General features: G+C 47.1%; 5 protein-coding genes across 7 annotated transcripts in view; 3 read left to right on the top strand and 2 right to left on the bottom strand.

Annotated features, from left to right (window-relative positions):
- Positions 1-2,164, top strand: part of LOC147977784 (uncharacterized) — a 5,426-nt gene extending 3,262 nt beyond the window's left edge. The window contains exons 4-6 of the mRNA XM_087514536.1: positions 904-1,166; positions 1,302-1,571; positions 1,640-2,164. Of these exons, the coding sequence (XP_087370662.1) occupies positions 904-1,166; positions 1,302-1,571; positions 1,640-2,164 (1,058 nt within the window). The remainder of the gene's footprint in view (positions 1-903; positions 1,167-1,301; positions 1,572-1,639) is intronic.
- A 3,923-nt stretch (positions 2,165-6,087) lies between these two features.
- Positions 6,088-7,361, top strand: LOC125529155 (uncharacterized). 3 transcript variants are annotated; one of them, XM_087516448.1, is made up of 2 exons: positions 6,088-6,697; positions 6,990-7,361. In XM_087516448.1, exons 1-2 carry the CDS (start codon positions 6,174-6,176, stop codon positions 7,237-7,239), a joined length of 774 nt encoding a protein of 257 aa, XP_087372574.1. In that variant the 5' UTR covers positions 6,088-6,173; the 3' UTR covers positions 7,240-7,361. The 3 variants fall into 3 exon arrangements, with proteins under 3 accessions (XP_087372574.1, XP_087372573.1, XP_087372572.1); XM_087516447.1 differs by having other exon boundaries at positions 6,960-7,361; XM_087516446.1 differs by having other exon boundaries at positions 6,936-7,361.
- Positions 7,362-15,576: 8,215 nt separating this feature from the next.
- Positions 15,577-19,448, top strand: LOC147977783 (receptor kinase-like protein Xa21). The gene is made up of 2 exons (XM_087545954.1): positions 15,577-18,500; positions 18,586-19,448. The coding sequence occupies exons 1-2, from the start codon at positions 15,614-15,616 to the stop codon at positions 18,987-18,989; spliced, it is 3,291 nt and encodes a 1,096-aa protein (XP_087402080.1). The 5' UTR covers positions 15,577-15,613; the 3' UTR covers positions 18,990-19,448.
- Positions 19,449-37,393: 17,945 nt separating this feature from the next.
- Positions 37,394-39,926, bottom strand: LOC147977782 (putative E3 ubiquitin-protein ligase SINA-like 6). Its single transcript, XM_087516445.1, has 2 exons — positions 39,823-39,926; positions 37,394-39,340 (listed from the first exon to the last, which is right to left on the bottom strand). Exon 2 carries the CDS (start codon positions 38,464-38,466, stop codon positions 37,768-37,770), a length of 699 nt encoding a protein of 232 aa, XP_087372571.1. The 5' UTR covers positions 38,467-39,340; positions 39,823-39,926; the 3' UTR covers positions 37,394-37,767.
- Positions 39,927-44,826: 4,900 nt separating this feature from the next.
- Positions 44,827-47,955, bottom strand: LOC147977781 (uncharacterized). Its single transcript, XM_087516444.1, has 6 exons — positions 47,446-47,955; positions 46,725-46,895; positions 46,530-46,621; positions 46,152-46,425; positions 45,575-45,703; positions 44,827-45,275 (listed from the first exon to the last, which is right to left on the bottom strand). The coding sequence occupies exons 1-6, from the start codon at positions 47,554-47,556 to the stop codon at positions 45,048-45,050; spliced, it is 1,005 nt and encodes a 334-aa protein (XP_087372570.1). The 5' UTR covers positions 47,557-47,955; the 3' UTR covers positions 44,827-45,047.
- Between the last annotated feature and the right edge of the window lie 23,542 nt (positions 47,956-71,497).

The following is a 71,497-nucleotide window of genomic DNA, read 5'->3' as shown; positions in this document are numbered from 1 at the left end:
CGGATGAGATCCCGGACGTCACGAGGAGTTCCGGAATGGTCCGGAGGTAAAGAATTATATATAGGAAGTGCTATTTCGGCCATCGGGACAAGTTTCGGGGTCACCGGTATTGTACCGGGACCACCGGAAGGGTCCCGGGGGTCCACCGGGTGGGGCCACCTGCCCCGGGGGGCCACATGGGCTTTAGGGGGTGCGCCTTGGCCTACATGGGCCAAGGGCACCAGCCCCAAGAGGCCCATGCGCCAAGAGAAGAGAAAAGGGGAGAGTCCTAAAAGGGGAAGGCACCTCCGAGGTGCCTTGGGGAGGATGGACTCCTCCCCCCCTTGGCCGCACCCTTCCTTGGAGGAAGGGGCAAGGGCTGCGCCTCCCCCCTCTCCCTTGGCCCTATATATAGTGGGGAAAAGGAGGAGCAACCATACCTAAGGCCTGGCGCCTCCCTCTCCCTCCCGTGACACATCTCCCTCCTCCCGCAGCGCTTAGCGAAGCCCTATTGGAATCCCACTACTTCCACCACGCCGTCGTGCTGCTGGATCTCCATCAACCTCTCCCTCCTCCTTGCTGGATCAAGGCGTGGGAGACGTCTCCGTTCCGTACGTGTGTTGAACGCGGAGGTGCCGTCCGTTCGGCGCTAGGATCATCGGTGATTTGAATCACGACGAGTACGACTCCATCAACCCCGTTCTCTTGAACGCTTCCGCGCGCGATCTACAAGGGTATGTAGATCCACTCCTCCCTCGTTGCTAGATGACTCCATAGATTGATCTTGGTGACACGTAGGAAAATTTTGAATTTATGCTACGTTCCCCAACATTCGACGCCTTACAGCGCAACCGCATGTGGCAGCTTGTTCCGCGACCCCCTCGTGCCAACATCATCTTTGGCAAGTGGGTGTTTCACCACAAGACTCGCCAGATGGTTCTCTCGAGCGCTACAAGGCTCGATGGGTGGTTCGTGGTTTTCGGCAGCGCGCGGGCGTGGACTTCACCGACACTTTCGCCCCGGTTGTGAAACCGGGCACGATCCACGCCGTCCTTCAGCTGGCCATCTCGCGCGCCTGGCCTGTGCATCAGTTGGACGTTTCCAATGCCTTCTTGCACGGTCATCTCGCCGAGCAGGTGTTCTGTGAGCAGCCTACTGGTTTCGTCGACACCGAGCACCCCGATTTCGTGTGCTTGCTCTCCCGCTCTCTGTACGGGTTGAAGTAGGCGCCTCGGGCTTGGTACCAGCGTATCGCCGCCTTCCTGCAGTCTCTGGGATTTCGGTCCACTCGCTCCGATGCCTCACTTTTTGTGTATCATCAGGGAGCTGACACTGCATATCTGCTGCTCTACGTCGACGACATCATCCTCACGGCGTCCACCCCCGATCTCCTTCAGCGGCTGACTGCTCGTCTTTGTGATGAGTTCGCCCTTAAGGACTTGGGGCCCCTGCACTACTTTCTCGGCATCGAGGTGATCCGCCGGGCTGACGGTTTCTTTCTGCATCAGCAAAAGTACGCCCACGAGCTCCTTGAGCGTGCTGGTATGCTTAACTGCAAGCCGGCTCCCACTCCCGTCGACACGAAGGCGAAGGTCTCTGCTCTTGAGGGGTCTCTCGCGTCCGATGGAGCATTTTATCGCTCTATTGTCGGTGTTTACAGTACTTGACGCTGACTCGCCCCGACCCGCAGTACGCTGTTCAGCAGGTGTGCCTCCATATGCACGCCCCGCGTGACTCTCACTGGACTCTGGTGAAGCATATTCTTTGTTACATACGCGGCACCATGTCCTTGGGAGTCACTCTGACGGCCTCCGCCTCCACCGACCTCGTGGTCAACTCGGATGCTGACTGGGCTGGCTGCCCCAACACGCGACGCTCTACGTCAGGCTACCGCGTCTACCTTGGGCCCTCGTTGATCTCTTGGTCATCGAAGCGGCAGCCCACGATCTCCCGCTCCAGCGCCGAGGCAGAGTATCGCGCCGTGGCCAACGCCATGGCCGAGTGCTCTTGGATACGTCAGTTGCTCCAGGAGTTGCTTTGTGATGTTCACAAGGCCACTCTTGTCTACTGCGATAACGTCAGCGCGGTCTACCTCTCCACCAACCCGGTGCACCATCGACGGACGAAGCATATTGAGCTCGACATTCACTTCGTGCGCGAGCAGGTTGCCCTTGGTCGTGTTTGAGTTCTCCACATGCCGACGTCGCAACAGTTTACTGATGTGATGACTAAGGGATTGCCTACTCCCGCCTTCGAGGAGTTTCGGTCCAGTCTCTGTGTCTCCGGCGACGCTTCGACTAGGGGGGGGGGGGTGTTGAGTATGTGTTTTGTATTGCACGTGTATTGGAGTTCTGGCCCACCTCCTAGTCTTGTATAGTTGAGGTAGAGGTCTTCCCTTGTATTATATATACGTGCACCAGCACCCCATCAATACAACGATTATTGTATTGCAAATCATCTCTCTACAGCATCCAACAAAAATCAATCCAATCACTATGTCTTCCTCCTTGGCTACGGTTTCCCTCAACATCAGACCGTCGCCGAGATAGAGAAATTAGCAAGGGGGAACTTCCTCCTATGGAAGGCCCAGGTCTTGCCGGCCCTGCGAGGAGCGCAGGTCACTGTTCCTGCTATCTTTGAAATGGGATTAGAAATATATTTTAATTCTTTCAAAATAACCGTTTTTAAGTTGTAGAAGATATGTCTCGTAATACTCTGCATCCCGCCATCTGAAAATATTCCGGCAGGATGAAAAAAAGTTCAGAGGACAATGGTGGGATTCAGAGTATTACAGTACGTATTGGTGGTATATGAATTTTCGGCTAAAGGGTTTTGGCCGTCAGCGGGAGTGCCATATTTTGGCAAAAATTCTGGCGGGAGGAAATATTTTGTGAGACACCCATGGGATAGGATTTCTACCTATTGGACTTTTGGTCCTAGGAGAAGCAATATTTTTGCAGTAAATTATGAAGGGGCGATGGTAAGTAATTTGGCAGCTATGGGTGGGACCGCAAATTATTTTCCAGAGACACGGGCACGTTATAATTTTATTTTAAGTTTATTGGGCCTGAGGAAAAGTGCATTATTTCGGCGAAAATTTGTTGTGGGATACAAAAATTTTTTAAGGAGAAACTGGCAGGACCGTGAAATATTTCTGGAGACACCAACGGGATAGGAATAAATAGATTAAAATGTGGGTTTTTAGTTCCATCTTTTCTCCCTGTATTTGTCATCACATGTTGGTGTGTATTTTGGTGGCACGTAGAAAGCTGGCTAGATACTACAATGCCTAGTGCATGCATGGAGTAAAGCGGTGCCAACATGGTTTAGTTGCGTGCATATACTAGATAATGGCTACGTACGTATACTAGTGGAAGTGCATGCATATGGGATTGTCTCAGGGACCAATCAGGTGAGCCTGCAAAAAAAAAGGACCAATCAGGTGCAAGTACATGACTTGCTACTACGACCAACTAATAAGTGTGCACGATGCAACGCATGTCTATTTAAACTAATAAGTGTGCACACACAATACGCATCTATTTGGATTAACATATTATGATAAACTTAATACAAGACAATTTATTCATAAATTTGAAATTTCCCTATAAAGTACACGATCTCTTATTTCCAACTCGTATAAATAATTTGAAATATCGTTTCTCCTTAATCAACATCTCTCTTATATTAAAAGACCACCCACTTTTCTTAATGTATAAAATTCAAAATTATTTAGAAGATCCATCATGATTCTTCATATGCACACATTTATGCAAGTATAGTCACACATGAAAATGTCACTTACGACAAGCTAAGGAACCGTTTTAGTGCCAACAAATTCCAGTCAAGAATCACACAAGATCGTCATGAACATATACAGAGAGAAGTGACCTCTCTTTCTTCGAGATTGATCGAACAACAAGTTTTTGTATATATCTATCCGACACTACTACATATATACAATATAACATCTCTTATAATCCCTAACATCTAAAATCAATTTCAACTTCCACATGGCATTCTCCGTCTTTATGTATGACATGGTCAAGAAAGAATCCCGCCAATTCCTCTTGAATTGCTTGTATGTGATCATGTAGTATGAGTTTATTCCGCATCCGTCACATCTAATCTAAAGAAGAGGGTCAATACATATATATGAAAGAAACTCAACACAATTGATGGTAATAAAATAAAATTGTGAATATTGTTTATGTACTAAATGACATGAGAATTACCATGACCACAAAATATCCTACATTCATCATCATCATAATCAACATGCAGTTTTTGCTTCTCTTGTATGTAGTCCAAGTTTTCTATCAGGAAAACATATTAACTCAATTGTAGATAAGGACGGTATGAAAATACTCATGTAAAATTACAATTGCCATGTATCTGCTGGACAAACAAATACACTTATGCAAACTTCAGGCTTTTTTAGTAAAACTTATGCGAACTTTAGTTTTTTTCATTAAAACTTATGCAAACTTCTGGGTTTTTTTTCAGTGAAACGTAATTTTATGACTGCAAGTAAGGTCTTGGTTCAGCGAATTTGTCTGTGAGTTCACTATGTAGTCGTGAGTTGGCCATGTAATAACCGATAGTTAGTACTTAAAAAAACAGGAATGTCTGCTACAGGTACGCGAAAATCAGTAAAAAAATAAAGAAAGAAAGAAGGCGAACGTCTCTGTGTGTGCTCCAGCGCTCCTCTGTTTCTCATTGCCTCATCTCTAATTCCTGTACTTCTAGATGTGTCACCACCGGCGAGGTAGCGATGACAGTAAAAAAACAACACTCGATACTTACCTGATTAATGCGTGCGTGTGGTGCGTTTGCGTGAAGGCGAGCGTCTCCGTCGTTCAGGCCTGCGAGCGGCCGCGGCGACCGTGTCCTCTCACCAGCTGGGCGGCATTGTCGACGTAGGTGAGTCAGTCGTCCAGCTTTAAGGCGGCGGCCTCCACGCACCGGGATTAGCTTTGGACGACGTCGTCCACGCGCGAGTACCGGACAAGCGTGTCCAATGGATCAGCATGCGTCAGAGATGAGGGAGTCGGCGGTGGCTTCAGGCGAGTGAGATGGGGCCGTGATTAGCTTCACCTGTTGCACAGTGGCCGAGACCTGCACCGCCCTGGGGACGATGATGGTTGGCGACCAGGCGAATCTGCATGCATGGCTGTGGGGGCAGATTTTTTTTGGCCCGCTTATACTGGTCCAAGATACTCAGCGTTGCCCCCACTTGAAGGACCTCGGCGGTGGGTGGTTGTCAGCGTGGGTGTTGTGGATGGAGCTGAAGTCGACGTGGATGCCGGTGGTTCCCGGAGAGCATGCCCAAGATGTGGACGAAGTCGTTGCAGTCAGTAGAAGTGTGTTCGGAGGAAGCCGCAGCTCCTCCTCGCGTGTCTCCCATTGTGGCTCGCTTGGGTGGTGGGATGGTGATGGCTGGCGACTCGCGATCACGATTCCCTAATAGGAGACGATAGGATGCGCTCATGATTAGTTTCCTAATAATTAGATGCGTTCGTGGTTAGTTATCTAATAGGATGCAGCCATGATTAGTTTCTCAATAATTAGATGCGTCCGTGATTAATTTCCTAATATGATGATTCGTAATTATTTTCCTAATAATAGGATGCACGTGTGATTTTTTTTCCTAATAATAAGATGGGTTTGTGATTAGTTTCCTAATAATTAGATGTGTCCGTGATTAGTTTCTTAATAGGATGTGTCCGTGATTATAGTTTCTTAATTGATTAGGCTTGGACTTTCATATTTTCCTCCGCGGTGGAGTATGGTCAGTCAATGTAAATTGCTAAGTGCACAAAGAGAACAGATTCGGTTAAGGCTAGCCGTTAGATTGAATTTAGTGGAATTAATCATGCGGTGGTAATATATCCATGTACATTTTGTGGGGTGCACTTAAAGAGGACAATGTTTGCTTTTTTATAAGTAGTATAGATAACGTACTACGTGCGTATTGCAAGAGAGGCGTGGTCAAGCGACGCGTGGGGATCAGCAGCCGTTGGTTTGAAGCGACGCATGCATCCGGCGTTTGCATTCATTCGCCGAAGAGACGCGTCCGTGCAGAGGGTATAAAAGGGGGCTGCTGTCCCTGCCTATTCTCAGCGCTTCACTTACGGTGCTTCTCGCCGCATTAGCCATTACAGCCCGCCGCAACGAAGAAGAAGCAGTGCAGTATGGCCTGCTCCTGCCCGGAGTCCGGGTGCGCCTTCGTGGGATCCCCGGCGATGCTCCTCGAACATTTCGCCGACAGCCACCAGCGCCCCGCCGTCACGGTCCGCTACGGCCTGTCCTCTAACCTCGGCTTCTCCCTGTCGCACCCCTGGCATGCGCTCGTCGGGGAGGACGACCGCAGCGTTTTCCTCGTGTCCCTGGCCCCCCTGGGCGCGGCTACGGCCGTGTCGCTGGTGTGCGTCAGGCCCGACGGTGAGGCTGAGGGGGCGCCCCGGTTCTGGTGCAAGCTGTCCGTGGGGCCCCCGGGCAACCACATGGTCCTCATGGCCTCACCGGTGAGCAGCAGCACGCTGGCCGCTGGCGCACCCGCGCCGTGGCAGGGGATGTTCTTGGCGGTGCCCCAGGAGATGCTCTCCGGCGACACGCTTATGCTCAGCGTCTGGATCGATCTTGCCCCACCTTCCGCCGGCGCTCCCAACGAAGTCAACTACACCACAGGCCAGGACATCAAGGAGGATGCAATCAAGTATGTATCTCATCCTGTGCATGTTATGGATGGTAACTACTGTATATATGATCCTGTGCAGTATTGAATAAGTTTGACTTACTAGTAATTGCAGCTAAGTCCGCCGGCCCCAGTAGTCCCTCTAAACTAAAATCACGACACTTATTTTAAATCGGAGAGAGCAGTAATTATATAATTAATTAGAAGCAAATTATTCATTTGTTAAAATGTATTGTTTATTGAATTATTTAATTGTTAGAAATACTGATACAAAATATTCAAGTGCACTATGGATGCCCTCCGACCTCAAGAGTTTTGACGACCCCGACTATATTGAGTTCACGGAAGGGCCGAAGGGGCCCTTGAAGGCCAACTCGGAGAAGGACAATGAGGACAAGGATAACAACAAGGAGCATGAGAAGGAGGAGGAGGAGGATGACGACGACGAGGAGGATGGCAAGGAGGAGGTGGAGGAGGACGACGACAACCAGCCGATGGTCCGTGCCAAGCGTCCTCGCCGAGACAATGTCCCGGAGGGAGCATCAAAGAAGAAGAAGGACTAGATGTCCGCTACTATAGCTATGCAGCTTTAGTGTGAGGGTCCGACTTGTGGAACCCTACTTTGGACATTGCTATTGAATATGGCATGGTTGTTAATTACTTATATATCAGTGCATGCATGCAATCATTTCTATGTTACGTTGCGTAAAATTTTACGAGTAGACGTTGTCGGAGCCTCCTGAGAATTGAGTAACTAGTGAGTGCAAAAGATATAACATAAACATCAACACTCAGAAGTAACATATTGAATCGATTAAGATTTAACAGGTGTGATAAACAAATTACATATCCACCATACTCAGATCAAACAAATAGATCGAGTCGTCTTCACTTAAGACACTTCATGGCATGCTTCGGTTTGAAGCTGCCTGCCGATGAGACGAGCTTATTCGCAACAATGAGTCTTTTATCATTCATCGTCTGTCCTATGGGCCCCTGACACACATGCAATGGACGTGTGAAAGAAGTATGTCATAGCCTGCACCCACCTGAAGGCTGAAGAGATGAATTGAACGGACCGGCTCGAGGATGCAGTGAAGTATGTATCTCACCTGGTGCATGTTATGGATGATTAACTATATATGATTTGGTGCAGTACTGAATAAGTTGATTTACTAGTAATTGCTGCTAAGTCCGCCATGGACATACGTGGCCAACTGAGCGAAGAAGGCACAAGTCCACACCAACAATGATTTGGCCATGAGACGTGGCGAACTGGGCAAATTAGAGAACATTGTGAACCAATTTGAAATTTAAACATCCAGGCCGCGTGAAATTTTTTCCTATATGCCTGTTTTATTGATTATGCCATTTAGCACTACTGAATCCCTTGCACCATTATACAATACTGCTTTGTTGATTTTTCTAAAATGTGTGACTGCAGCATCAATTGTTTCTTTGTGATGTACTCCCTCTGTAAAGAAATATAGATCTAAACACTCTTATATTTCTTTACAGGGGCAGTATCAATCATTGTGATGACAAAAAACTGAGTCAAGGTTATTTTGCATTTTGTATGTTTCTGGGTGGGAACAGAGTACTGAAGTTTTAACTTAAGAAACAGAGCAGCACAAATTTAGTCATTAGATGCAAAATCTAGGCGCGGGAGAAGCAACTCTCATTGTGTACCAATTTTACTTTTCATGATAAAGTGAGAAATATATATTTGCAAACCAGAAGGTTCAGTTCAAAAACAAACTATTAGCACCCAGAGAAGAATAGTGCTAGTCTTCTACACATACATTCTCTTAATGAAGATCAGGGGCATGGGAAGCATGTCCATACAGTCAGAATATCACACACATTGTTTTTCGGGAAGCATGTCCATACAGTCAGAATATCACACACATCGTTTTTCTACAGTAAGCTACAAAACTGCAAGGCGTTTGTTCATCAATGAAAAGCTGCCTTCTTTTTGCTGAATCGGCAAACTGCATTTATTGGATCAGTGATGCTGTAACAATGCACAAGCGCACAATCACTTTGGTCCGAGCATACAGCATCTAACTCCTTCATAATACTACATAATTGTCATGGGCGCTGCCTGTTAGCACTAATTGTGCGTACCTGATATTTATTACTGCATGCACGTTCTTTTTACTACAGTGTTTTTTAGTGATCGTGTGTGGCTCGTGGTCATGTAGAAACTCCAGGATGTATGGATGCATTCCAAGATGTATGGATGCGTTGCTGATGGATTTATATGTATTTTGTGCTTGCGCTTTTGAAGGGCAGATTTTTTTTAACAACTTTTGAAGGGCAAATAACTCAACAAGCATTCGTGTTAGTTATTTTATCGGGCCTTGAGCTAGGTTTCAGCCTTCCGGGCTTTTGTGTTGGGAGTTTCGTCGGGCTTCGATTTCAGTGAAATATTGGGTTTGTACTGGGCTTGGGGTATGTTTCAAGTGAAATGATATCCAACACGGAGCCAAGTGCGAGCCACTGGATATTTGCTTTAATGAACATCCTACCGCATGGGTTTTTTTGAGGATGTCTGTTTCCCTCTGGGCTATTTGGTCAGCTGGTCGCAAAGTTATACATGAGGGGAACACTCAGAGCAATCAAGCCACGCACATGTTTATCAACGATTCATTTCTGAGCTTGACCTACTGTAGGAGCAGACACCGACTACTTTGCATAGAGCACGCCGGGAGGAAGGGCATTCACATGCAAGACCAGCTGCACCGCCGCCAGGTCACGCAAAAATCCATGTGGATGGAGGCGTCCTGCGAGACAACGGTGGGTCTGCCATAGCAGTTTGTCGCGACGAAGCCGTCAACTATCTTGGGAGTTCCTCTTTGGTGATTGATGGCCTAATTGATCCAGCAACTTTGGAGGTGATCGCGTGTAGGGAAGCGGTAGCATTGGTGGTGGACCTACTTCTGCACAATTTTATTATCTCTTCAGACTGCAAACAGGTGGCGAGTGACATAAAAAGGGTAACCAAGGCCAGTATGGGTCCATTATCACGGAGATAAAACTTCGAGCTACTACTTTCAGTTGTAATTTCATTTTTAAAGGGCGTGCCACGAGGCCCATACATTAGCTAAGCACCTTCTTACTCTCGGCCCGGAACGCCACGTTTCGTTGGCCAATCCCTACGATCCGAATTGTATCCCACTTCATGTGGATTATCATCAATAAAGGTTAGCTTTTCCCCTTCAAAAAAAATTCAAGCTATAGGCTGCATTTTTTATGTTAGCAATGTATTTCTCGCATAAAAAGAGACACATACTTTCTCTAGATGAAAAAGACAACACATACTAATTACACAATATGGAGATACTCTACAATATACTGATTTTCTGACTTTAAATACCATACCATCAAAGGTTTAAATAACATACATTTATATTTATATTCATTGTTTAATATTTTCACTCCATAATCCTCCTCTTATACAGTTACAATTTTCCGCACCAATGTGTGGGGTATTATCTAGCTAGTTTTGTAAATGTGTAGGTATGACTCTCATTTGCAACTAGTATGGTATGTTGTTGGTCAAGATAAACTAAAATCATCTAAGAATCGCTGGACAAAGCCTATCGACAACAAATTGACAAAAAAAGAAATATCAACAGGAAATAACACGAATATCGGTGCATATTGATCTGCTAGTCACACATGTGAATGAGACCAAACAAAAATCTCAAGCTAGCTGAGTTCTAGCAAAAACCGCTAACAATCTGTTTAACAATCATGAGATGTAATTCACCTGTCCAATGAGTGAGAATGTGTACGCCTCTTTTTGTTTTGAGGGGAGAATAATTTGTATTACTCAAACCAGACCATCTCGGTCTCTGTTACAAAGTTCCAACAAGAAATCCGGACCTGAGCCTAACCATACTGCAGTTCTGGACTCACTCCTACCATACGATGACATTGCATCACTAGCACAATTTTGAGTACGCTTGGTGTGAGTAATACAAATTACACGATCATCATGCATAAGGGCATTGATTTCTCTAAGAATAAACACATATCTTGTTATATCGTCACCTGCTCTCTGAATGAGGTATACAGCTTCAAGACAGTCTTATTCAACAACTATAGGCAGTGGACTCCAAACCAGTACTAATGATAATCCTTCCTTAATAGCCGGAAGTTCTGCCTCTGGTGCATCATGGCAAGAGAATAATTGCCTACATGCAGATGCAATGATGTTGCCAACTGAATCACGCAAAACAATGCCGCTGCCCGCATCATCAGTTGATATGAAAGAGCCATCAATATTCAATTTTACCCAACCACTATCGGGAGGTTGCCATCTAATTTCTGGTTTATGATTACCCATCGAGATGCCAGGCAAGGGACTTCTTGTTTTACATTCATAAGATATCACTCCTTTTCCTTTCACCAAGTCCTTATCCGGGTGTTGGGCAATACCAAGAATAGAGTCCAGATAACTGATAAGAAATCTTCGTGATGCTTCAATGGGTGGAGGTGTCTTGTCGGGGACAATCTCATTTCGGCAGTGCCAAATACGCCACAACGTCATGTACAGCATAACGCGGTTCACCTCGGCAAGATCACATGAGTATTTGAAGAGCCACCCAGGGCCTATATTTTGCATAAGATCAAGTCTTGGCAATCTCCAAACTTCCGACATAGCTCGCCATAAGGACTGGGCATGAGGGCATCTGCATAAGGCGTGGAAGGAGCATTCCGGCTCAGTACCACAGATTGGGCATACATTAGTGACTTCCATGTTTCTGGAGTGTTTTATAACCCAAGTGGGCAAAGAATCGCCTCTGTATATGCATATATGTTCTTTGCGGAATCTGAAACATGAATTCCAATGATACGGTAAGTTAAGAAAATATTGCACTGGAGGATGCTGTAGGCAAAAAGCTGCTTCAAATGATAGAGTACTCCAAGCGGTTATATATAGGAAATCGCTTCGAACTGGAGTTGGTCATGCTGCGGAAACCGCCTACGCGGTATCGAGTATTAGCGACACAGGGCGGAACGACCAACCGCCGCCGGCCCGTGTACCAAAGCCATCTCCAATGACCGATTCTGAAGTAGTGTGATTTTCTCAAATAGGAGTATATCTGATCTGCCGTCCATTTACAAATAAAGTTTGTCTTCTTGTCCATTGACGGAAATACCCAAGGATTTGTGTCAGAAATCCACATATTGTCGGAGGACAATCTCGTCCAGGTTTCATTTAATTATCCTAACCCACCTCCTTCCATTGAGGCCTACCACAAGAGACATCTTGTGCTGCCTGCTGTGCTTGTACAGGTTTGGAAAAGGCACCGCCGGGGTCTCACCATTTAGCCAATGATCATCTAAGAAAGAGGTACTTTCACCATTTCCACAGGAGGATTTGCTTATCCACAGGAGAGGCAGGTCTTTCCAAGGCTTATCATCTTGGGTTGCATTCTGCCATAGCCATTTTGCCCTTTATTTTTCTTTCTAAAATACGCACAAACATATGTTCCGTCACACTATAAAAGAAGTGGCAAAGAAACCGGATACGGGGCCTTTTGGATACAAGGCCGATGCGGTTGCGGCTGATGTCGCGGGCAAAGCAGTAGGAGTCAAGCAGTGCCTCCTGCTCAACTACGTCCACGTCAGGCGCGATGGCCGTCTCGGCAGCGAGTTGCTCCTCCATGCGCCGGTGCTCGTCAAGGAGGCGAAGGTTGTACTCCTGGTTGGCGTGCGTCTGCCGAAACACGGCCTCCCGCTTTGCCAACATGGACCAGCGAGGACGATGGCATCGGCTCGTCGTCGGCTACCTCCTCCATTGGTGCGTCCACAGAGCTAGCCTCCATTTGCCCGCTGGCCTGCCAGTCGGCTGCAATAACGGTGTTCTCCTTCTTCTGGCCGCACAAGAGGCTGTCTCAAATGGCTTTGGAGCTTGAGGAGGCCATGGCGGGCATGGTGCTGAGAGGAGAAAGGGAGCAGAGAAGGTTGGGTGCGGCTATGGGCGAGGCTGGAGTGTAAGTAGTGTCCGGATGGCAGGGCAACCGACGAACGAACGGGTGGCGCCGGAGCAGGTTCCTCGACAGACAAACGCGCTGTCATTTGAACGCAAAGCGGTCGCATGCACTAGGAAGCGGCGCGGACGGTGCTCTCAACCACCGCGCCGCTTCAATGCTGGAGCAATGTGAGAGGTCGCGTCCGCTCTGGACCGGCATGAAGGTGACATTGGAGTCCGGATTATCGAGCGGACCAATACAAGACCGCGTTAGATGGTAAAACACGTCCGGACCGCATCGTCCGGATGGTTCGAAGGTCCGCGTTGGAGAGGCCCTCAGATCAGATTAAGGGCAAAACAATAGCCATCTTACCCTGAGAGCCCTCCCTTGACAAGTCAAATCAGCAATGCCAAGACCACCTAGGGAGCAAACCTGGGCCCGATCTGATTAAACATTTCCCTCCACTGACCTACCGCATCAGTTCCCGCTCATAAGAAAGCCCTTCTTAGTTTATCAATATGCTTAATGACCCACTTAGGGTGGGTGCTCCACGGCCAAACGCATGAAAAATAGGTGTAGCATGAATGAAGAAAAGTCTTGATCCCCTTTCTCTCTGCTCTTAGCACTATGAATAAAGAGTCAGCATGCATACGCCCAGCAATCATACTGAGTGCGTGTACAATCAACAGCGCTCTGAGCGACTAATGAAGAAAAGTTTTGATCAAACCAATGAAAGGCAGGTCCTAGGTTTCACCCGAAATATAGAGTCGTCGTCTTCATGGTAGATGTTCAAACAGTTGTTCCACTCACCACTCGGGAGATTGCCGCCGATGGTTCCTGCCACTTGGCCACACGTATATATGGCAAAAAAAAAATTGAAACTTATATATGGCAAATATCATTGGCAATAAAGGTGCAGGCGTGCAGAATGAAAGGTTCGGAAAACAATTCGTATTTAGAATTAAAACGACACTTTATAACCTGATTGTGATTATGAGAAAGGCAAGACAGCTCCCCATGCTGAGATGCGCAAGAAAAATTTCACACAACAGGCAAACCTGGACGAGCCTTGGACGAACCGGGGCAGGAGTGGATCAAGCTAAAGGTCGACGGATCCTTTGTGGCAGGAATCATAATGGAGAAGTCCATTGTTTTATCAGGTCATAATCCGACATGATGCGTCGATGCTGAATGATCTGAATTTGCTGTGATCGTGCACGGACTGCGTGTCCTCTCAGGCATCTGTACTGGACTTGTGGAAACTGAGACCGGTTGCAACGCAGTGTTTGAACTTTCAATGGATCGAGGTGGCAGTAGATCACAGAGATCAATCAGTTGACAGTGGCCTTTGAAGTGAGAGGGAGCCACTTGGCAACCAAAGCTCCCGTAAAATCCCCCGCCGAAAGCTAAGTTGGGATGCAATGCATCAGTTAGCCTCTGAAGCCATGATAATCAATTAAAAATCTGGAAAGATTTCGAGAAAAAAAATGAAGATTGGTTTGAGAAACGGCTGAGTAGTTGCACGCAGCGAAATGGCTGGGTCATAGAGTAATTGGTTCCTGTCACTTGACCACACAGCATATGTCATTGTCCATACATGTGCAGCATAAAGCCATCACCATAGCTCCCAGATACATGCAGACATACATACATACATCGAGTTTGCATCCAAACACGTTGTCTTTACAATATAAAGACACTTTAAGACCTGATTGTGATGGAGCATGCTAAGTTGCGTAAGAAAAATCTCACACAACAGGCATACCTGGAGGAGCCCTGGAAGAAACGTCGGTGGATCCGTCATAGCTGTTACGGGGGACAGGTGAGTGTTGGAACGCTGGGCATGAAACTTAATGGAGAGGTCATTTTCTCCATTAGATCAAAACCTGACAGCACGTGTTGATGCCGAATGGTCTGAATTTGTAGCCTCTCACGTATCTGTACTGGACGTGTGGAGATTGAGACCGATTCTGCTCCAGGGTTTGACCTGCTAATGAATCAAGATGGCAATAGATCATGATGGCGCAGCGCTATGCGAAAATGCATCGGTGAACATGGTTACACATGCACCTGAAGGAACAGTAAAATCTAAAAATATATGGACTCTTTTGAACAATAAATTTTAAAAAAATACGAATACTTTTTTAACAAACATGGTCGCATGTGAATTTTCACGAAGAAATGACATCCGTGACATTTTGGCCGTAAAAAGCAAGCAGGGCTCCAAAATGCTTCAGAGATGTCTCTTTTAGAGAACCGGTTTTATTTTATTTTTGTACAGAACACCAGGGACGCCACTTTATCAGGACCCGTTAATCTGAGCCACCTTCATCCCTGTAGCCCTATCTAAAGATTACAGAAGATTTAGACACTTGTACTGTTGACCTACAGCTCCATACGTCTTCGCTGCGGCTGCTGATTGTGTGACCGCCATCTCTGATCCTAGGGTCCTCGGTCACCAACTGTTTATCTTCCTGCTTTGTTGTTCTGTTTCTGGGCTATATAAGCCGTGTAAGCCAAAACGCAGGAATATCTTATCTCTTGTGTTTGGGGTTGAACCCTAGCCTCTGTCATGTTCTGGCCGGCATAAGCTCTCCTTGTAATCTTCTAAATTCTAGTAAAGCATTGCTCCTGCTTCATTCTTGTAAGCTTTATATCTAGAAAAATAAAGGGTGGGCTAGATATAAAGCTCTGCCTCTTTGATGATATAAAGCTCCTCTTCATCCAACAAGAAAGGGACACTTTAAATTTGCCAATCAGCGTCGACGGAGCAAGAGCAATTGGACTGCACTTGCCATCTCGCCGACAACCCTCTTTCATAGCAGCCATCGGATCGCTGGCAGGTGATCGCGACCTCCAGGAAAACTCTGTAGCTTGAAGATTTGATCATGTCAAATCTGGACAGAGGGTCTAAATTGTTTTTCTTCAAAGTGAAAGTGGACCGAGATAAATGGTGATGAAGACACTGTCGGAACAATGGCACAACAAGGCTTCCAACAGGGATAAGGCAAGCACGCATGGCCAAGTATATGTGCAGCAGGCATATATGCTACTACAGTACGTTCCTAGCAACCAAACCAAGAGAGGCATGCCATTGGGGATAATGGCCATGAGCTTGCTGCGCTCACTTGCCGCCGTCCTGATGATGATCGCCATGGCGAGCGCTCATGACGAGGCCGTGCTACTCGCTTTCAAAGAGCGAGTCCGCAACACCGGCTCTCCTCCCACGCTGGCCTCGTGGAACGGGAGCGTTCACTTCTGCAGCTGGGAGGGCGTGTCTTGCAGCCACCGGAGGCCTGGGCGGGTGGTGGCGTTGAGATTGAATAGCACTGGGCTCGCCGGACCACTCTCCCCGGCCCTCGGGAACCTCACGTTCCTGCGGTTGCTCGACTTGAGTTTCAACCATCTCCACGGGGAGATCCCCTCAAGCCTCGGCCGGCTCCGCCGCTTGCGGAGGCTCTACTTGAACAACAACGCGTTCTCCGGCACGCTCCCTGCGAACCTGAGCTCCTGTGTCAGCATGACCATAATGGCCCTGCTTGACAACAAGCTTGGGGGGCGCATCCCACCTGAGCTCGGCGAAAAGCTCACGGCCCTGGAAGGAATCTCACTGAGAAACAACAGCTTTACAGGGCCCATCCCGGCCTCGCTGGCCAACATGTCATATCTAACATACCTTGATCTCTCTCTTAACCAGCTCATGGGCTCAATCCCACCAGGGCTCGGCAGCATCCGGAAAATGTCGCAATTCAGTATCTCCGACAACCACCTCTCTGGTATGATCCCGCCTTCTCTCTACAACTGGTCATCGCTGGAATTATTTGAGGTAGAGTTCAACATGTTGCATGGAAGCATTCCGGATGATATCGGCAACAAGTTCCCCAGGATGAAAAGTCTTGGCTTGGATGACAATTATTTCGGGGGAACCATACCTTCCTCAGTATCCAATCTATCTGACCTCAAAAAACTTACTCTGGGTAGCAATAGATTTAGCGGGTTTGTGCCTCCCACTTTGGGAAGGCTGGGAGCTCTCCAATATCTGGACTTGGCTGGCAATAAACTTGAAGCGGATGACAACAAGGGGTGGGAATTCATCACTTCTTTGGCAAACTGCAGCCAACTAGAGCGCTTGCAACTCGGAGGTGACTCTTTTGGAGGACAACTACCGGGTTCTATTGTGAACCTCTCAACGAATCTTCAGGTATTACACTTAATGGACAGTACAGCAACGGGGGTTATTCCTGCAGACATAGGCAATCTGGTTGGTCTCACCGTGCTTGCCATAGAAAATACTTTCATATCCGGAGTGATTCCAGATAGCAATGGTAAGCTAGAGAACTTGATTGAGCTAGGCTTGTACAATGATAGCTTGTCTGGCCTCATACCGTCATCTTTAGGAAATCTTTCACAATTGAATAGGCTTTATGCGTACTATGGTAATTTGGAGGGACCAATTCCACCAAGCCTAGGGAAGCTGAAAAACCTCTTTGTACTTGATTTGTCAACGAATTATCATCTTAACGGTTCAATTCCCAAAGAGATTTTACAATTACCTGACCTTTCCTGGTATTTGGACTTATCATACAATTCCCTTTCTGGACCCCTTCCCAATGAAGTTGGTAGCTTGGCAAACCTTAACCAACTGATTCTATCAGGAAACCGCTTGTCTGGCAAGATACCCGACAGCCTTCAGAATTGCATAGTGTTGGAATGGCTATTATTAGACAATAACTCGTTTGAGGGAAGCATACCTCAGTCTCTCAAGAATATAAAGGGGCTAAGTAAACTGAACCTGACGATGAATAAGTTGATTGGAAATATTCCTGATGCCCTTGGCAGCATTGGAAACCTGCAGGAACTTTACCTAGCACACAACAACTTGTCAGGGTCAATCCCATTAGTTCTACAGAATTTGACAACATTGGCCAAATTGGATATATCCTTCAATAATTTGCAGGGCCAGGTGCCAGATGGAGGTGTTTTCAGAAACATCACTTACATAGCAGTTGTTGGGAATATCAATTTGTGTGGTGGCACACCTAAACTTCACTTAACTCCATGCCCCTTAAGCAAGAACAAAAAAAAGATGCCAAAGTCACTTGTAATTTCTCTAGCAACAATGGGAACAATCTTGATGTCACTTTCAGTTATTCTTCTTGTTTGGATACTTTACAAGAAGCTCAAAAGAAGGCAGAAGGGAATAGTTCAATCTCCAATTGCTGAGGAGCAATATGAAAGAATCTCATATATTGAATTATTCCGTGGAACTAATGGGTTTTCGGAAGCTAACTTGCTTGGGAGAGGAAGTTATGGTGCGGTTTATAAGTGTGTTTTGGGCAGTGAGGATAGATTGTTGGCTGTCAAGGTGTTTAACCTTCGACGATCAGGATCTTCTAAGAGTTTTCAGGTTGAATGTGAGGCCATGAGAAGGATAAGACACCACTGTCTCATAAAGATCATAACATGTTGCTCGAGCATCGACAGCGAAGGCCGGGATTTCAAGGCATTGGTTTTTGAGTTTATGCCTAATGGCAACTTAAATGGCTGGATTCATCCAAATTGTCAAGAGCTCACTACAGACAACACACTCAGCCTTGAGAAAAGGCTGGATGTTGCTGTCGATATTGTGGATGCAGTAGAATATCTGCACAATTACTGTCGACCGCTGGTAGTCCATTGTGATCTTAAGCCAAGCAACATTCTTCTTGCGGAAGACATAAGCGCCCGAGTTGGAGACTTTGGCATATCAAAAATCTTTCAAGAAAATACAAGCAAGAAGATTCAAAATTCATATAGTTCAGCTGGAATTAGAGGTTCCATAGGCTACGTTGCTCCAGGTGATTTTTTTTCGTCTAAATTTTGTCTTTCATTTTCACAAAAATATTGCATGCTAAGTTACTAAGCACAAAATTTAAATTGCAGAGTATGGAGAAGGATCTGCGGTCTCAACACCTGGTGATATTTATAGCCTTGGCATATTGCTGCTTGAGATGTTTACTGGAAGAAGCCCAACAGACAAAATGTTCGAGGGTTCATTAGATCTGCATAAATTTGTCGAGGATGCTCTCCCAGATAGAACCTTTGAGATAGCTGACCCAACAATCTGGCTACACAGAGAACCAAAGGATGATCTTAAAAGAAGTAGAATCCAGGAGTGCTTGGTTTCTGTCTTCAGCCTTGGCATATCCTGCTCAAAAACACAGCCTCGAGAACGGATATTGACAAGAAACGCAGCGGTAGAGATGCATGCAATCAGAGATGCGTACCTCCTCTTTGCTGGTGAGCATATTGGGGAATATGGAGCAAAAGAGGAGCCTCAGCTCTAGACATTTGAGCTGTAATGATATGATCCTGCAATAATAAAAGTTGTGTATGTCATTTCGGTCAGCACTTGTTATCAGATCTATTTTATTTGCAACAGTATGAGATAAATGTACTCCCTCTGTTCCACAATGTAGCGCGTATAGATTTTTTGAGAAGTCAAACTTTATAGAGTTTGACCAAATTTGTAGAGAACAACATATACATCTAGAATACCAAATACATATCCTTAGATACATCACAAGACGTACTTCCATATTGTATATATTTGGTATTGTAGATATAAATAGTTTTCTATATAAACTTGGTCAAAGTTTGTAAAGTTTGACTTTCCAGAAAATCTATATGCACTACATTATGGAATGGAGGGAGTAATATTTAAAATCCTAGTGTTGTACAATAGCAGTTTTCAAATACTGCATGGCTTGTAAACATTCTAAAGATTTGAGAAATCACTTCCTCTATGCTGGCAACATGAATTCATCGCTCCAGGAAAATCAGTAGTCAAAACTGTTAACAAAGTATATATTGTCCATGTGTACAAAAAAGCATACGGGATAATATGTGGTAGCAGCAGGCCATAATATTTCACATATCCAGTAATAAATGCATATATTTGATAGCACAAGCAAATTGTCACAAGAAACGGAAAGCACAGACTAGTAATAGATCAGTATCATTCAGTTTCCAAAAGCAGCAGCATGTAATCCTTCTAAAGCGCGTGAACCCAAGTTACCCAACACATATTAGCACATCCAGCGCGAATTTCCATCAAGTACTCGCGTTACTACTCGAATATAACAAAAGTCTAAGCAGCAATTAACACACGACAGTGCTAGTATTACTAGAGGATTTGAACTTGGTGCCATCCTTGGTGGATTGGGAGACAGCAAAGTCTGAGGAGTAGGACTGCAGGCGGCCTGGTTTAAGATTGATCTTCCTTATTTCGTTCCTTGCGGTTACAATTAAAGGCACCAAGACAATCATTGAGATGAAGCATGTATCCGGCCTATTATTGAGTAACCGGCCAAATCCTTACAATGCTAAAAGGAAACTGTTATGGCCAACACCACGAGTCCACAGAAGGAAAGAAAAAAATTGCCCACAGGAGTATAATCTACTGAGAGCTGTAACAATTGACATACTATCGCCAAATGAAAATTTATTTACCAAAACATGATAGGAAGTACATAACATCTAGAGTGAGATTTTGCGCATGGAGGAATCAACTGTGTATTCTGGCAGCCCCAGATTGTCCATGCAGCAACTGCTCAGGGAAATCATCAGTGTGACATGACAGCCAGACTACTCGAGTAAATGATAACACTAAGACAGTTGCTGTCAATTATCTTATGAAGAACCTAGAAGCTTCATCCATCTTTTTGTCTTTGCAGAAACCATTGAGAAGCACTGTTAAAGTGCAAGTATTCCATGGAACACCCTTCTAAGCCATCTCCCTGCGGAGTTCCACGGCACTGGACAAATCCTCCTTTCTACAGAAACCAGCGATGCATAGAGCATATGAAGCTGCATTCGGTGTCACTCCAGTCTTAGCCATCTCGCTCAGGAAGCCTATCGGCTTATCGAATTCATCCTGTTTGCAACAACCATTAACTAAGGAAATGTCTGGATAAACTGTCACTCTGTCACTCTGACACCCTTTTCCCATATCCTATCAGACATCTGAATTGAATCCTCCTCCATCACCCCCCCCCCCCCCCCCTCCCCCAATTTTACAAAGTGAATGCATCGGTATAGGATAAATCGCCTCATTTAGCTCCAGCCCCCTGTCTACCATCTCATTGAAGAGCCTATCTGCTTTGCCAAACATACGATTCTTGCACAGATTATCAAGCAATACATTATATGCAAATAAGTTCGACGCTATACCCAACTTGCCCAACTGACAAGCTAACCTGAAAGCCTCCTCCACTCCACCCTCTCTCCGGTGGCCTCTTGATGGCACAAACCCAAACCTGGCCATGTCATATGTCATTCTCAATGCCATTTCCAGCTCCTCCGTCCAACAAAACCCATACACCAGCATCCTGTAAGGCATTTCATCAGCTGTAATTCCCCTGCCCACCATGGTACTCTTGATATGCTGCTACTATTACCTCCACTAAGTATGCTGATAACGCACAAACCATGCATCAATACACTGCAGGGCACCATGCCGATCTTGATCGCGTCATCCTGCACATCCTGGCCAAAAGCCCCTTTATGCTGTCAAGATCCCTGGCCTCGCAGTAAGCCCTAATCTCAGCCGCGTAAGCATACTCATCCAGGCGAACACCAGACCGCAACATTTCATCGAACAGGACACGGGCAAGGGCGAGCTCACGAATCTTGAAGAGAGATAGCAATATCTGGGAAGCCGCATTATGTTGGCTCAGGTGATTCCTTCCGATATGGGCAGGGGAAGGACGGCGGGGGTAAGAGGAGGAGAGGAGCGCGGCAGCGGCGGTGGTGGCGGCAGGTGGGAAGGAGGCGCATGAGGAGGACGCGAGCGTGTGGAGAGCCGAGGTGTTGGGGCAGGAGGAGGGGGCGAGCCGGCCAGGGGATGAGCTTGGCCATAGCGGAATGCAAGGTGGTAGGCGCGGCGTGGTTACGGAGGCATCGAGCCGGCGGTGAGAGTTCAGTCGCCGGAGTAGGTGACGGTGGGCTCGACGATATGACTGCCGGCTGCGGCTGGCCGTTCGATCATGAATCGCCTTACGGCGTGACAAATTGGATGCTCAGATTTTAATATGCATAGTCATAAGAGCATCCCTAGTAGATCCCGTAACCGACCGTCCCGCAAAACTTATTTACGGTATTCAAAAAATGTTTTTTGTTGGGCGTCAGATGCCGAGCCAGAGCAGATCCTACATACCAAGTCCGTATATTTAAACTTACAGATCATGCCTAAAACTAGACCATCGGAGTTTGTCATGCACAAACATAGCATATATAGTACGTACTAAAAAATAGAAATTAAACATAGCATATGGAAGTTCATACTACGGAGTGCATACTAGTCTACTCCTCTATCGCCATCGTTGATGTCGTCGGTGTCCTCGCGGGGCAGGTTGTCGTGGAGGTGGTGGTACATGAGGGTGCTGGAGAGGACCTGCACGAGCTGGTACTCCTCGAAGAGCGCCGGGACGCGCGCGGCCGCAACTTCATCTCCCGAGGCGGCGGCCTCCTTGGCCTCGAACCATGCCTTCTCCGCCTCCCAGTGACACTTCAGCACGGGGGAGAAGGTGTGGTGGAAGTTCGTCCACGCCCGAGCGCCGCTGCTGCGGGTGCTCCCTCCGCCATTCGTCCACCACCAGGTGAAGGAAGGAGCTCCCGGCCTCCGCGTCGTTGTGGCTCGGGTCGCCGTTGAGCCCGCCACGACCGTCGTTCCTACCGCGTTCGCCGAGCCCCCCCTCCCCCCCCCCCCCAGCCACCCCGACCGCCACCAGCCGTGGATATCTCCGGCAAGTTCCGGCGGGTAACCAAGTCGCATATCGAAGCTGGATTTCTCGCCCGAGGAGAGGAAACGCGACGAAAGGGGATGGGGAAAAGCCGGATGTGAACCCTAAATCGACCCAGAGCCAAGCCAGTATATATACTGGAATCATGGGCGGTTTATGGGCCTCCTGCAAATGTTTTACAAGCCGGGCGTTTTTGCCAGACCTGCACGGGCCAAATTTTGTGGCCGTCCCGTAAATCCGTCGGAAAAACACGATCCACGCAAGGTTATATGGTATCTGCTAGAGATGCTCTAAAACCGCTTTGGAGTACTAGGATCTCCCCCTTATCCTAGCGGATCGGTACCCAGACCATATCAAACCATTTTGGAAGAGCTCAATCCCGGACTTCATTTTGCATCTTATTGTAAACACTCTGTCCAATATTTTAAGAGAAACCAAGTTCTTTGGCCGTAAGAAAATGCCATTTTTCCTTCAAGTTTTGAGCTATTTTTATGTAAATTCCTTTTGGAGGCCGGTTTTTGAAAAATTCACAATTCATATATTTTTTTTCATTTAAAAAATCCTGAAAAAACATAGATATTCATGGAGGCATAATGCACAGGACGAAATACGTTGAAATGAGGGCTGTGCAAAAAATAAATAAATATGGGGCTTTTAACACATGATACTATTCATCCTCCCAGACATGAATTTGCCTTTTTTGTACAGATCGCATTTCAAGACATTCCATCCTGAAATTTTATACACATACACACAACGTCCTTGTTTACTTTTACAATTTTCTTTCAGATTTTTTAAACCGAAAAGTTCAGTTTTTGATTTTTTTTTCAAAAAATTTGGCCCGGAGGCCAAGAGCCAAAACGCCTCACTCGCTATTTTTATATATATTCCCTTCATACAAAATAAGTGTCTCAACTTTATACTAACTTTAGTACAAAGTTATATTAAGGTTGAGACACTTATTTTAAAACAGAGGGAGTAATAAGTAAGCCTATATATGTAAGAGAATGGTCCACTAGTTCCCATTATCTTGTAATACATGCTTCCGCATCATCGTAATTGTTATAGCTGCTGGATTTACTAGAATCTTGAATTCTTGATCCATTAGCACCGGTCTAATTATCACCCTGAGTCCGCCAAGCTCGCCCGGTGTAACAAGAAGCCGGTGCACCGACGTATGTCAGAGATACATTATGTATATGGTTAGAGCATCTTCAATAGACGGTTCAAATGTAAAAATACTTAACTTTTGGACCGTCTGGGATAAAAATGTTGAAAATATGCCCTAAAGGTAATAATAAAATGGTTATTATTATATTTCTTTGTTCATGATAATTGTCTATTGTTCATACTATAATTGTGTTATCCAGAAATCGTAATACATATGTGAATACATAGACCACAACACGTCCCTAATGAGCCTCCAGTTGACTAGCTCGTTAATCAAAAGATAGTCGTGGTTTCCTGACTATGCACATTGGATGTCTTTGATAACGGGATCACATCATTAGGAGAATGATGTGATGGACAAGACCCAATCCTAAGCATAGCTCAAAGATCGTGTAGTTCGTTTGCGGTGGCTTTTCTGAATGTCAAGTATCATTTCCTTAGACCATGAGATTGTGCAACTCCCGGATATCGTAGGAGTGCCCACTGGTAGAAAAAGGGCATGTTGTCCCGGTTCATAAGGGCCTTTAGTCCCGGTTCTGGAACCGGGACTAAAGGGTCGGTACTAATGCCTATCCCTTTAGTCCCGGTTCAATCCAGAACCGGGACTAAGGGGCGCGGCCACGTGGAGCTCCACCGGACTAAGGGGCGCGGCCACGTGGAACACCAACCGGGACTAAAGGAAATTTTATGATTTTTTTTGAATTTTTTTTGAATTTTTTTTATTTTCAAATTTCTGAATTATTTTAACCTCTAGTCTGTAATCACCACCCCTCATCACTTCTCAATTTATCCTCTAATCACCCCTCATCATTCCAAATCATCTAACTTCCCGAACGGTCACCCATCCTCCCACTCCCCCAGCCTGAGCACGCTTAACTTCCGGGTTCTATTCTCCCTCGCTCCAAGTCTGCACTTGTTGTTTTCCTGACAATACTAAGATGTCAATCCTATTAACCTTCAGGAATTTTGCTTGAGCATGAAGTGACACATTTCATAGTTTTATTTTGAAACTATTGTTTTAAAAAACAATAATTATTTAGTAACACTAATATTTCTTGAATAATTAGTTTGACCATTGTTTGACCATAGTTTGACCACGATTTGACCAGATTTGACCAAAATTGAAATAACAGAAATAATTATTTAGTAACACTAATATTCTAGAATAATTAGTTTGACCATTGTTTGACCACAGTTTGCCCACTGTTTGAATTTTTTTCGATTTTTTCACTCTAGATCTTAAAAGCCCCGTAAATTTTTTCTATTAGGTTTTTGAGGATTTTGAAAATGTTTAACGGGGTTCCCCCAGTTAAATTCGGATGTAACTTTTCGAGTAGATGATTTTTCATATAAAAAACTTTTTCATCCGAGTTAGTATGCAAAAGTTATGCCCATTTTTACAAATTTCAGAGAGATTTTGCAAATAAAGTCAAAATTCACATTTGCAAATTTTCCCAACAACTAGACCACATATCACATGGGAAACTTATTTTCTTTTATTTTTTTTGACATTTCCATCATTTTCTTTTATTTTTAAAACTGAAAAGGCGATCCACAGGGGGGGGGGGGTAGAGTTTGAAAATGGGACCTTTAGTACCGGTTCGTGGCACGAACCGGGACTAAAGGTCTCAACCCCATTAGTCCCGGTTCGTGCCTCAAACCGGGACTAAAGGTCTAATCTTTAGTCCCGGTTTGAGGCACGAACCGGGACCAATGGTTGTGGGCCAGGAGCGAGGCCCATTGGTCCCGGTTCATCCCACCAACCGGGACCAAAAGGTCCAGATGAACCGGGACCAATGGCCCACGTGGCCCGGCCGGCCCCCTGGGCTCACGAACCGGGACCAATGCCCCCATTGGTCCCGGTTCTGGACTGAACCGGGACTAATGGGCTGACCCGGCCTGGACCAAAGCCCTATTTTCTACTAGTGGCCTTGGGTGTGCCAAACGTCACAACGTAATTGGGTGACTATAAAGGTACATTACAGGTATCTCCGAAAGTGTCTGTTGGGTTGGCACGAATCGAGACTGGGATTTGTCACTCCGTATGACGGAGAGATATCTCTAGGCCCACTCGGTAATGCATCACCATAATGAGCTCAATGTGATCAAGTGGTTGATCACGGGATCATGCATTACGGTACGAGTAAAGTGACTTGCCGGTAACGAGATTGAATGAGGTATTGGGATACCGACGATCGAGTCTCGGGCAAGTAACGTACCGATTGACAAAGGGAATTGTATACGGATTGATTGAATCCTCGACATCGTGGTTCATCCGATGAGATCATCGTGGGGCATGTGGGAGCCAACTTGGGTATCCAGATCCCGCTGTTGGTTATTGACCGGAGAGGCTTCTCGGTCATGTCTGCATGTCTCCCGAACCCGTAGGGTCTACACACTTAAGGTTCGGTGACACTAGGGTTGTAGAGATATTAGCATACGGTAACCCGAAAGTTGTTCAGAGTCACGGATGAGATCCCGGACGTCACGAGGAGTTCCGGAATGGTCCGGAGGTAAAGATTTATATATAGGAAGTCCAGTTTCGGCCACCGAGAAGGTTTCGGGGGTCACCGGTATTGTACCGGGAACACCGAAGGATCCCAGGGGTCCACCGGGTGGGGCCACCTATCCCGGAGGGCCCCATGGGCTGAAGTGGGAGGGGAACCAGCCCCTAGTGGGCTGGTGCGCCCCCCTTGGGCCTCCCCCTGCGCCTAGGGTTGGAAACCCTAGGGATGGGGGGCGCCACCCTTGCCTTGGGGGCAAGGCACCCCCTTGGCCGCCCCCCCCCCCCCTAGGAGATTGGATCTCCTAGGGCCGGTGCCCCCCCTAGGCACCCTATATATAGTGGGAGGGGGGGAGGGAGGGCAGCCGCACCCAAGCCCCTGGCCTCCCCCTCTCCCTCCCGTGACACTCCTCCGTCTCCCTGCGCTTGGCGAAGCCCTGCCGAGATCACCGTTGCTTCCACCACCACGCCGTCGTGCTTCTGGATCTTCATCAACCTCTCCTTCCCCCTTACTGGATCAAGTTGGAGGAGACGTCTTCCCAACCGTACGTGTGTTGAACGCGGAGGTGCTGTCACGTCGAGTACGACTCCATCAACCCAGTTCTCTTGAACGCTTCCGCACGCGATCTACAAGGGTATGTAGATGCACTCTTCTCTCCCTCGTTGCTAGATGACTCCATAGATTGATCTTGGTGATGCGTAGAAAATTTTAAAATTCTGCTACGTTCCCCAACAGTGGCATCATGAGCTAGGTCTATGCATAGTTTCTATGCACGAGTAGAACACAAAGTAGTTGTGGGCGTCGATATTGTCAATTTGCTTGCCGTTACTAGTCTTATCTTGATTCTGCGGCATCGTGGGATGAAGCGGCCTGGACCGACCTTACACGTACGCTTACGTGAGACTGGTTCCACCGACTGACATGCACTAGTTGCATAAGGTGGCTGGCGGGTGTCTGTCTCTCCCACTTTAGTCGGATCGGATTCGATGAACAGGGTCCTTATAAAGGGTAAATAGAAATTGGCAATTCACGTTGTGGTTTTGGCGTAGGTAAGAAACGTTCTTGCTAGAATCCTATAGCAGCCACGTAAAAACTTGCAACAACAATTAGAGGACGTCTAACTTGTTTTTGCAGCATGTGTTTTGCGATGTGATATGGCCAAAGGATGTGATGAATGATATATGTGATGTATGAGATGATCATGTTCTTGTAATAGGAATCACGACTTTCATGTCGATGAGTATGACAACCGGCAGGAGCCATAGGAGTTGTCTTTATTTATTTATGACCTGCGTGTCAACATAAACGTGATGTAATTACTTTACTTTATTGCTAAAGCGTTAGCCATAGTAGTAGAAGTAATAGATGACGAGACAACTTGAAGAAGATACGATGATGGAGATCATGGTGTCATGCCGATGACAACGATCACTACTAGGGAAAAGCCTAGCAGCAGCGTGGGTTTTGGGCCTATTAGCAGCGCGGGGACCGGCGCTACTAATAAGGCGCTACAGCTAACGTATAGCAGCAGCGCGGGTGCCACCCGCGCTACTAGTAGCGTGGGTAAAAACCCGCGCTACTAATAAGGCGCTACAGCTAACGTATAGCAGCAGCGCGGGTGCCACCCGCGCTACTAGTAGCGTGGGTAAAAACCCGCGCTACTACTAACCCGCGGAATTTTTTGCGCGAATTTTCAAATTTCTGAATTATTTTAACCTCTAATCTCTAATCACCCTCATCGTTGCTCAATTTAATCTCTAATCACCTCTCATCATTCCAAATTATCTAACTTCCCGGACGGTCACCCATCCTCTCACTACTCCAGCCTGAGCATGCTTAACTTCCGGGTTCTATTCTCCCTTGATTCCAAGTCTGCACTTGTTGTTTTCCTGACAATAGTAAGATGTCAATCCTATTAACCCTCGGGAGTTTAACTTGAGCATGAAGTCACACATTTCGCTGTTTGAGTTTAAAACTATTGTTCTAACAAACAATTATTATTTAGTAACACTAATATTTCTTGAATAAGGAGTTTGACCACATTTTGACCAAAGTTTGACCACATTTTGACCAGATTTGACCAAAATTCCAAAAAACTGAAATAATTATTTAGTAACACTAATATTCTTGAATAATTATTTAGTAACACTAATACTTCTTGAATAAGTAGTTTGACCACACTTTGACCAGATTTGACCAAAATTAAAAAAACTGAAATTTGAGCATAACTTTTTTTCCTTTTAGAATTTGAGGATTCTAAAAATTTGCAAACAGGCCATAGGCCATCTCCATCGTATGCGGATTTTCATGCTGAACATTTTGATTTATTATACGTTTTTTTCTGACATCGTATGCAAAAGTTATAGCCGTTTTATATTTTCCCTACACTTTTTGCAAAACATGTCCAAATTTAAGTTTTTAAATTTTCCTAACTAGTAGATGTAGTAACATAACTACATCTCGAAGGATTTTAATTTTTGAAACATTTTGATATATTATACGTTTTGTTCTAACATCGTATGCAAAAGTTATAGCCGTTTTATATTTTCCCTACACTTTTTGCAAAACATGTCCAAATTTAAGTTTTTAAATTTTCCTAACTAGTAGATGTAGTAGCATAACTACATCTCGAAGGATTTTAATTTTTGAAGTTTTTATCATTTTCTTTTGCTTTTTACAAAACCGAAAAGGCGATCCACTGGGGGGGTAGAGTTTCAAAATGGGACCTTTAGTAGTAGCGAGGGATTTTACCCCTCGCTACTACTATGGCATGTCCCGGAGGGGCACGGTTGAGACCTCTTAGTAGTAGCGAGGGGTAAAAACTTAGTAGTAGCGCGGGTTTATAACCCTCGCTACTACTATGGCATGGCCCAGGGGCACGGTAGAGACCGCTTAGTAGTAGCGAGGGGTAAAAACCAGCGCTACTGCTATCAACTTAGTAGTAGTGAGGGTTAAAAACCCGCGCTACTACTATGGCATGTCCCGGGGGGCACGGTAGAGACCGCTTAGTAGTAGCGAGGGTAAAAAACCAGCGCTACTGCTATCAACTTAGTAGTAGCGAGGGTTAAAAACCCGCGCTACTGCCACTTAGCAGCAACACTTGATTTTAAAGCGCGCTGCTGGTAAGATTCTGTGTATAGGCTCTTCCCTAGTAGTGGATGATCATGGATCCCCGAAGATGGAGATCAAAAGGAGAAAATGATATTGGCCATATCATGTCACTATTTGATTGCATGTGATGTTTATCATGTTTTACATCTTATTTGCTTAGAACGACGGTAGCTTAAATGAGATGATCCCTCGTAATAATTTCAAGAAAGTGTTCCCCCTAACTGTGCACCGTTGCGAAGGTTCGTTGTTTCGAAGCACCACGTGATGATCGGGTGTGATAGATTCTAACGTTCGAATACAACGGGTGTAAGCAACATTTACACACGCAATACATTTAGGTTGACTTGACGAGCCTAGCATGTACAGACATGGCCTCGGAACACAGAAGATCGAAAGGTCGAGCATGAGTCGTATAGAAGATACGATCAACATGAAGATGTTCACCGATGTTGACTAGTACGTCTCACGTGATGATCGGACACGGCCTAGTTAACTCGGATCATGTTATACTTAGATGACTGGAGAGATGTCTATCTGAGTGGGAGTTCATTGAATAATTTGATTAGATGAACTTAATTATCATGAACTTAGTCTAAAATCTTTACAATATGTCTTATAGATCAAATGGCCCACGTTGTCCTCAATTTCAACGCGTTCCTAGAGAAAACCAAGCTGAAAGACGATCGCAGCAACTATACAGACTAGGTCCGGAACCTGAGGATCATCCTCATAGCTGCCAAGAAAGATTATGTCCTAGAAGCACCGCTAGGTGACGCACCTGTCCCACAGAACCAAGACGTTATGAACGCTTGGCACTCACGTGCTGATGATTACTCCCTCGTTCAGTGCGGCATGCTTTACAGCTTAGAACTGGGGCTCCAAAAGTGTTTTGAGAGACACGGAGCATATGAGATGTTCGAAGAGCTGAAAATGATTTTTCAAGCTCATGCCCGGGTCGAGAGATATGAAGTTTCCGACAAGTTCTTCAGCTGTAAGATGGAGGAAAATAGTTCTGTCAGTGAGCACATACTCAAAATGTCTGGGTTGCATAACCGCTTGACTCAGCTGGGAGTTAATCTCCCGGATGACGCGGTCATTGAAAAAATCCTTCAGTCGCTTCCACTGAGCTACAAGAGCTTTGTGATGAACTTCAATATGCAGGGGATGGAAAAGACCATTCCTGAGGTATATTTAATGTTGAAATCAGCAGAGGTGGAAGTCAAAAAGGAACATCAAGTGTTGATGGTGAATAAAACCACTAAGTTCAAGAAAGGCAAGGGTAAAAAGAACTTCAAGAAGGACGGCAAGGCAGTTGCCGCGCCCGGTAAGCAAGCTGCCGGAAAGAAGCCAAAGAATGGACCCAAGCCCGAGACTGAGTGTTTTTATTGCAAGGGAAGTGGTCACTGGAAGCGGAACTGCCCCAAATACTTAGCGGACAAGAAGGCCGGCAACACGAAAGGTATATGTGATATACATGTAATTGATGTGTACCTTACCAGTACTCGTTGTAGCTCCTGGGTATTTGATACCGGTGCGGTTGCTCACATTTGTAACTCAAAGCAGGAGCTGCGGAATAAGCGGAGACTGGCGAAGGACGAGGTGACGATGCGCGTCGGGAATGGTTCCAAGGTCGATGTGATCGCCGTCGGCACGCTACCTCTACATTTACCTACGGGATTAGTTTTAAACCTCAATAATTGTTATTTAGTGCCAGCTTTGAGCATGAACATTGTATCAGGATCTCGTTTAATTCGAGATGGCTACTCATTTAAATTCGAGAATAATGGTTGTTCTATTTATATGAGAGATATGTTTTATGGTCATGCTCCGATGATGAATGGTTTATTCTTAATGAATCTCGAGCGTAATGCTACACATATTCATAGTGTGAGTACCAAAAGATGTAAGGTTGATAATGATAGTCCCACATACTTGTGGCACTGCCGCCTTGGTCACATAGGTGTCAAACGCATGAAGAAGCTCCATGCAGATGGACTTTTAGAGTCTCTTGATTACGAATCATTTGACACGTGCGAACCATGCCTCATGGGTAAAATGACCAAGACTCCGTTCTTAGGAACAATGGAGTAACCAACCAACTTATTGGAAATCATACATATTGATGTGTGCGGTCCAATGAGTGTTGAGGCTCGCGGTGGCTATCGTTATGTTCTCACCCTCACTGATGACTTGAGTAGATATGGGTATGTCTACTTAATGAAACACAAGTCTGAGACCTTTGAAAAGTTCAAGGAATTTCAGAGTGAGGTTGAGAATCAACGTGACAGGAAAATCAAGTTCTTGCGATCAGATCGTGGGGGAGAATACTTGAGTCACGAATTTGGCACACACTTAAGAAAATGTGGAATAGTTTCACAACTCACGCCGCCTGGAACACCTCAGCGTAATGGTGTGTCCGAACGTTGTAATCGCACTCTATTGGATGTGGTGCGATCTATGATGTCTCTTACCGATCTACCACTGTCATTTTGGGGCTATGCTTTAGAGACTGCCGCATTCACTTTAGATAGGGCTCAGTCGAAATCCGTTGAGACGACACCGTCTGAATTATGGTTTGGGAAGAAACTTAAGCTGTCGTTTCTAAAACTTTGGGGATGTGATGCGTATGTCATGAAACTTCAACCTGAAAAGCTCGAACGCAAATCGGAAAAATGCGTCTTCATAGGATACCCTAAAGAAACTGTTGGGTATACCTTCTACCTCAGATCCGAAGGCAAGATCTTTGTTGCCAAGAATGGGTCCTTTCTAGAGAAAGAGTTTCTCTCGAAAGAAATAAGTGGGAGGAAAGTATAACTTGATGAAGTATTACCTCTTGAACCGGTAAGTGGCGCAGCTCAAGAAAATGTTCCTGAGGTGCCTGCACCGACTAGAGAGGAAGTTGATGATGATGATCATGAAACTTCAGATCAAGTTGCTACTAAACTTCGTAGGTCCACAAGGACACGTTCCGCACTAGAGTGGTACGGCAACCCTGTCTTGGAAATCATGTTGTTAGACAACGGTGAACCTTCGAACTATGAAGAAGCGATGGCGGGTCCGGATTCCGACAAATGGCTGGAAGCCATGAAATCCGAGATAGGATCCATGTATGAAAACGAAGTATGGACTTTGAATGACTTGCCCGTTGATCGGCGAGCCATAGAAAATAAATGGATCTTTAAGAAGAAGACAGACGCGGATGGAAATGCGACCATCTATAAAGCTCGGCTTGTCGCTAAGGGTTATCGACAAGTTCAAGGGGTTGACTACGATCAGACTTTCTCACCCGTAGCGAAGCTGAAGTCCGTCCGAATCATGTTAGCAATTGCCGCATTCTATGATTATGAGATATGACAAATGGACGTCAAAACGACATTCCTTAATGGTTTCCTTAAGGAAGAATTGTATATGATGCAGCCGGAAGGTTTTGTCGATCCTAAGAATGCTGACAAAGTGTGCAAGCTCCAACGCTCGATTTATGGGCTGGTGCAAGCATCTTGGAGTTGGAACATTCATTTTGATGAGATGATCAAAGCGTTTGGGTTTATGCAGACTTATGGAGAAGCCTGCATTTACAAGAAAGTGAGTGGGAGCTCTGTAGCATTTCTCATATTGTATGTGGATGACATACTGTTGATGGGAAATGATATAGAATTCTTGGAAAGCATAAAGGCCTACTTGAACAAGTGTTTTTCAATGAAGGACCTTGGAGAAGCTGCTTATATATTAGGCATAAAGATTTATAGAGATAGATCGAGACGCCTCATTGGTCTTTCACAGAGTACGTACCTTGACAAGATATTGAAGAAGTTCAAAATGGATCAGTCAAAGAAGGGGTTCTTGCCTGTATTGCAAGGTACGAGATTGAGCACGGCTCAATGCCCGACCACGGCAGAAGATAGAGAAAAGATGAGTGTCGTCCCCTATGCCTCGACCATAGGGTCTATCATGTATGCTATGTTGTGTACCAGACCTGATGTAAACCTTGCCGTAAGTTTGGTAGGAAGGTACCAAAGTAATCCCGGCATGGAACACTGGACAGCGGTCAAGAATGTCCTGAAGTACCTGAAAAGGACTAAGGATATGTTTCTCGTTTATGGAGGTGACGAAGAGCTCGTCGTAAAGGGTTACGTCGATGCTAGCTTCGACACAGATCTGGATGACTCTAAGTCACAAACCGGATACGTGTATATTTTGAATGATGGGGCAGTAAGCTGGTGCAGTTGCAAGCAAAGCGTTGTGGCGGGATCTACATGTGAAGCGGAGTACATGGCAGCCTCAGAGGCAGCACAAGAAGCAGTCTGGGTGAAGGAGTTCATTACCGACCTATGAGTCATACCCAATGCGTCGGGCCCGATGATTCTCTTCTGTGACAACACTGGAGCTATTGCCCTTGCCAAGTAGCCCAGGTTTCACAGGAAGACCAGGCATATCAAGCGTCGCTTCAACTCCATTCGTGAAAGTGTTCAAAATGGAGACATAGATATTTGTAAAGTACATACAGACCTGAATGTAGCAGATCCGTTGACTAAACCTCTCCCTAGAGCAAAACATGATCAACACCAGAACTGCATGGGTGTTCGATTCATCACAATCTAACTAGACTATTGACTCTAGTGCAAGTGGGAGACTGTTGGAAATATGCCCTAGAGGCAATAATAAAATGGTTATTATTATATTTCTTTGTTCATGATAATTGTCTATTGTTCATGCTATAATTGTGTTATCCGGAAATCGTAATACATGTGTGAATACATAGACCACAACACGTCCCTAGTGAGCCTCTAGTTGACTAGCTCGTTGATCAAAAGATAGTCATGGTTTCCTGACTATGGATATTGGATGTCATTGATAACGGTATCACATCATTAGGAGAATGATGTGATGGACAAGACCCAATCCTAAGCATAGCTCAAAGATCGTGTAGTTCGTTTGCTGTAGCTTTTCTGAATGTCAAGTATCATTTCCTTAGACCATGAGATTGTGCAACTTCCGGATACCGTAGGAGTGCCTTGGGTGTGCCAAACGTCACAACGTAACTGGGTGACTATAAAGGTACATTACAGGTATCTCCGAAAGTGTCTGTTGGGTTGGCACGAATCGAGACTGGGATTTGTCACTCCGTATGACGGAGAGGTATCTCTGGGCCCACTCGGTAATGCATCATCATAATGAGCTCAATGTGATCAAGTGGTTGATCACGGGATCATGCATTACGGTACGACTAAAGTGACTTGCTGGTAATGAGATTGAACGAGGTATTGGGATACCGACGATCGAGTCTCGGGCAAGTAACGTACTGATTGACAAAGGGAATTGTATACGGATTGATTGAATTCTCGACATCGTGGTTCATCCGATGAGATTATCGTGGAGCATGTGGGAGCCAACATGGGTATCCAGACCCCGCTGTTGGTTATTGACTGGAGAGGCTTCTCGGTCATGTCTGCATGTCTTCCGAACCCGCAGGGTCTACACACTTAAGGTTCGGTGACACTAGGGTTGTGGAGATATTAGCATACGGTAACCTGAAAGTTGTTCGGAGTCCCGGATGAGATCCCAGACGTCACGAGGAGTTCCGGAATGGTCCGGAGGTAAAGATTTATATATAGGAAGTCCAGTTTCGGCCATCGGGAAGGTTTCGGGGGTCACCGGTATTGTACCGGGACCACCGGAGGGTCCCGGGGGTCCACCGGGTGGGGCCACCTATCCCGGAGGGCCCATGGGCTGAAGTGGGAGGGGAACCAGCCCCTAGTGGGCTGGTGCACCCCTCTTGGGCCTCCTCCTGCGCCTAGGGTTGGAAACCCTAGGGGTGGGGGGCGCCACCCTTGCCTTGGGGGGCAAGGCACCCCCTTGGCCGCCGCCCCCCTAGGAGATTGGATCTCCTAGGGCCGGCGCCCCCCTAGGCACCCTATATATAGTGGGGGGGGGGGAGGGAGGGCAGCCGCACCCAAGCCCCTGGCCTCTCCCTCTCCCTCCCGTGACACTCCTCCGTCTCCCTACGCTTGGCGAAGCCCTGCCGAGATTAGTTGCTTCCACCACCACGCCGTCGTGCTGCTGGATCTTCATCAACCTCTCCTTCCCCCTTGCTGGATCAAGTTGGAGGAGACGCCTTCCCAACCGTACGTGTGTTGAACGCGGAGGTGCTGTCCGTTCGGCACTTGGTCATTGGTGATTTGAATCACGTCGAGTATGACTCCATCAACCCAGTTCTCTTGAACGCTTCCGCGCGCGATCTACAAGGGTATGTAGATGCACTCTTCTCTCCCTCGTTGCTAGATGACTTCGTAGATTGATCTCGGTGATGCGTAGAAAATTTTAAAATTCTGCTACGTTCCCCAACAAAAAACGTTGCTTCAACAGACGGTCCATATGTAAAAAAAATTGGACCGTGGCCTCCTGGTGATGTAAAATACAACACCTCGCGATGCAAATTTGCATCACGAGATACAACTGGTCCAAATTCGGCGACCGCCCGCCAACGCCCAACCGCCCTTCATGTCATTTCACAGCCGCGCCCGTCCGCCCGCCCGAACACCAGTCTGCCGGAATCCGTCGCCGCCACTGCCCAAATCCCCGCCGCCGTCGCCGCCACCGCCACCGCCCTCCGCCGCCCTCGCCCCCGTCGCCTCCCTCGCCGGAAGCCGTCTCGCAGCCGCCCTGGCGCCGCTGAATCGGGAGGCAGCCGCGGTGGGATTCGGCGCCTCCGGCGGTCCGGCTGCCCGTGTAGGCCTCCGCTAGGTCCTTAGGCCGCCGCCCGCCGCTGCTCGCTGGCCCGCCCCGTTGCCACCGCCTCCCGGCCCCACCGCCGCCCCGCACTGACCCTGTCCAGCCGAGCTGCCGTCGCTGCTGGCCCGTGCAGCGTGCCTGTGCCGCTGCTCGTGGTGTTCGCGTCGGCTGCTGCCCGCCTCCGTCGCTGCTGGCCGGCAAAGGAGCACGTGCAGGGGAGCTTAGGCTCCGGCCATGGCGACCACGGACGAGCACGGGAGCGGTGGCAAACGACACCGATCGAAGGGAAAAAATAGGGGGATTGGGAGAGAAGCTCATCACGGGAAGGATGGCGCGCTCGGGGAGGTCGGGGAGAGCTTGATGGCGACGGATTTGACGAAGGCGGCCAACGTCCCGAGGTTGAAGAAGACAATCAAGGCGATTTTACATCTTCATTTTGGATCATTTGTTGGAGTTGCTCTTTTACATCTCTGATTTGGACCATCTGTTGGAGTTGAGCATTTTTCGAAGCTCCAAAACGCATTTTTTGGCGGTCCATATTTTACATCTCCGGCTTTGGACCGTCAAAATTTGAACCATCTATTGGAGATGCTCTTATGGGCAAGATTTCTGACACCGATGAAGCAAAAACGTCAGATTGGTGCTACCTGCTGTTTTTTGAGCGCCTGAATGAGCTTTGTTTCAGAGAACAACACTCACTATCATTTTCGGTGTTTTCAGTGGGAACAACACTGCTACCTGCTTGAATGTCGCCTCAGGTTCTAGTTCTTTTTTTTTTTGCAGGTGCCTTGGGTTCTCGTTTCAAACATGTTTATATGATTTTTCATCATCCTTATCTTGGAGCCAGGGAAGGTGGTTCTGTGCCTCTGGCTTTCTGTATAGTCCTGAGACTCGCATTTTAGATGTTGGTGGATGGGATTTCACATTCTAACTGTAATAAATATGTGTGTGCACTTTCTCTCCTCTGAAACTCATATAACAATATCAGGAAATGAGTACCTGACAAACTAATTCACTACGAGATTAACAAGGGTTCGCTAGGTTTGGTGTGCATAATACTGCCGTAACATTGCAAAAGAGTTTTCTGAATATACAACTTTGCAAGATGCAGAGCATGGTAGGTAGGTACTGTAGTTTGCAACATTACTGCAACACGGTGTTCAAGTGTAGTGTCAACATTCTTCAGTTATCCAACACCCCTTGTCTGTCCTGCCAACACCCCTTGGCTCCAACGGCCCAGATGCGATCCAATCACTATTTACTACTCCCTCCGTCCCATAACATAAGTGTAGTGTTAAAAAACGTCTTACATTATGAGACGGAGGGAGTATCTACTCCTCAAAAGCTCCAGCGGAACTCTATATATCTATATTGAATATGATTCGTGCTACCATGAAAAATGGCAACTCTTTCAATTTTGTCGCTTCACGGATCGATCGAGCTCAAGAATACGTGCATGCATGCATACATGGAGAAAAGCTGCAAGCATACAGTTGGGCAAAAGAATTGTAGTAGCTCTTGGCCGGGCACCAGAAACCTCACAAATCTGCAAACTCACTGTTGGACAAAAAAGAAGTAGCAGCTCTTGGCCGGGCTACAGACATCTCACAAATCTGCACTCTCCAAGAATTACCTTTCGCTTAATAATTAAGCTAGCATTGCACCAATCCATATGTTATGATCCAATTACCCAACTTCAACAAACAACAGAGATAATGTACTCCTAGTAACCACATTGAAACAGCTGACAAGAGCGCAAACATAGGATGGAGTCTCAGAATTCTTCTACTACCAGATTGAGTATAGATTTAGCATTTCAGCTCGAGGTACACTGGAGAATCTGGGGGAGACCACATGGTGTCCGAGACGAACAGCGACGCGCCAGCCTGGTAAGGCCCCCTCAGTCGACCGACACTCTGTGTCTCGCCGGACAGAGAGAGAATGCCCGTCTGCGTATGCACTTGGATCTTGTACTTGAAGTCCTCCCTCTCGATCGGGTCGCTCATGAGGTGGATCACAGACAATGTGAGCCCCGACGGGATGCTCCGGTCAACCACAAGAAGAAAGACTGCCTTGCTGCCAAGGGATACAAGGCGGGCCGGCTCGTCATGGTGCATGCTCAGGGGGTAGAGGCGGCCGGCTGTGATGCGGGTGTACTGGATCGTAGGGTGCTCCGCATTGATGTGGTCGCGCAGGGACCGGCCGGGGTAGGGGCAGCAGCCAGCGACGGGACAGTGGCATGGGCCATGGAGGCAGGACTCTTCATGGGCCAGCTTCTCCGTGAACGGGATCATCTCGGTGCACCCGTGCTCCTGGAACGAGCATGGCACGGCCAGGCCGCCGAGGATGCGCTCCAAGGCGCTGCAGTGGGTGTTGGCGGGGCCAGAACACAAGCCGCAACTGTCGTTCAGATCGGAGGAGCACTCGAAGCATGTGATATGGCCATTTGCGCACTGCAGACAAAAAGAGAGAAACAGGAATGTGTTACTGAAACAGCAGGAGTGCATAAGCACAACATAACACTGGATTACCGGTGCTGCCAACTTTGTGCCGTACTATCCACGGTGATTTTGATGTAAAGCATAGCATGCTTGCGCATGTTTCATGTATCCCTTGACTAGATAATGGCCTTCCAAATTTTGGCTCAGACTCTGTTACTAAGCATGTACTCCATATGATATTCATGCTAGTAACAGTTTGTTGAACCTCGGTCCACTTACTCACCCAGAGAGTTGATAGTGCCATAAGCCAAGATTGGCAATGCAGATTCTTGGTAATGGAAATTGACAAGCCACAGGAGAAAATATATGTCCGCATTGCTCTGAAAGGTAACTTAGTGTACCTAAATGCAAAGTTACTGACCGATACATACTGAAATGAGTTGGGACCAATATGTGCAGCACATCTTAATTTTGTTAGCTTCCCTAGTAACATTGAACCAACTGTACTGAAATGAGATGAAGGGGAAAAAAAAATCCTACGATCAGCATACTGACCAAAACATCATAACTGATGCAAGATTTGCTACAAGTGAAGTATCAGAAACTATACATCAACATACAAGATACAAGATACAAAGTGTCAAATACTCGACCCACGAAACTAAATTGCAGGGTGAACAGAATCTAGTAAAATGGAGTAAGAATTCAATTCAACAAGGGAATACTGAATACTAGTTCGCCAAGTCAGGGCTCTGTTCAGTACCTGAGAAAGGGGGGCAACCAATGGGCTGCAACAAACCTAGCACTCCAGCAACTTGGGGTCTAAGGTGACAGTGATCTTGGAGAAGGATGCAGCCTTGGCCTCGGGCTCGACCCTAGCCTTCTTCCTGGAGCAGCTCCCTGCCTTCACCACCGCCGCGCTCCTATCAGCGCCAGCCTTCTGCAGATTGCTCCCAGCAAAATGCAAAGTTCAGTAACAATGCAAGACAGTGAAGCAGAAAGTCGTACGCATATCATCCATCTTTCAGAGATTTGAAGGCTCCTCAGAGGTCCATATCCAAATTTTGATACAGGACACCCGAATGTTCAGTCAGCAAACACAAATCAGACCATGGCAATCAGCATTCTCGCGATAGAATTTGCAAAGTCGCTTTGAATCAGGGAAATTATGCGAGAGCACGCGCTTCAATCAATCTCCCCCAAATTAAACCCTAAAGCTCCGGCCGCGCCGCCGCCGCCCAGAGAGAGCGGACGTGCCGGCGCCGCCTCCCCTTCCGCACCTCCATCAGGCCACCGTCGCCCTCCTCCTAAGCGGGCAACCTAAGAACCCCATTCAGCTCTGCACGCGGTGAATCCCGGCGGCGGCGGCCGGAAGATAGGCTGGACGGGGATCGGAGAGAGAAATGTGTCCGAGGTGATCACCTTGGCCATGATGGATGGATGGACGATCGGCCGATCGATCTCCCGCCGAGCTCTGCGTGCGGTGCTTCTGGATCCAGTTCCCGTCGAGCTCTCTTCTGTACAAGCGGTTTCTCGATGGAGAATGATCTGTCTTCTCCTTAGGCAGCTATGGTAACTTTTTTTTTTACCTAAACGATAAGTGTCACACGATCCAGTGGCACGAGGCACTCCGGACCTGATGTTTTTACAACTAAGGTTGCAATCCGAAAAAAATACCAGAAAAAATAAAACTTGCCATCCGAAAAGAAGTTGTCGTGCTCGACAACTAAAGTTGCATTCTCACGTCACTAAACTTGTCATAAAAAATGTTTGGAGTTGCCAACTCTTTTGTCCAACAGATACATTTCTTTTTTCTTCGGTTTTAGCTTTGGCCTAAAAAAATGGACCGAGTTTAGCGGGAGGTTTTTCTTATTAATATCAGTGATATTACTACTAGGACAAGGACAATGCATGTGTGTTGCAATAAGCACATGGTGAAAAATGCCTCAACCACACCACAACAAGCGCTAAAGTTTCTCTTCCCGCATCCCACCTTTTCATCGACCACTGCAATTTCAAAGTATGCTTAAGTTTCAAAGATCAAATAAGGGCATAATATTCTGCCTGGAATCCCAGGAAGTCCGCTTTCGGTTGTTGGGTGCAAATATGTTTGTGGTGCAAGCTCCGTACTTAGGAGATTTGGAGAGGATCATGAACCAAGGACCTTGGATATTCCGTTACTGGGGGGTTCTTCTACACCCATATGACGGCGTCAGCAAGGCGAAAGAGATTCACATGAGTTTTATGCCTATGTGGTTGCAAATCCATAAGCTCCCCGATGGTTATTGCAACAAAGAAATAATGGAAAAGTTGATAAAAACGCCGGGAAGGTGCTTGATGTGAGGCTGACTGGGAACTCAAGGCCTCAAGAGTGATTATGTGTGTGTGTTAGGATTGAGCATTATATGGTTGTAAGGAGTGGCATGTGTTCGCTGTTCAATATGAGAAACTTGCTCGGTTTTGCAAGGCTTGCGAAAGAATTTGGCATGAGTTCAAGGAGTGTGGTTTTTTTAAGCTAAAGGTTTGAAGTTCGATGACTCGCTTTATGCTGATGCCCCAAGCAAGCTTCGTGCCGGCTTCGATTATCATGGGAATACTAGGAACATGGCTGGTGGTAGTGGTCTTGGTGGTATGCCGAGTAAGGGGGTGGAGGTGGATGATGATGTTAGGGATTCTGCCACGAGTCCCCATAAGAATCTGCTTGTGGTTGCTTTGATGTAACTTGGCAAAGGGGCGAGGAAATGCCTGAGTATGGAGAAAGTTCTTCCTGGTAACGGATTTCTAGCTCTCACTGACGGCAGAGAAGAGGACAAACAACATGTACCTCCTACATCGAGCTCTAGCAGCAAAAAGGCGAAAATGGATGGGTACAACGGTGATGGTGCAAAATATTTTGTGGGCTCCAAAGAGGGGCGCCGCCAGGAACAATGAATCTCCTATTCTAGAACTGGCCGGGAGGGATGGGAACCACCAAACAATTCGTGAGGTGTTGGCCATCGCAAAATTTATTGTCTCCAAACTTGGTTTTTCTCTGCGAGACAAGACAAGTTTCAACTAAGATTGAGAAGATGAAGTCGGGTTTAGGTATGAAGAGTTTTCATGGTGTTTGCCGTGACAACATAAGTGGTGGTTTGGCTTTGTTTTGGGATGAATCGTTGCAAGTGGATGTTTTTTTTTGTCTGGAACACCATGCATGCATTCCATTAACTAGTGGGTGCGGCGAAATCGCCGGCCACAACATCCATTACATCAGGTGACATCATCAACTAGGGGAAAAGAATGCATGAAATCCGAGATGGATATTGCAGAGATCAGTTCAGATGCATCTAGTTGAAGTTTGTGAACATCATCAACCAGGATGCCATCGACACTAGAGGGATGTTCAATGGCGGCGCGGCTAGTCCGTAGGAGGTAGAGGCTCGCTTAAAGGGATAGGTTGATGACCTCCTGCCCTTCTTCAACTTGATAGCAAACATTCGCCATTATAGTTTCGTCAACAATTGAAGCGAGCGCTAGCTATGTCAAAGCAGAGTGACGGTGTTGGGGTACTAGTGGGTATATATTACATTGTTGTTGTGTTAATGTTCTTCCAAACGTGCCGAGCTATCTAAAGTTCCCTTCGCCTCACTTCTCTTTTTATGATTCATTCATACTTTCTATATTGAGATATCATTATAATGTGCAAACATCTATTACTGATATAATTATAGTTGATGCCACGACAGGGGAAAAAAGGCTGCCGTGGCAGCAAAGTGAAAAAGCGAAAAACATTGTCGTGACAACATTTTCTAGGCCTGAAAACTATATGTGTCATGTGGCCAGAAAGCCATGCCATTATTGTTCCTCGTCATTAGTAGCGTGCTTAATCCCGCAAATGCCACCGTTAGAAAAAAATATCATTTCTTAAAAAAGAATATCAAACACACCCCTAGTGTGTGATGCAAGTGGCGCGTGTGTAACGGAACACCACTAGTATGTGGGTTATATCAGTTGCATTATATTGGTGGTGCCTCGTCCCCCATGCCAGTACTAAGTTTTCCTATATTACTATATGCTTTCACCTATAGGCAGTTTTGAAGTAGTGTTGCCACGGGCATCGAGGCCAACATCCTTCTAGCTCTTAGGTGAGCGTCTCTACAATCCGATAATGTGCCGCCTTTCAAACCAAGGCGAGGGGGTAGGGCCCCTCTTCACTGTTTGAGAATATAATGTGGTGTGTTCCTTCAGTTTGGCGTCACTTGGATCTGGACTTCACGTGTAACTCTAGGTTGATCCTCACTTTGCTTCTTCTGGTTAACTTTCCTTGGTGCCAGAGTGTGGGGGGTAGAGTCTTTGCTAATTGTGTTCTCTCTTTCCCTTTCTTAGGTGCTGGTCTTGGTCGTTGTGTTGTAAACTTTCCAATAAGCTCCCTTCCATCGGTTCGGGCCATTGCGGCTTGTTGTTTTCTTGTAATTCTTGGTCGGTTGATACCTTTGTCAATTTAAAACCCGGCTCATCTGGAGCTTATTTTGTAAAGGAAAAATGTTGTCTGTATCGCAAGAACCACACAAGGTCCACACGGAGGACACGCTCCATGGCAGAGCAGTGGGTTACAGTCTCATGCTCAACGCACAAGTCGCAATCATAGCCAAGATCGTTCGAGCAGTTTGAGCATGGAGTGTGGCCATTGGCGCGCTGCAAGCATAAGGATGGGAAACAAAACCTTGCAAGTATTACTAAAACTGCACAAACGCACAACAAACCACCCACTAGGCTAAATATTTTTGTCGTACCTCAGAAACAATCTAGTGGCGAACCAGAGGGGGGAAGAGGGATTTGGGGGATAATATGGAAAGCTAATATACCTCAAAAAATCAAGATTTTTGCGTGGCGAGCTGCTACCAATAGCTTGGCGGTCCAGATGAATAAAGTTAAGCACCATCAGACTGATTCATGTATGTGTTCTATTTGTGGGGTTCAAGATGAAGACATCCTTCATGCTCTGGTGAGTTGTTCTAAAGCTCGTGCTCTTCGAATGGCCGTGAGAGAGCGGTGGAATATTCCTGATGAAGAGTTCTTCAAGTGCACGGGACCAGATTGGTTATTGATTTTGCTGGCGCAGTTGGGTTTGTGGCAGAGGGAGCAAATCATGTTTCTTTTCTGACGAGCATGGCATTTGAGAAATAATTTAATTTTTGGGAAGGGGCAGGGGCGGACCTAGAGAGAAAATGATCCGGTGTCCCATCATATAATCACTCACAATATTCATCTAAGAATGGGGTGTCCTTCACTATAGTTTGCATTAAATTTACAAAGAAAAATTCCTGCACTCGGTGTCCTGTGCACCCGGGTGGCTCAACATGGGTACGCCCCTGGGAAGGGGAAAGAATCCGTTAATGCCTCTGCACATTTTGTGGACAATTTTTGGTCCACTTTCACGTCTAGTCATGACACCGCTCAATTGGACGCTAGCAACAAAGGTAAGGAGAAGGTGAGCGGAGTTGTAGCGGGTTACACATCGTTAAAAGATCATGTGGTGTGGACTCCTCCCCCTAATGATCATATCAAGATCAATGTTGACGTCAGTTTTGTGGAGAGTACTAATGCAGCCAGTGTGGGGGTCATATCTCGTAATTCATTTGGAGATATTATTGTTTCTTCGTGGGACTTTATTGATCGGTCTACCAGTGTGAATGAAGCTGAGCTTCGCGCCTGCCTCGCAGGACTTTATATAGGTATCACCCTTCATCAATCTATTATTTTAGAGACTGACTGTGTTTTCGTACATTCGTTTCTTGCAAATGAGAAGCTTGACAGGTCCCCTCTGGCTGATCTGATGGATGAGGCTCTGAGTATATCTAGGATGATCCAAAATTTTAATATTGCAAAGATAAGTCGGACTGCCAATGGGGTGGCACATGAGATTGCTAGGTTTAGCTTTAGTACTAGGTCCGATGGGATTCTTTTTAATTCTGTTCCGCCCTGCATGGTGTATGCTGTAACGGATGATTGTAAGAATTTTTTTCTTTGGCTTAATTAATATATGGGGTGTTTTTTTTAAAAAAAAATTGTCGTACTATCCACACCAACTTGACTGTTTATACCGATGTGCAAGTACAGTGTTCATCTAAGCTTGGTTCAAAATCCCGCTGCATTGCAGATACATGAATATGACTGTTGGTACTTCCTCTGTAAAGATTTATAAGAGCCTTTTGAACACTAGAATAGTGATCTAAATGCTCTTGTATTTCTTTACGGGGGGAGTACTTGATAGGCCACACTTGACAATGCAACAGAGATTCTTGATGGCAGACGGCTGGAGAAATGTATACACGGTTGAATTAATCGTGACCTCATGACCAGTATTTCAACATCTTGATTGAATTTTGACATCAACATTCAACATGTTCTGCTGAAAGCAGAAGAAAATGAATACATGAACAACCATTTGCTAGGAGCCCTATCCTGAATATACACTGCCGACTGAACAATGTCTTCACTTGTATGCGAATTTCAATATGTTGCATAGCCACAGTTTCAGATTGTTGCAGAAGCACAACACCTCATCGTGTGAATTCAACTCTGTACGAAGAAAAAACCCGATGTCGTGGGCTCTACCAAGTCCAAGTACATCCTCGTGTTCCAACATCGTTCAACTACTAGTGAGATCACCAGATGAATTTCGGGTCGATCTCCTGATCCCAGGACCCTCCCAAGGCATGAATTTCTAAGAGGATACCTTTGCACTTCTTAACACCTTCATTGATGAGTAGCCACAGATCACTCAGATCATCCCTCTCATTCGTCGACTGCCTCTCCATGATCACATTATAGATCACCTCCATCTTCTGTAATTCCTCAGCTAAATCACCTTGTATTGAAGATAGGTACCATTGCTGCAATGCATAGACACATTAGCCAGATAATAAACGACTCATTTCTTAGTTTAAATATTCAAGCATTTAACCTGTGTACAACTCAAGTATGCATAAGCTAGCACTAATCCACTTATGCAAGTTGCAACTCCACCCCATATAGAAACATAAAAACGTAGTAGTGAACTGCTTGAAGGTGCGTGACAGTTTAGGCTTTCAGAAACTTAACAGATCCTTTAATCTGAAGTACATTTCAGGAAAATAAAAGAACGTTGTATTCATTGGTCTGTCATGACAATGAGAAGTGTAAACGACATTACCTTAAAACTGTGAGTGCTCAGAGCAGTGGTTCTGTGAGCTTGAGGCTGGAGCGGAGGGAAGAGAGCTGGAGTGGAGCAGGCGTGACCTCTGGTATTAGAATGGCCATCTGCTGGTGTTATCTCTGATTTCTGAACCACAAAATTACAGTCAGTCACTAGAGACAGCAAAAAGTTCCTAGCAAACAGGCGTATCAATGAAGTTAAATGGATGGAAATAACCCCTAAACTGAGCAAATAATTCTAAAACAGAACAAATAATTGCTTGAACAAATAATGCAGCAAAATATAACAGATTCCCTTGGACTAAAAACTTCAGAAGTTAATGGCTAAGAATGTCAGCTGTGTATTTTTCCCTCTAAAATGTGTTCAGAACACTATATCCCCCAGAACAATCACCAATCTTCCCATATGGCACACATATGTTATCGCTCATTATACGGACAGACCACATTGAAGGAGCTAAGGTGTGTTGAGCTGCGGATAGTGAAGACTGCCGCTCACATCAACAGATAAAATTTATCAATAAAGAGTTTGGAACATAGCATCGACTACGAGTGAGTCGAACAAATAGACTTACTCCTGTGGATTTCTCGGAGATTGTTGTTTCAGCTCTATCACACTCATGATCTTCCCCTTTAGCAGCTGCACCATTCGATCCAAGTGACGAGACACTCTCCCATTTGCCATACCTTGAGGTGAAGGTGCCTCCGCCAAAAGATTTCGCTAACTTCAGCACAGCTGCACGCACACAGGAATCCCATTCCCTTGCAATATCATTGATGGACCTATGCTCAGCTAGGGCAAGCTTGAACTGCTTGTGGACCGAGTTTGACATGGCCTTGAACTCATTCCTGCAGATAGTCGATAGCACTGGGTTACTGAAAAAACAGCAGATTTTTTACTGTAACCAACAGGAGCTTAAAGAGATCACCATCAACTAACTACTTCAACTCACCTCTCCTGCGCATCTTCATCATCCTCAACAAGCACAGGAGAACTCCTTGGGTAATCCGTGGGGACAAGTAGTTTTGCAGCGCTGATAGGAGGCTGTATTGTTCACGAAATTAGACACTGAAGCAACTAAAAATTAACTAATTTACAGTGATATTGAAGCGATTTTAAGCAATAGTAGTTGTCTCTACAGGTGTACCTTTTCTGATCTTGCAAATATGGCTTTGAGGTCAGGAGCAACGGCCACGGCCATGTAGGAAAGGGTAATTAATGTCCCCGCATCAGCACTGTCGCTTATAACATTGATTTCCGTGTCAACCAGTGAGTTGTTGATGTTTTTAATCTCCTCATCAAGAAAAGCATTTGCAATCTGCAAGCGAACAACTTAAAGATTATTGGATTCTTAGATTTAAAGCTTAGTACAGCCGGCAAGAAAACAAGTTATGGTTTCATATTCACATACTAAGGATATGTTGGATTTGAACTAAGTAATACGTATACCAAAGAAAGTCCCCACAATTATGAATGGTCAACTGGACCCTGGCGTGGTTCAATGCAATTATCCGACAACAAGACAATGGTATCACAGATCACCATCAACGCACCCCTTGCTAACCAACTTATTCTGAACACCTAATGCCGCGTCTTCCTGTTGTGCTCCTCTTGGGTTCAGTTCCCAAAGTTCATCAGGTTCAGTTCAGAAGGGTGTTCATCATCAGGTTCAGCTAATGGTGTGGCCACACCATTCTCGAACTGAACCATTCAGCAGCAGCACAGATAATGGTGTGCAGCAGGTTCATTTCAAGAATACCCAAAGTCCCAAATGACATGGCAATGGCAAAAATACAGATACTGAAGAATGATACATACAGCATAAAAATTGCAGAGAAACTAAACAAGAGAAGGAAGAGAAGCTATACGCGCAGGGCCGCATCATGGCGACAGGATTGGTCCAGCGGCTCTGGTCCATCAGCGTGGCCCTGATTGCGGCGGCCGCCGCCGCCGCCGTGCAGATCACCTTGAGAGCCCATCAGCACCTCGATTCCTCGAAGACCACGCGCGTGAAGGAGAGGGTCTTGGGGTTGATGCTGCTCGGAGCTGGTGCGCCCAGGATCGGGGACGCACCGCGCGGGGACGAGCAGGAGGCACTGCGCTCGCCGAGGTGTGTTCGACCGAGGGTTCTCGGAGCAGGCGCGGAGGCACCGGGCTCGACGGCGGTGAGGTCGGTGCGGCGCGCACGGACACGAAGGGGAGCCGGTCGACGCGGCGAGGGGCTTGAACCGAGGGGAGGCGCGGCGTGAGGTCTCTTGAACTGAGGGGAGACGGGGCGAGAGGACGGGGAGGGGGCGCGGCCCGTCGACGGCGAGCCGCTGCGGTGGCGGTGCGGGGAATCGGTTACGGAGCTGGAGCCGTCGATTCAATTTGGTTTGTTGAGTTCTTGCGTCCGAGCGGGAATTTCAATTTTGGCTGTCCCTCCTTGGGCTGGGTGGGGGTTCTCTCTCGAAGGGAAGACGTCCAACAATGTGTTGGACATTTTTTCTTCCTTTTAATTCAATTTGACAATTCTCAAAAGAATAATTCAATTTGATATATAAAATTGAGAAATTGAGCGTATTCGATGGCCCCTGGCGGCAATCTCAAAGCACCCTCCGCAACCCCAGCGACGTACCACTTTGCCCCCAACCCAAACTGCACAAGGCGATTTGAAATAACTGCCCCATTCCTACGCCGGCAACGCCGCAGGTCCTCGCCTCCGCCTGCCGCTCCGGCGATGGCAGAGGTGGGACCCCCCCAGTGATTTGGCTAGTAGATAGGGTAGGGCCTCGTTTGTCCTTGGGACGTCTGTTCGATGGAGGGGATGGCATCGCGTCGGAATAAATTGCCTCTGCCCTTCCTTCATCTCAGCAGCGCTCCAACCAGTGCTTGCGAGGTGGCAATTGGCTCTCGTGTCTCTGCGGTCTTCGTATCCGGCAAGTGTAGGTGTCGCGGGTTGGCGCACGATATCTTCTTCGATGTCGCCGACCTGTCCAGAAATCTTTGGTGGCTTGAAGTTGGGCTTGTGGATGGCGGCAGGCGGCAGCGCCCTTCTTCTTCAACCTTGTCGATAGCACCTGCCCTTGTGATTTGCACTCCTCTTTCTCCTTGCTTCTCTTCTAATTGTTGTCTTATGTTTTTTGCCCTTCTTCCTTTCTTCTTCTGAAGTGGTGGTCGTATGATTTTTCTACCTTTTATCTTTGCCCACTCACTGACATCTTTACAAGGCATAATAATGTGCTCATATGCTTTGCAATAAGTTGCAATGGAGTAACATGAGTTCACCCTAGACTCAAGTGGAATCTTTTCATATCTAAGAGCAGAAACCCCATGACAACAAGGTATACCTGACAAATCCCATCTCCTGCAACTGCACATTTTCCTTCCTTGTGTCCACACCGAAATCAACTCCTCTATCATTTACTACAAACAGTCCTTTGCCAGCTGGTGCAGCATGACAAGTTCTAGAAAATTCTACACTCTTGCCCAGTTTCTTTCTTATGTTTGGACATATAGCACCATGCCACTTCAAAGTCTCATGTTGCTTTGCAAAATTCCTTCCCATATTTTTCCCTTTGATCATCTGGCACATGGTTATGATTGGCATCTCCCTGGCCTCCAATATATATCTGTTGAGCACCTCACAGTTGTTATTTAGGAGCACATCACTCTTGGGGAAATCATTCTAGTAAACCCTAACCCAGGTTTTAGGGTCTAACTTTGCAAGCCAATCATGGGCCTCCTGGCTGAGCACTAACATCAAGTTCATATTTTCCCTGAATCTCCCCTCTATAGTACTCCTGGCACATCTCCATAGTTGATTTTTAAAAGCTTCTCCTTTAAAGTTCTTGTTGGAATTCTGCCACAAATGCCTCACACAAAATCTGTGAGGTGATAGAGGAAACAAATCTTTAACTGCCTTTATTAAACCCTGCAGGAAACATATAAAACATAAGGAACATAATTATACCACCAAATTATAGGAACATAATTATATCACCAAATTATAGGAACAAACTAATATCACAAAATTATAGGAACAAAATTATATAACAAAACTATATCACAAAATTATAGGAACAAAATTATATAACAGAACTATATCATAGAACTATAGGTACAAAATTATAAAACAAAATTATATCACAAAATTATAGGAACGTACTTTTGTCACACAATTATAGGAACAAAGACGTACCTTTTGTTTGTCAGACATGATTGTCCATGGCTCAGTGTTTTCAATTCCAAGATCTTGCTTCAATGCAGTTAGAAACAACCTCCAAACTTTGGTGTCCTCATGCTGCACCATTGCATGAGCAATAGGAAAAATGCAATCATTGGAGTCCATTCCTACTGCACTTAACAGAACACCTGCATATTGTGTCTTCAAATGGCAACCATCAAGGAAAATGATAGGCCTACAAGCAGATAAGAACCCCCTTTTGCATGCATCAAAAGAAAAGTAGCATTTCTAAAATTGTCCCTCTTCTGACAGTCCAAGAAGGAAGGTACTCCCAGGTTTTGATCTCCTCAGCTCATTTGCAAAGTCCCACAGTAAGTTGTATTGTGCAATCCCATCTCCATATATGATATCATATGCAATTTTCCTAGCTCTCCCTAGCTTGCCCCTTTTAATTGTCACGTTCCAATCTTCTTGCATAAAACCTCCGAAGGCCTTCAATGATATTTTCTCACATGCCCCGATTTTGTCTACATATTTGTGAGCAATGTACCTAGCTGTAAAGGCTGTAACATGCCACTTGTTCTCACAAGCATGCTGCCCATTGAATGTTTTCACCATTACAAAATGACCCATTATCCCAAGATGCATACAGATACCAAGGGCAAACATTTCCACACTTTGTAGCAAGCCTTATCTTGTCATTCTTTGGAAATTTGATGTTGACCCTCTCTTTGCAACTATACTCTCTAACAGCTTTCCTTAAGAGCTCCACAGAAGAGAACAATTACCCTACATGTGTTGGGGAACGCAGTAATTTCAAAAAATTTCCTACGCACACGCAAGATCTATCTAGGTGATGCATATCAACAAGAGGGAAGAGTGATGTCCACGTACCCTCATAAACCGTAAGAGGAAGTGTTATGACAATGCGGTTGATGTAGTCGTACGTCTTCACGATCCGACCGATCCTAGTACCGAAAGTATGGCACCTCCGCGATCTACACACGTTCAGCTCGGTGACGTCCCACGAACTCTCGATCCAGCTGAGTGTCGAGGGAGAGCTTCGTCAGCACGATGTCATGATGACGGTGATGATGAAGCTACCGGTGCAGGGCTTCGCCTAAGCACTACGATGATATGACCGAGGTGGATTATGGTGGAGGGGGGCACCGCACATGGCTAAGAGAATGATCAACTTGTGTGTCTATGGGGTGCCCCCTCCCCCGTATATAAAGGAGTGGAGGAGGGGGAGGGCCGGCTCTCTCTATGGCGCGCCCTAGGGGAGTCCTACTCCCACCAAGAGTAGGAGTCCCTGTTGGAAATATGCCCTAGAGGCAATAATAAAATGGTTATTATTATATTTCTTTGTTCATGATAATTGTCTATTGTTCATGATATAATTGTGTTATCCGGAAATCGTAATACATGTGTGAATACATAGACCACAACACGTCCCTAGCGAGCCTCTAGTTGACTAGCTCGTTGATCAAAAGATAGTCATGGTTTCCTGACTATGGACATTGGATGTCATTGATAACGGGATCACATCATTAGGAGAATGATGTGATGGACAAGACCCAATCCTAAGCATAGCTCAAAGATCGTGTAGTTCGTTTGCTATAGCTTTTCCGAATGTCAAGTATCATTTCCTAAGACCATGAGATTGTGCAACTCCCGGATACCGTAGGAGTGCTTTGGGTGTGCCAAACATCACAACGTAACTGGGTGACTATAAAGGTACACTACAGGTATCTCCGAAAGTATCTATTGGGTTGGCACGAATCGAGACTGGGATTTGTCACTCCGTATGACGGAGAGGTATCTCTGGGCCCACTCGGTAATGCATCATCATAATGAGCTCAATGTGACCAAGTGGTTGATCACGGGATCATGCATTACGGTACGAGTAAAGTGACTTGCCGGTAACGAGATTGAACGAGGTATTGGGATACCGACGATCGAGTCTCGGGCAAGTAACGTACCGATTGACAAAGGGAATTGTATACGGATTGATTGAATCCTCGACATCGTGGTTCATCCGATGAAATCATCGAGGAGCATGTGGGAGCCAACATGGGTATCCAGATCCCGCTGTTGGTTATTGACCGGAGAGTCGTCTCGGTCATGTCTGCGTGTCTCCCGAACCCGTAGGGTCTACACACTTAAGGTTCGGTGACGCTAGGGTTGTTGAGATATTAGTATACGGTAACCCGAAAGTTGTTCGGAGTCCCGGATGAGATCCCGGACGTCACGAGGAGTTCCGGAATGGTCCTGAGGTGAAGATTTATATATAGGAAGTCAAGTTTCGGCCATCGGGAAAGTTTCGGCGGTAATCGGTATTGTATCGGGACCACCGGAAGGGTCCCGGGGGTCCACCGTGTGGGGCCACCTATCCCGGAGGTCCACATGGGCTGAAGTGGGAGGGTAACCAGCCCCTAGTGGGCTGGTGCGCCCCCCTTGGGCCTCCCCCTGCGCCTAGGGTTGGAAACCCTAGGTGTGGTGGGCGCCCCACTTGGCTTGGGGGGCAAGCCACCCCCTTGGCCGCCGCCCCCCTTGGAGATTGGATCTCCTAGGGCCGGCGCCCCCCTAGCGACCCTATATATAGTGGGGGGAGGGAGGGCAGCCACACCTAGCCCCTGGCGCCTCCCTCTCCCTCCCGTGACACTCCTCCCTCTCCCCGAGCTTGGCGAAGCCCTGCCGAGATCACCGTTGCTTCCACCACCACGTCGTCGTGCTGCTGGATCTTCATCAACCTGTCCTCCCCCCTTGATGGATCAAGTTGGAGGAGACATCTTCCTAACAGTACGTGTGTTGAACGCGGAGGTGCCGTCCGTTCGGCGCTAGGTCATCGGTGATTTGGATCACGACGAGTACGACTCCATCAACCCCGTTCTCTTGAACGCTTCCGCGCGCGATCTACAAGGGTATGCAGATGCACTCCTTTCTCCCTCGTTGCTAGATGACTGCATAGATTGATCTTGGTGATGCGTAGAAAATTTTAAAATTCTGCTACGTTCCCCAACAGTGGCATCATGAGCTAGGTCTATGCGTAGTTTTCTATGCACGAGTAGAACACAAAGCAGTTGTGGGCGTCGATATTGTCAATTTGCTTGCTGTTACTAGTCTTATCTTGATTCGGCGGCATCGTGGGATGAAGCGGCCTGGACCGACCTTACACGTACGCTTATGTGAGACTGGTTCCACCGATTGACATGCACTAGTTGCATAAGGTGGCTGGCGGGTGTCTGTCTCTCCCACTTTAGTCGGATCGGATTCGATGAAAAGGGTCCTTATGAAGGGTAAATAGAAATTGGCATATCACGTTGTGGTTTTGGCGTAGGTAAGAAACGTTCTTGCGAGAAACCTATAGCAGCTACGTAAAAACTTGCAACAACAATTAGAGGACGTCTAACTTGTTTTTGCAGCATGTGCCGTGTGATGTGATATGGCCAAAAGGATGTGATGAATGATATATGTGATGTATGAGATTGATCATGTTCTTGTAATAGGAATCACGGCTTGCATGTCGATGAGTATGACAACCGGCAGGAGTCATAGGAGTTGTCTTAATTTATTTATGACCTGCGTGTCAACATAAACGTGATGTAATTACTTTACTTTATTGCTAAAGCGTTAGCCGTAGTAGTAGAAGTAATAGATGACGAGACAACTTCAAGAAGACATAATGATGGAGATCATGATGATGGAGATCATGGTGTCATGCCGGTGACAACGATGATCATGAAGCCCCAAAGATGGAGATCAAAAGGTGCAAATGATATTGGCCATATCATGTCACTATTTGATTGCATGTGATGTTTATCATGTTTTACATCTTATTTGCTTAGAACGACGGTAGCTTAAATAAGATGATCCCTCGTAATAATTTCAAGAAAGTGTTCCCCCTAACTGTGCACCGTTGTGAAGGTTCGTTGTTTCGAAGCACCACGTGATGATCAGGTGTGATAGATTCTAACGTTCAAATACAACGGGTGTAAGCCAGATTTACACACACAATACACTTAGGTTAACTTGACGAGCCTAGCATGTACAGACATGGCCTCGGAACACGGAAGACCGAAAGGTCGAGCATGAGTCGTATAGAAGATACGATCAACATGAAGATGTTCACCGATGTTGGCTAGTCCGTCTCACGTGATGATCGGACACGACCTAGTTGACTCGGATCATGTTTCAGTTAGATGACTAGAGGGATGTCTATCTAAGTGGGAGTTCATTGAATAATTTGATTAGATGAACTTAATTATCATGAACTTAGTCTAAATTTTTTACACTATGTCTTGTAGATCAAATGGCCCACGCTAATGTTGCCCTCAACTTCAACGCGTTCCTAGAGAAAACCAAGCTGAAAGATGATGGCAGCAACTATACGGACTGGGTCCGGAACCTGAGGATCATTCTCATAGCTGCCAAGAAAGATTATGTCCTAGAAGCACCGCTAGGTGACGCACCCATCCCAGAGAACCAAGACGTTATGAACGCTTGGCAGTCACGTGCTGATGATTACTCCCTCGTTCAGTGCGGCATGCTTTACAGCTTAGAACCGGGGCTCCAAAAGCGTTTTGAGAGACACGGAGCATATGAGATGTTCGAAGAGCTAAAAATGGTGTTCCAAGCTCATGCCCGGGTCGAGAGATATGAAGTCTCCGACAAGTTCTTCAGCTGTAAGATGGAGGAAAATAGTTCTGTCAGTGAGCACATACTCAAAATGTCTGGGTTGCATAACCGCTTGACTCAGCTGGGAGTTAATCTCCTGGATGATGCGGTCATTGACATAATCCTTCAGTCGCTTCCACCGAGCTACAAGAGCTTTGTGATGAACTTCAATATGCAGGGGATGGAAAAGACCATTCCTGAGGTATATTCAATGCTGAAATCAGCAGAGGTGGAAATCAAAAAGGAACATCAAGTGTTGATGGTGAATAAAACCACTAAGTTCAAGAAAGGCAAGGGTAAGAAGAACTTCAAGAAGGACGGCAAGGGAGTTGCCGCGCCCGGTAAGCAAGCTGCCGAGAAGAAGCCAAAGAATGGACCCAAGCCCGAGACTGAGTGTTTTATTGCAAGGGAAGTGGTCACTGGAAGCGGAACTGCCCCAAATACTTAGCGGACAAGAAGGCCGGCAACACTAAAGGTATATGTGATATACATCTAATTGATGTGTACCTTACCAGTACTCGTAGTAGCTCCTGGGTATTTGATACCGGTGCGGTTGCTCACATTTGTAACTCAAAGCAGGAGCTGCGGAATAAGTGGAGACTGGCGAAGGACGAGGTGACGATGCGCGTCGGGAATGGTTCCAAGGTCGATGTGATCGCCGTCGGCACGCTACCTCTACATTTACCTACGGGATTAGTTTTAAACCTCAATAATTGTTTAGTGCCAGCTTTGAGCATGAACATTGTATCAGGATCTCGTTTAATTCGAGATGGCTCCTCATTTAAATCCGAGAATAATGGTTGTTCTATTTATATGAGAGATATGTTTTATGGTCATGCTCCGCTGGTGAATGGTTTATTCTTAATGAATCTCGAGCGTAATGTTACACATATTCATAGTGTGAATACCAAAAGATGTAAGGTTGATAATGATAGTCCCACATACTTGTGGCACTGCCGCCTTGGTCACATAGGTGTCAAACGCATGAAGAAACTCCATGCCGATGGACTTTTGGAGTCTCTTGATTACGAATCATTTGACACATGCGAACCATGCTTCATGGGTAAAATGACCAAGACTCCGTTCTCAGGAACAATGGAGCGAGCAACCAACTTATTGGAAATCATACATACTGATGTGTGCGGTCCAATGAGTGTTTGGCTATCGTTATGTTCTCACCCTCACTGATGACTTGAGTAGATATGGGTATGTCTACTTAATGAAACACAAGTCTGAGACCTTTGAAAAGTTCAAGGAATTTCAGAGTGAGGTTGAGAATCAACGTGACAGGAAAATCAAGTTTTTGCGATCAGATCGTGGGGGAGAATACTTGAGTCACGAATTTGGCACACACTTAAGAAAATGTGGAATAGTTTCACAACTCACGCCGCCTGGAACACCTCAGCGTAATGGTGTGTCCGAACGTCGTAATCGCACTCTATTGGATGTGGTGCAATCTATGATGTCTCTTACCGATCTACCACTGTCATTTTGGGGCTATGCTTTAGAGACTGCCGCATTCACTTTAAATAGGGCTCCGTCGAAATCCGTTGAGACGACACCGTCTGAATTATGGTTTGGGAAGAAACCTAAGCTGTCGTTTCTAAATGTTTGGGGATGCGATGCTTATGTCAAGAAACTTCAACCTGAAAAGCTCAAACCCAAATCGGAAAAATGCGTCTTCATAGGATACCCTAAAGAAACTATTGGGTATACCTTCTACCTCAGATCCGAAGGCAAGATCTTTGTTGCCAAGAATGGATCCTTTCCAGAGAAAGAGTTTCTCTCGAAAGAAATAAGTGGGAGGAAAGTAGAACTTGATGAAGTATTACCTCTTGAACCGGTAAGTGGCGCAGCTCAAGAAAATGTTCCTGAGGTGCCTGCACTGACTAGAGAGGAAGTTAATGATGATGATCATGAAACTTCAGATCAAGTTGCTACTGAACTTCGTAGGTCCACGAGGACACGTTCCGCACCAGAGTGGTACGGCAACCCTGTCTTGGAAATCATGTTGTTAGACAACGGTGAACCTTCGAACTATGAAGAAGCGATGGCGGGCCCGGATTCCGACAAATGGCTGGAAGCCATGAAATCTGAGATAGGATCCATGTATGAAAATGAAGTATGGACTTTGACTGACTTGCCCGTTGATCGGTGAGCCATAGAAAATAAATGGATCTTTAAGAAGACAGACGCGGATGGTAATGTAACCATCTATAAAGCTCGGCTTGTCGCTAAGGGTTATCGAAAAGTTCAAGGGGTTGACTACGATGAGACTTTTTCACCCGTAGCGAAGCTGAAGTCCGTCCGAATCATGTTAGCAATTGCCGCATTCTATGATTATGAGATATGGCAAATGGACGTCAAAACGGCTTTCCTTAATGGTTTCCTTAAGGAAGAATTGTATATGATGCAGCCGGAAGGTTTTGTCGATCCTAAGAATGCTGACAAGGTGTGCAAGCTCCAACACTCGATTTATGGGCTGGTGCAAGCATCTCGGAGTTGGAACATTCGTTTTGATGAGATGATCAAAGCGTTTGGGTTTACGCAGACTTATGGAGAAGCCTGCATTTACAAGAAAGTGAGTGAGAGCTTTGTAGCATTTCTCATATTGTATGTGGATGACATACTGTTGATGGGAAATGATATACAATTCTTGAAAAGCATAAAGGCCTACTTGAACAAGTGTTTTTCAATGAAGGATCTTGGAGAAGTTGCTTATATATTAGGCATCAAGTATTGCAAGGTACGAGATTGAGCACGGCTCAATGCCTGACCACGGCAGAAGATAGAGAAAAGATGAGTGTCGTCCCGTATGCCTCGGCCATAGGGTCTATCATGTATGCTATGTTGTGTACCAGACCTGATGTAAACCTTGCAGTAAGTTTGGTAGGAAGGTACCAAAGTAATCCCGTCATGGAACACTGGACATCGGTCAAGAATATCCTGAAGTACCTGAAGAGGACTAAGGATATGTTTCTCGTTTATGGAGGTGACGAAGAGCTCGTCGTAAAGGGTTACGTTGATCCTAGCTTCGACACAGATCTGGATGACTCTAAGTCACAAACCGGATACGTGTATATTTTGAATGGTGGGGCGGTAAGCTGTTGCAGTTGCAAGCAAAGCATTGTGGCGGGATCTACATGTGAAGCGGAGTACATGGCAGCCTCGGAGGCAGCACAAGAGGCAATCTGGGTGAAGGAGTTCATTACCGACCTAGGAGTCATACCCAATGCGTCGGGCCCGATGACTCTCTTCTGTGACAACACTGGAGCTATTGCCTTTGCCAAGGAGCCCAGGTTTCACAGGAAGACCAGGCATATCAAGCGTCGCTTCAACTCCATTCGTGAAAGTGTTCAAAATGGAGATATAGATATTTGTAAAGTACATACGGACCTGAATGTGGCAGATCCGTTGACTAAACCTCTCCCTAGAGCAAAACTTGATCAACACCAGAACTGCTTGGGTGTTCGATTCATCACAATCTAACTAGACTATTGACTCTAGTGCAAGTGGGAGACTGTTGGAAATATGCCCTAGAGGCAATAATAAAATGGTTATTATTATATTTCTTTGTTCATGATAATTGTCTATTGTTCATGCTATAATTGTGTTATCCGGAAATCGTAATACATGTGTGAATACATAGACCACAACACGTCCCTAGTGAGCCTCTAGTTGACTAGCTCGTTGATCAAAAGATAGTCATGGTTTCCTGACTATGGACATTGGATGTCGTTGATAACGGGATCACATCATTAGGAGAATGATGTGATGGACAAGACCCAATCCTGAGCATAGCTCAAAGATCGTGTAGTTCGTTTGCAATAGCTTTTCCGAATGTCAAGTATCATTTCCTTAGACCATGAGATTGTGCAACTCCCGGATACCGTAGGAGTGCTTTGGGTGTGCCAAACGTCACAACGTAACTGGGTGACTATAAAGGTACACTACAGGTATCTCCGAAAGTATCTGTTGGGTTGGCACGAATCGAGACTGGGGTTTGTCACTCCGTATGACGGAGAGGTATCTCTGGGCCCACTCGGTAATGCATCATCATAATGAGCTCAATGTGACCAAGTGGTTGATCACGGGATCATGCATTACGGTACGAGTAAAGTGACTTGCCGGTAACGAGATTGAATGAGGTATTGGGATACCGACGATCGAGTCTCGGGCAAGTAACGTACCGATTGACAAAGGGAATTGTATACGGATTGATTGAATCCTCGACATCATGGTTCATCCGATGAGATCATCGAGGAGCATGTGGGAGCCAACATGGGTATCAAGATCCCGCTGTTGGTTATTGACCGGAGAGTCGTCTTGGTCATGTCTGCGTGTCTCCCGAACCCGTAGGGTCTAGACACTTAAGGTTCGGTGCCGCTAGGGTTGTTGAGATATTAGTATACGGTAACCCGAAAGTTGTTCGGAGTCCGGGATGAGATCTCGGACGTCACGAGGAGTTCCGGAATGGTTCGGAGGTGAAGATTTATATATAGGAAGTCAAGTTTCGGCCATTGGGAAAGTTTCGGGGGTAATCGGTATTGTACCGGGACCACCGGAAGGGTCCCGGGGGTCCACCGGGTGGGGCCACCTATCCCGGAGGGCCCCATGGGCTGAAGTGGGAGGGGAACTAGCCTCTAGTGGGCTGGTGCACCCCCGTTGGGCCTCCCCTTGTGCCTAGGGTTGGAAACCCTAGGGGTGGGGGGCGCCCCACTTGGCTTGGCGGGCAAGCCACCCCCTTGGCCGCCGCCCCCCCTTGGAGATTGGATCTCCTAGGGCCGGCCCCCCCTAGGGACCCTATATACAGTGGGGGGGGGGGGAGGGAGGGCAGCCGCACCCTAGCCCCTGGCGCCTCCCTCTCCCTCCCGTGACACTCCTCCCTCTCCCTGAGCTTGGCGAAGCGCTGCCGAGATCACCGTTGCTTCCACCACCACGCCGTCGTGCTGCTGGATCTTCATCAACCTCTCCTTCCCCCTTGCTGGATCAAGTTGGAGGAGACGTCTTCCCAACCGTACGTGTGTTGAACGCGGAGGTGCCGTCCGTTCGGCGCTACGTCATCGGTGATTTGGATCACGACGAGTACGACTCCATCAACCCCGTTCTCTTGAACGCTTCCGCGCGCGATCTACAAGGGTATGTAGATGCACTACTTTCTCCCTCGTTTCTAGATGACTCCATAGATTGATCTTGGTGATGCGTAGAAAATTTTAAAATTCTGCTATGTTCCCCAACAGTCCCCCCTTCCAAGTAGGAGTAGGAGTGGAAGGAAGGAGGAGAGAGGGAGGAAGGAAAGGGGGGCCGGCCCCCCTCCCAATTCAGATTGGGCTTGGGGGGGCGCCCCTTACTAGGCCGCCTCCTCCTCTCTCCCACTAAGGCCCAATAAGGCCCATACACTCCCCGGGGGGTTTCGGTAACCTCCCGGTACTCCGGTAAATGCCCGAACTCACCCGGAACCATTCCGATGTCCAAACATAGTCATCCAATATATCGATCTTTATGTCTCGACCATTTCGAGACTCCTTGTCATGTCCGTGATCATAACTGGGACTCCGAACTACATTCGGTACATCAAAACACATAAACTCATAATACCAATCGCCACCGAACATTAAGCGTGCGGACCCTATGGGTTCGAGAACTATGTAGACATGACCGAGACTCATCTCCGATCAATAACCAATAGCGGAACCTGGATGCTCATATTGGTTCCTACATATTCTACGAAGATCTTTATCGGTCAAACCGCATAACAACATACGTTGTTCCCTTTGTCATCGGTATGTTACTTGCCCGTGATTCGATCGTCGGTATCTCAATACCTAGTTCAATCTCGGTACCGGAAAGTCTCTTTACTCGTTCCGTAATGCTACATCCCATAACTAACTCATTAGTTCCATTGCTTGCAAGGCTTATAGTGATGTGCATTACCGAGAGGGCCCAGAGATACCTCTCCGATACACGGAGTGACAAATCCTAATCTCGATCTATGCCAACTCAACAAACACCATCGGAGACACCTGTAGAGCATATTTATAGTCACCCAGTTACGTTGTGACGTTTGATAGCACACTAAGTGTTCTCTCTGGTATTCGGGAGTTGCATAATCTCATAGTCATAGGAACATGCACTAGACCACATCAAAACTTTAAGGGCAATTAACTGCCGGGAAAGATTAAGAATCCAGGTCACATGTACTGTCGGCAAAGCTCTAACTGCCGGGCAAGATTTTATGGGGCGTACTATCTGTTGGCAATGATAAACCTAGAAGGGCAGCCTATCTGCCGACATTTTTTAGGTCAGCTCATCTGCCGTAAAAAGTAAAGGAGGGCCAATGCACTGCCGTTCGGTGCCGCGTAGCGAAGCGAAACGATAGAAGTCACTGGAAGCGGTTCGGTGCCGCGTAGCCCTATTTTTCTTCCCCTTCCCCAGATCTAGTCCCCACCGCTTCATCCCCTAGCCGCCCCACTACAAGCAGCACCGCCGCCGCATATTGAGGTCGCCCCAGATCCCCCAATCACGCCACGCCGTAGCTCAGTTTTGTAACCCACACCGCCATTGCCCCATCCCCTTCATCACCCACGTCGCCACCACCGCCACCGCATCCGCCATCGACACCGTCGCCCATCCCCATCTACGGCGCACCCGAATCCCCAACCAGCGCCGCCGCCCCATTCTGCAACCACGCCGCAGCCCGTCACCACCCATGCCGCTGCTCGACCCTGTCGCACCTGCATCCTGCACACACGCCGCCCCTGCCCCCATCCCCGTCCATGATGCCTCACCCGGATGCAGCTTCAGTGCCTTAAAGGCACCTGCCTTTGGGTCACTGACATGTGGGCCAACCACCTGTTGGGCCCACATGTCATAGACACAAAGGTACGTGCCTTAAGGCACTGAAGCATCGTCCAGGCTGGGAGTATACTAGTAGCACGGCTGCCTCACCTGCGCTACAGCTATCCACATAGTAGTAGCGCAGGTTTTATAACCCGCGCTACTACTATGGTCTGTTCGCGGGGCATGGTTGGAGATATTTACTAATAGCGTGTTTTTGGGCCACGCGCTACCAGTAATATTTACTGGTAGCGCAGGTCAATATAGCATGCTACTAGGAAGTAGTAGTAGTGGGGGGCAATATAGAGTGCTACTAGTAAGCGTCTGTCTATAAGCTTTTCCCTAGTAGTGCAAGTGACAGTAGGGGTAGCGAGGCACGTATTTGTATTGTTGCCACTAAGGATAAAAAGATGGGGTTTATACCATATTGTTTGGATCTATCCCTCTACATCATCTTGAAGGAAATATGCCCTAGAGGCAATAATAAAGTTATTATTTATTTGCTCATATCATGATAAATGTTTATTATTCATGCTAGAATTGTATTAATTGAAAACATAATACATGTGTGAATACATAGACAAACATAGTGTCACTAGTATGCCTCTACTTGACTAGCTCGTTGATCAAAGATGGTTGAGTTTCCTAGCGATGGACATGAGTTGTCATTTGATTAACGAGATCACATCATTAGGAGAATGATGTGATTGATTTGACCCATTTCGTTAGCTTAGCACTTGATCGTTTAGTTTACTGCTATTGCTTTCTCCATCACTTATACATGTTCCTATGACTATGAGATCATGCAACTCCCGAATACCGGAGGAACACTTTGTGTGCTACCAAACGTCACAACGTAACTGGGTGATTATGAAGGTGCTCTACAGGTGTCTCCGATGGTGTTTGTAGAGTTGGCATAGATCGAGATTAGGATTTGTCACGCCGATTATCAAAGAGGTATCTCTGGGCCCTCTCGGTAATGCACATCACTATAAGCCTTGCAAGCAAAGTGACGTGCCGGTAACGAGATTGAGCTAGGTATTGAGATACCGACGATCGAATCTCGGGCAAGTAACATACCGATGACAAAGGGAACAACGTATGTTGTTATGCGGTTTGACCGATAAAGATCTTTGTAGAATATGTTGGAACCAATATGAGCATCCAGGTTCCGCTATTGGTTATTGACCGGAGACATGTCTCGGTCATGTCTACATAGTTCTTGAACCCATAGGGTCCGCACGCTTAAAGTTCTATGACGATCGGTATTATGAGTTTTTGTGTTTTGATGTACCGAAGGTAGTTCGAAGTCCCGGATATGATCATGGACATGACGAGGAGTCTCGAAATGGTCGAGATGTAAAGAACGATATATTGGACGACTATGTTCGGACACCGGAAGTGTTTCGGGAGGTTTTGGACATATACCGGAGTACCGAGGGGTTACCGGAACCCTCCGGGGAGTGTAATGGGCCTATTGGGCCTTAGTGGAGAAGAGGAGGGGTGGCCAGGGCAGGCTGCACGCCCCCTCCCCCTCTAGTTCGAATTGGACAAGGAGGGGGGGGGGTCCGGCGCCCCTGAGGTAGTCCTGGATTAGGGGGTGTTCGGATAGCCGGACTATACCTTCAGCCGGACTCCTGGACCATGAAGATACAAGATTGAAGACTCCGTCCCGTGTCCGGAAGGAACTTCCCTTGGCGTGGAAGGCAAGCTTGGCGATACGGATATGAAGATCTCCTACCATTGTAACCGACTTTGTGTAACCCTAACCCTCTCCGGTGTCTATATAAACCGGAGGGTTTTAGTCTGTAGGACAGCATAGACATCAACAATCATACCATAGGATAGCTTCTAGGGTTTAGCCTCCTCGATCTCGTGGTAGATCTACTCTTGTACTATCCATATCATCAATATTAATCAAGCAGGACATAGGGTTTTACCTCCATCGAGAGGGCCCGAACCTGGGCAAAACTTCGTGTCCCTTGCCTCCTGTTACCATCCGGCCTAGACGCACAGTTCGGGACCCCCTACCCGAGATCCGCCGGTTTTGACACTGACATTGGTGCTTTCATTGAGAGTTCCTCTGTGTCGTCGCCGTCAGGCTCGATGGCTCCTACGATCATCGACAGCGACGCACTCCAGGGTGAGACCTTCCTCCCCGGACGGATCTTCGTCTTTGGCGGCTTCGCACTGCGGGCCAATTCGCTTGGCCGTCTGGATCAGATCGAAAGCTACGCCCCTGACCGTCAGGTCAGATTTGGAAGTTTAAACTACACGGCTGACATCTGCGGGGACTTGATTTTCGACGGATTCGAGCCACTGCCGAGCGCGCCACACAGTCATGACGAGCATGATCTAGCTCTGCCGCCGAACAGTGCCCTGGAGGCCGCACCCGCATCGGCTTCTACTCTTAATTCGGAGCCAACCACGCCGATCGAGGATGGGTGGTTGGACGCCGCCTCGGGGGCTGCGATCCCAACGGCGATTGAGCTGAACACCAGCCCCGCACTCCGCGAGACTCATGATTCCAAGGAGTCGGACTCCTCTCCGAACTCCGAACCATTCGCGCCTCTGCCAATCGAATCCGATTGGGCGCCGATCATGGAGTTTACTACCGCGGGCATCTTTCAGCACTCACCCTTTGGCAATATTATAAAATCACTAAAGTCTCTCTCTTTATGAGGAGAGCCCTGGCCGGACTATGGTCAGTGATATTGGGATGCGGACGATGAAGAAATTCAAAGCCCACCCACCACCCACTTTGTAGCCACTGTCGACGATTTGACCGACATGCTGGACTTCGACTCCGAAGACATCGACGGTATGGATGCCGATGAAGGAGACAATGAAGAACCAGCGCCTATTGGGCCCTGGAACGCCACCTCGTCATATGACGTATACATGGTGGACGCACTAAAAGATGACGACGAGGAGCGGAAGGACGCACCGAAGGCTTGTTCCCTCGAAAAACAGTCAAAGCGGGACGCAAGCGCCGCCCCAAATCCCGCCTCGACAGAAATAGCGATCACGCAGACCCAGTGGTGGAGCAGGGTGAACCGCTGCCGGACAACGGCAATCCGGATAATCAAACCGAACAAAAAAATCCTATCAAGGATAATGGTGCGGACGACATAACGCCGGACAAACACCCGGAGCAACAGAGTGCCCGTAAAAGGCTTGTTGCCACCGCGAGGAGCCTGAAAAAGCAGAAACAAAGGCTCAAGGCCGCGCAAGACACACTCCAATTCAGATGGAGTAAAATACTCAGCACTTCAGCAAGGTACGGCGATAATCGCCCTTCCAAAAGCTACCCAAAGCGGAAGCTGCTACCCGAATTCGATGAGGAGGCCTCAGAACCCCCACAACCAAATATCAAAGCAGCCACCTGGTCGGATAGACGACTCCTCTACCAACACAGAGCGGCATACAACGCCGTTCACAATACAATACGCGACCCATGCGAGGGCTCGCATCCAAAGGACGGCGCAACCAGATCCATCTATGGACCACGCAAGCGCGCCCCAGCATACAATGTAACACAACAAACATCCGAACAACGCGGTACACCCAGCTACAGGGGTGCCGCACACCCCCTATGTTTCACCGATGAGGTGCTGGACCACGAATTTCCAGAGGGATTCAAGCCCGTAAACATAGAGGCATACGACGGAACAACCGACCCTGGGGTCTGGATTGAGGACTACATCCTTCATATCCATATGGCTCGAGGAGATGATCTCCACGCCATCAAGTACCTACCCCTCAAGCTCAAAGGGCCAGCTCGTCACTGGCTCAAAGGCCTCCTCGAATGCTCCATTGGAAGTTGGGAAGAGCTCGAAGACGCTTTTCGGGCAAATTTTCAAGGGACATATATCCGACCTCCGGATGCGGACGATTTGAGTCATATAACTCAACAGCCCGGAGAGTCAGCCCGAAAGCTTTGGAACAGGTTTCTTACTAAAAACAACCAGATTGTCGACTGTCTAGACGCCAAAGCCTTAGCGGCTTTCAAGCATAGCGACCGTGACGAATGGCTCGCCAGACACCTCGGCCAAAATAAGCCGAGAACGATGGCCGCATTAACAAACCTCATGACCCGCTTTTGCGCATGGGAGGACAGCTGGCTAGCCAGATGCAGCACCAGCGACCCCAGTACATCTGAAGTTAGAGATGGAAACGGGAAATCACGGCGCAACAGCAATAACAAACGCCGGAATAAATAAGACAGCGCGAAGGGCACGACAGTAAATGCCGGATTCAAAAGGTCTCGGCCAGGTCAAAAGCCGCCCCCTAAAGGCACCAGGGACGAACTGTCCAGCCTCAATAAAATTCTGGACCAAGTATGTCAGATTCATAGTACCCCTGGTAAACCTGCTAATCATACCCACAGAGAATGTTGGGTCTTCAAGCAGTCCGGCAAGCTCAACGCCGTACACAAGGGGGAGGATACACCAAGTGAAGACGAGGACGAGCCCCCCAAGCAAGACACGGGGGAACAAAAGCAATTTCCACCAGAAGTCAAAACAGTAAACGTGTTACACGTAATCAAGGAAAAAAACAATGCGGCACTCCCAGGAAAGTATACCCAAGTGCCTATCACCACGAAGCCCTGCCACTGGACATCTCAACCAATCACTTTCGACCATCGCGATTACTCAGCAGGTATCCGACACGCAGGATGGCCTGCCCTGGTATTAGACCCAATAATTGGCAGATATCACTTCACAAGGGTCTTGATGGACGGCGGCAGTAGCCTAAACCTAATATATCAGGATACAATCCGCGGGATGGGGCTAGACCCAACACAAATTCGCCATAGCAATACTACCTTTAAAGGAGTAACGCCAGGCCCAGGGGCTCGTTGTACGGGCTCCCTCATACTACAAGTTACATTCGGCTCCCCCGATAACTTCCGTCACGAGCATTTAACTTTCCACATCGCTCCGTTTCAAAGTGGCTATCAAGCACTGCTCGGACGCGAAGCTTTCGCTCTCTTTAATGCAATACCACACTACGCCTCCCTCACACTCAAGATGCCCGGTCCACGTGGCATCATTACAGTGCACGGAAATATCAAGCGATCTCTGCGCGCCGAAGAGAGTGAGGCTGCCTTGGCCGCCGCACACTAAAGGCGCCCGGACAAACGAAAGCATCCCATAGGTCGTCAAGACCTCAGATACAACTAATCAAGTCCGGCGCCGCTATTTATACGGAAATAAGTGGTCACACCCCTATTTGTCAATACAAGGGGCTCAACGCGCGCAGACAAGTGGCAATTTTCTTATCATCTTGAATTATACATGGTTTCTTTAAAAACTATCCTTTTGACGACAACTTTTTCACTTAACTTCCTCTCTTTTACAGACAATAATCGTGCTACACCCGTCCAAGATACGGCACAACAGAGACACAGGCGCAGACGTGCAGCAGGGACCCGCCCCAAGGATTCGTTTTAGATTAAGACCCTGCGTAAACCTTTTTTTTACTGTCTCTTATTGATACATATCCACCGTTGAGAAGGATGCTGACGTCTTGGCATGTGGCCATGCCAGAACAATGCACGTACCTGGACACATGGGGCTTCTTACAAAGGCCACTATTTAGGCCCGGTTTATACCACAAAGACCGAATACCTTAGGGAGTATTCGGCGTCATGAGTTTGGCCCTATATGCATCAGCTCCGAATCATTGTCTTTGGTCAAATGTTGGGTTTGCCCGGCTCCTGTGTTTTGGTGCCTTACGTTCCGCCTTGCGGCTAAGGTAGCACCAGGAGAACTACTGCGATTGTGCCCTGGTTCATCCGAACGAGCACCTCAGTAGAGAAAGCCGAAAACTGACTGTCATGATATAGCGTGAGACTGGTCAACCACTCGATGACCTGTGGGAATGTTAGAATTCCTCCGCCTTAACGATGTGCTGTTTCCCGGCCAGGCATGTACGCACCCCGATATCGGGAGAGTGCGGAGCCACCAGGGGCTATCTAGTAGCCCCACTGTCAAACTCCTATGGCTAAGTGAAAGTGCTAAAGCATTATAGTCCGGTTGCCTCGCTCGCTCCGCTATCACCTCCTTAATAGGACCAAGACGTTGGGTTAAGTGTGCATGCGTGTTTTTGCGAGCACCTCCGCATTATATGCGTGAGGGTTGAAGCCGACGGCTGCAATCTTTCAGGTTATACACATGTATACATAAACGGCCGCCCAGGAGGCATCATATTACTTTCAGGCAAAAGTATAAAAATAGCCTTATAAAAATTTATAAAAGCATTTCGCTTACAATGAGATTACATATCACTCAAACATAATATTTTTTGAGCACTGGGTCTCTATCAAACGGGCACCCTCAAGAACTTCTTCAAAGTAGTGCTCGGCAGCCTTCCGACCTATAGCCGAATCCCGCGTTGCAACATTGGTAGCATCCATCTCCGCCCAATATGCCTTAACACGGGCAAAGGCCATCCGTGCGCCCTCTATGCATGCCGACCTCCTCATCGCATTAATGCGCGGCACCACGTCAAGGACCTGCTGCACCAAGCTGAAATAGCTGTTCGGTTTTGACCTTCCCGGCCACAGCTGATCCACAACAGACCTCATAGAGAGTCCGGACAACCTGTTTAGTTCGGCCTATTCGGCTAATTGGTCGGTCAATGAAAGTGGACGCTCGGGAGAATGGGATTGTCTCCAAAACAGCTGGTCTACTCCATGATCTGTCTGACCCTGGAAATACTTGGCCGCATCGGCAGCGCTCGCCGCCAAATCCATATACACATCCTCCGAACTCCACAGCCGATCCAGAGGGGCATACCGTGGATGTCCGAATTTCCTCCGCAACATAAAGGATTTCCCAGCTACAATATCCCCGGCTTCCTGTAGCTCCTCCTTCTTTGCCCTCATAGCAGAGCGAAGATCCTTTTTCGTCGCAGCAGCCTTTTCGAGGTCCGATGCCTTCGCTTGGTTTTCTTTTTCAAGAACCCGACAACGGTCGGCGACGGCTTTTAATTCTATAGCCATCTTGGCCATCTTGTCTCGGGTCTCGCCATGCGCGGCCTTCTCGGCTCGCAACTCTTCGGCTGCCTTCACAGCAGCCGCATTACCCAACCTCGCTTGTTCCTTGGCTCGGGCAAGTTCTGCCCGCAAGGCTTCAATAGTGGCAGCTCCATCTGCAGTCACAATATATTAAAGATACTGGCATCATGCTGCTCTTCCTATTCTGGCGTTTACCAAATAATGACACTTACCATGTGCCTCGTCAAGCCTTTTGTTAACAAGCTTGATGTCGGCGTCTGCCGCATCCAACCGCCGTTCTAAATGGGCAAACTCGCTAGTCCGGCTAGCCACCAGAGCTTCCATCACCTGCACATAGAGGCAGTATGGTTATTACCTGGGAATATGATCCTCTGTTCGTCGTCGTTGCCGACGACAACCAGAGTCTCAGGGGCTACTATCTACACAGGGCACACCTAGCATGTGCAGGACTATCATACATTCTTTTACGTACCTCAAAGCCTGTCAATAGACTCATAAAAGCTTCATGCAATCCGCTTTCGGCGAACGATATTCTCTCCATCACCGTATTCATCAGCACACGGTGTTCATCTGAGATGGCCGCTCGCCCCACCAACTCCCTCAGAACATCCGATCGCACACTAGACGGTGCCGGACTCTTTTGTCTGCTCTCTTCGGGAGCCGGACATTGGGAGCTTCGGGGGTCAATGGGATTATCTTCTGGCCTCACCGGACTCAGAGAGGCCCTCCGCGACGACACTTCAGGGTCGCCCGCTTCCAGAGCGGAGGAGTCCGGAGGAGGCGTTTCGCTCTCCATCATCTCTGGAAGAAGATCCCCCGAAGATGAGCTCATTTGAGAGGGGCTAAGGCCCGAACTGCAAAAATATATGCGGGTGGTTATCTTCTCAGAAGAAAAAGATGGCATATCTGTACTATTAAAGTATTTCGGGTCACTTACGACTCGCGGGAGAATTGACCCCCCCGCAGAATTTATGCGGCAACGGCGCCCCCCAAGGTAGGACCCTCTGTGGGAGACTTCTTCTCCCGTTTGGAAGCTTTGGCTTCCGAATCCCCGGGCGCAGTCCTTTTCCTCTTTTGGTCGCCTTCCCTCATGGAGACGCTCGCTCCCTCGGCTAGAATGGGCAGCGTTGGGGGCCCGCGTCCACCCGCATTATCCTCCACAATATCTTCCTTCAAGGGCTTCGGGCAAGGTGCGGTCTGGAGCATCTTTTCCAATACCGGATTTTCCAAACCCTCAAGGAGGGGGGCCGAACACCGAATCAACTTCGCCTTTGTTAGCCAGTCCTGGTCAAAAAGCGAACTCTCAGAAATAACTTCGTAACAAAAGAGAGATAGTATGTTCGGCCAGAAGATGCCTTACCTGTTCGGTAGCGTGGTTACTACTCAGGCCCACGTCCTCGGAAATTTCTGGACACTCCACCTGAGGTCCGAAGAATGACTTGTACATCTCCTCGTGCGCCAGGCCGAGAAAATTTTGAATGACACACAGTCCCTCGGGATTGAACTCCCATAGGCGAAGAGGCCGGCGTTTGCAAGGCTGGACTTGACGAACCAGCATAACTTGTATTACCGCAACCAAACTAAAATCTCCATTGAAGAGATCTCGAATGCGGCTTTGCAGTATAGGCACGTCCTTGGCTGGCCCCCAGCTCAGACCTCTGCTGATCCATGACATCAGTTGTGATGGAGGGCCCGAGCGGAAAACAGGGGCGGCCGCCCACTTGGCACTTCTAGGAGCCGTGATGTAGAACCACTCTTGTTGCCACAATTCAGACACCTCTGGGATGGAACCTTTGGGCCACGTAGCTCCCGTCATCTTGCGTATTGAGGCACCTCCACACACTGCATGTTGCCCCTCGATCATCTTCGGCTTCACTTCAAAGGTCTTGAGCCAAAGGCCAAAGTGAGGGGTGACCCGGAGGAAGGCCTCGCACACAACAATGAATGTCGTGATATGAAGAAAAGAGTCCGGAGCTAGATCATGAAAGTCTAGCCCGTAATAAAACATCAGACCCCTGACGAAAGGATCCAAAGCAAGACCTAGACCTCGGAGGAAGTGGGAGACGAACACGACGTTCTCGTTGGGTTCAGGGGTGGGAACGGCCTGCCCTCGGGGAGGCAGCCGATGCAAAATCTCGGCGGTCAGATATCTGGCCTCCCTCAACTTTTTGATGTCTTCTTCCGTGACGGAGGAAGGCACCCATTGGCCTTAAAATCTAGATCCGGACATGACTGAAGGTTCGGAGCACCTAACCTGAACTTCGGGCGTTTGAGCTTGAGGTGGGGGAAGGATTCGATTGAGCACGGGAGGGAAAAATAAAAGCCTTGTCCCCTTTATAAAGAGGGTGAATATCAAGCGTCCTCCCCGTGTCCGCTTGGACTTGCCTATAATCTAGGAGTCCTAGAAGCGGTTGGGTTACCCACGCCCATATTGATGAGAATCCCGGAATAAGGGGACACGATCTCTGCTTTAACAAGACGTGCCAAGGAAATCGCCTCGCATAACGCGCTGAGGTGGGATAATGAAACGACTCGGATAAAGGCTTGGCCGTGGTGTGACACACTACGGAATACGTCAGCAGATTAGATTGGTGTAAATATTATTCTCTCTATGGCAATATGTGGAAACTTATTTTGCAGAGCCGGACACTATCTTCGTGTTCAAAACCTTCTATGAAGTACTTGGAGGAGGAACCCGCCTTGCAATGCCGAAGACAATCTACGCGCCGGACTCGTCGTCATTGAAGCCTGGTTCAGGGGTTACTGAGGGAGTCCTGGATTAGGGGGTGTACGGATAGCCGGACTATACCTTCAGCCAGACTCCTGGACTATGAAGATACAAGATCGAAGACTCCGCCCCGTGTCCGGAAGGAACTTCGCTTGGCGTGGAAGGCAAGCTTGGTGATACGGATATGAAGATCTCCTACCATTGTAACCAACTTTGTGTAACCCTAACCCTCTCCGGTGTCTATATAAACCGGAGGGTTTTAGTCCGTATGACAGCATAGACATCAACAATCATACCATAGGCTAGCTTCTAGGGTTTAGCCTCCTCGATCTCGTGGTAGATCTACTCTTGTACTACCCATATCATCAATATTAATCAAGCAGGACGTAGGGTTTTACCTCCATCGAGAGGGCCCGAACCTGGGTAAAACTTCGTGTCCCTTGCCTCCTCTTACCATCCGGCCTAGACGCACAGTTCGGGACCCCCTAC

Source organism: Triticum urartu, chromosome 3A, assembly GCF_056163025.1.
Source record: "Triticum urartu cultivar PI428250 chromosome 3A, HENAU_Tu73, whole genome shotgun sequence".
Classification (NCBI taxonomy): domain Eukaryota; kingdom Viridiplantae; phylum Streptophyta; class Magnoliopsida; order Poales; family Poaceae; genus Triticum; species Triticum urartu.
The sequence above is the reverse complement of the archived record's forward strand: the minus strand, read 5'-3'. Positions and strand labels throughout refer to the sequence as shown.

Coding starts and splice junctions, on each gene's coding strand:
- LOC125529155 (XM_087516446.1), top strand. CDS start 6,174: ATGGCCTGCTCCTGCCCGGAGTCCGGGTGCGCCTTCGTGGGATCCCCG. Junction 6,698..6,935: donor ATCAAGGAGGATGCAATCAA/GTATGTATCTCA, acceptor TTTAATTGTTAG/AAATACTGATACAAAATATT.
- LOC147977783 (XM_087545954.1), top strand. CDS start 15,614: ATGGTGATGAAGACACTGTCGGAACAATGGCACAACAAGGCTTCCAAC. Junction 18,501..18,585: donor CATAGGCTACGTTGCTCCAG/GTGATTTTTTTT, acceptor TTTAAATTGCAG/AGTATGGAGAAGGATCTGCG.
- LOC147977782 (XM_087516445.1), bottom strand. CDS start 38,466: ATGCACTCCTGCTGTTTCAGTAACACATTCCTGTTTCTCTCTTTTTGT.
- LOC147977781 (XM_087516444.1), bottom strand. CDS start 47,556: ATGGGCTCTCAAGGTGATCTGCACGGCGGCGGCGGCGGCCGCCGCAAT. Junction 46,622..46,724: donor TATTTGCAAGATCAGAAAAG/GTACACCTGTAG, acceptor TGAACAATACAG/CCTCCTATCAGCGCTGCAAA. Junction 45,704..46,151: donor TCTCCGAGAAATCCACAGGA/GTAAGTCTATTT, acceptor TTTGTGGTTCAG/AAATCAGAGATAACACCAGC.